At 38.6% G+C, this 72089-nt stretch overlaps 1 long non-coding RNA gene across 2 annotated transcripts; it reads left to right on the forward strand.

The window, feature by feature from the left end:
• The first annotated feature begins 2045 nt into the window (after positions 1-2045).
• Positions 2046-55845, forward strand: LOC145528899 (uncharacterized). 2 transcript variants are annotated; one of them, XR_014070778.1, is made up of 5 exons: positions 2046-2133; positions 6138-6270; positions 25075-25253; positions 51278-51362; positions 55540-55845. It is a non-coding gene; the product is annotated as an uncharacterized LOC145528899 (long non-coding RNA). The 2 variants fall into 2 exon arrangements; XR_014070776.1 differs by lacking the exons at positions 2046-2133; positions 6138-6270 and adding exons at positions 20954-21021; positions 21752-21957.
• Positions 55846-72089: the final 16244 nt, after the last annotated feature.

The following is a 72089-nucleotide window of genomic DNA, read 5'->3' on the forward strand; positions in this document are numbered from 1 at the left end:
GCAAAGGGAAGACATTTTTCTCTCCAAAGCACTAAAACTTGGATGGCCTGAAATACAGAGATGGCTTCAAAGCTGTAGCAGCATCTTTTAAGTAATAAGTAACAGTCCGCCATAACAAAGTGAAAGAAACAAACAGAAAACAGAGGAAACTTCATATGTAACCTCTCATGTCCCCCAAATAGAAGAAAACCAAAGCTACACTTCAGGACTGATTGATAACTTGAGCCACTTTCTTATGCATGTGCTTTGATGAATGTTATGGATCCTAAAAATTGTCCAAGAGATTAGGTAAAATGTTCCCCCAGCAAACAGAATGTAATTCTTCCCCTAAGTCACAATAGAACCTAAAAGGTTCTGTGATTCTGGAACACCAATTTCTCCTAACCCCTTTTCTTGGGACCCTGTGTCATCTGCCATGCGGTAAACCCCATCGTCCTGATAAGGCAACTATATCGCATGATTTTCAATAACTCTTCAATGTAAATTGTATACTAAAATACTCTCATTTCTTCATTAGTTTTCTCTTGATCCCATAATAGATTTTAGGAAACTGTTAAGATTATTCCTACAAATTGCTCCCTACTCATCCCGTGAGATGTATATGTACATGATTAGTATAACCAGTAGTTATAGTTGACAGTGGAACTCAATTTTCCATCCATATCTAGACCCCAATCTGTGGTACCTGCCATGGGAGGCAGATACTTTTGGTCTGTTAGGTATGACCTACTCATTAGACATCCTGGTGTCCATCCACTTGCTTCTAGACTTGCGGAAACATTCATAAGTAATACAGAGGCATTGTCTTCAAAGGACAGGAGCCTGTGAAGGGGCTCTGAGCTTGGAATGTATCATATACTTGACAACAGTTTCTTTTCTTCATACAAGCTTACCATCACATGAGCTGTCTCTTTTAATATAAAAGCCTTCCACTTATGAATGCCTTGGCTCTGATAAATGTATGCTATGGTGTTACTCCCCTACCTGTTCATCCAGGGTGTGGTGTTTTACTTCTGCATTTCAGAATAGGGCTGTGGAATGAAAAGTATCCCTTAATACTGGATAATAGTATTATTTCACACAAGCAACATTAATACTGATTAGTCACAGTGTCTTAAAAGCAATGTCAATATTTGCACTGGTGTAAATAAACTCTCTTTATTGGTGCACCAGAGTACCACTCCCATCCACTAAAGCTTTGGTTACAATTACTGCTTCCAATGTAGGTCGAGTTTCCCACATTACCACACTTCCTATTCCAGGATGCAAGCTGATTAGCTGAGGTAATTTTCCAAATTTTATTACAGCCAAAAAATACTTCTTTTTGATCATCACATGATCAGCTTCCTTCTTCTGCCCTCTTTTGATATAATACTAGCACTGGAGTTACAGGTTTATTAAGAAGAGAAAGTGAGGGAAATTTTCCCTAAGTTTTTATATTCATATTGCCAGGTGAGGTTAGCCCCAGATGTCTGCTGTTTTAGTTTGTGTACCTGATATGCTAGGTAATAGCAATTCAGAACTCAGGGCCTCTAGAGTCCCAAAGGAAGGTGATCTGACCATCTCTTCTGACTGGACTGCAAACACTCCCAAGTGTTTTTGTTGTTGTTCAGTCACTGTGTCCAACTCTTTGCAACCCCATGGACAGCAACATGCTTTGTCCTCCACTACTCCCAGGATTTGCTCAAAATCCTGTCTGTTGAGTCAGTGATGCTATCTAACCATCTCATTCTCTGCCTTTCCCTTCTCCTCACCCCCACCCCACCCCCCCCAGCTGCCAGGAGGGAAAAACCCTTTCAATATTTGGGTCTTGGACTTCCAGGCTGCAAAATAGAGACAACAAAGTTTTGTTGTTTAAGCTACTCAGTTTGTGGTACTTTGTTAAGACCACCCCCGCAAAGTAATACAATCTCCACGTGTTGTCATCTCAGCCATGTGATTTTCAGATGGCATGCTTGTCTATGGCTGATTACATTCTCATAAAGAGATGTAATAGTCTGCACCCAACTCTAGTTTATACTGCTTATATTCCTCCTTTTATTAAGCTATTGTGTTCTCCAAGACCCTTATCACTGCATGACCTACTACTGTTCTTTAATATTTGCCTACAGAAGGAAAACTTCATGTTTCAAGGTAAAATTGAAGGGATGATATTTGGGCTTCCCTGTTAAATGTTTACCTGTTTTATAAAAAACAAGGATGGGGTACAGATGTATTAAATCTTCTTGGATAAGATTTATGAAACCTGCAAATTTTGCTTATTGCTGAAATAATACAAAACACTACACTTAACAGTTAGATTTTGCCATGCTTTTTACCCATGATGGATTTATATTTTTAAGTTCTTGACATGATATAAATTTCTTTTAAGGAAAAATATAAGTTTCAGGTTGATTCCAATAATATGTATACTCCTTAGATTGTCCAGCTTTTTCTTTTTTTCTGACTAGTGATGTTATCCACTTTGCAAAGTATTCAGTAATGTGAGGAAACATAATTTCTCTGTGGTTAAAAAAGTAGTTAGTAGGGAGTTCACTGGCAGGCCAGTGGTTAGAACTCAGTGCTTTCGCTGCTGAGGAACCAAAGGACTGAATCCCAACCAGAGTTTGCTCAAACTCATGTCTATTGAGTCAATGATGCCATTCAACCATCTCATCCTCTGTGGCCTCCTTCTCCTACTGCCCTAAATCTTTCCTAGCATCAGGGTCTTTTCCAATGAGTTGGCTATTTGAATCAGATGGCAAAAGTATTGGAGCTTCACTGGTAGGCAATTATTTTTCACTGTGCTTCCTGGAAGCTTCATAAACATATATACATATATAAGAATACATATTTATACATATATATATATGTATTCTATAAAATTATTGTTAGCAGCGATATCCCTCTGCTAATTAAGAAAAGTTCTTAAAAGCTTTGGATATCATATGGTTTCTCCAACCAATATTATTTAGTTAAAAAAACTTGCTTTTTAAAAAATTTAACTTTCCTCTTAAAGAATCTTACTGTCATAACTGATGTGAACCCATGCAAACACAGTCTTAAGCTTTTAACTTTGCATAATTATACTGTCGAGCTCCACATGGCTTAATTGCAATTATGACATGTTCTGGAAATACTTATAACGGTTTGTGTAACCAAACAATTTACATTGGAATTTTTTTCCAGAAGCAGATATGTTTAATTCATTTATCAAAACAGTTCAATTAAGTTTTTTCCCGCAACAATTTTTTGTTTAAAGTTTTATTTAGAAAGTTTCCTAGAAAAATAATGTTTCCAGTGAAACATATTTACTTAGCATGAAGAATTTAAGTAATGTTAAACATGATAGATCAAATTGCCAACATCCATTGGATCATAGAAAAGAAAGATAATTCCAGAAAAAACATCTACTTCTACTTCGATGACTATGCTAAGGCCTTTGACTGTGTGGATCACAACAAACTGGAAAATTCTTCAAGGGATGGGAATACCAGACCACCTTACCTGCCTCCTGAGAAATCTATATGCAGTTAAAACTGGACATGGAACAACATACTGGTTCCAAATTGTGAAAAGAATACGTCAAGGCTGTATATTGTCACCCTGCTTATTTAACTTATATGCAGAGTACATCATGAGAAACTCTGGGCTGGAGGAAGCACAAGCTGGAATCAAGATTGCCAGGAGAAATATCAATAACCTCAGATATGCAGTTGACACCACCCTTATGGCAGAAAGTGAAGAGGAACTAAAGAGCCTCTTGATGAAAGTGAATGAGGAGAGTGAAAATTCACATTCAAAAAACTAAGATCATGACATCTGGTCCCATCACTTCATGGCAAGTACATGGGGAAACAATGGAAACGGTGACAGACTTTATTTCTTGGACTCCAAAATCTCTGCAGATGGTGACTGTAACCATGAAATTATAAGATACTTGCTCTTTGGAAGAAAAGCTATGACCAACCTAGACAGCATATTAAAAAGGAGGGACATTACTGTGCCAACAAAGTCAAAGCTATGGTTTTTCCAGTAGTCATGTATGAATGTGAGAGTTAGACCATAAAGAAAGCTGAGTGCTGAAGAATTGATGCTTCTGAACTGTGGTGTTGGAGAAGACTCCTGAGAGTCCGTTGGATTGCAAGGAGATCAAACCAGTCCATCCTAAAGGAGATCAGTTCTGAATATTCACTGGAAGGACTAATGGTGAAGCTGAAGCTCCAATACGTTGTCCACCCGATGCAAAGAACTGACTCATTGGAAAAGACCCTGATGCTGGGAAAGATTGAAGGCAGGAGGAGATGGGGACGACAGAGAGTGAGATGGTTGGATGGCATCACCGACTCAACCGACATGAGTTTGAGCAAGCTCTGGGGTTTGGTGATGGACAGGGAAGCCTGGCATGTTGCAGTCCATCAGGTGGCAGAGTTGGACTGACCTGAAACACTGTAGAAGATAAAGAAGGAAAACAAAAACTTCCTAATGTCTCCACCAGAATTATAGAGGTTAACATTAGTTGCACGTGATTCTAAAGATATTTATATAAATATATAGCAATATATAAAATTGACAAAGTTGACAAAAGACACTTAAGATTATACTGTAAATGTTAGCATATCATACATGGTTTTAAAAATATTGAATTGTGCTGTTAATTTTTCTTGAAATAGATATAAACATAAAAGCAAAGTATAAAAATTACTGACATATAAGGTTTCTGGCATGAATTATTGTTTCTGATGTTAAGCTAATTTTTTAAAGACATCAAAAGTTTAGGATTGTTAAAAAAAATTTTAATTGAGAAAACAAGATTAAGTTTGTTGTGGTGTTTATTATTCTCTCATCTTTGTATTAAGCTTTCCGCCAATTAAAAACATCAGTATTCATATATTCCATTTCATCCCCATATTTCAAAACCGTCCATTATACCATATCTCAGTTCTCCAGATCTGTAACACTGTTATTCAATTCAGTAATAATAGTTCTGGTGGTTATTTCATATTACTTTATATTTAACTGATGGAACACCATGTATGATTTTTTTCTCAGTTCCTGACTTGTTTTTATTTAACTTTTCTTTGACCAGATTTCACTGATAAGAATTCTTTTTCTTGTTGCCAAATTTGTTCAAATTGGATGATGATAAGTGCCTCTATGCATGATGAACTTGGCAGAATATTAAGTTCTTGTTTCACAGCTACTTTTGCAGATCTGGGAGGGAATACCATCCTTTTGGAGTTGGTGATGGACAGGGAGGCCTGGTGTGCTGCGATTCATGGGGTCGCAAAGAGTTGGACACGACTGAGCGACTGAACTGACTGACCATCTGAACTGACTGACCATCCCTTTGCTGTCCATTCTGTCTGAGGCAGCTTGGTTTCTCTGCCCTTTAGATGTTTTATCATTACTAACTTGGTGTGAAAAGAGCTATGAAAAAATGAGAAGCAAATATTTACACTTTAGATCTTAGAGTACATATAATTGTCTCAATAATTATATCTGTGGTGTAATTTCCACTTGCCTGATAATAGGTCAAAATCAATTTAAAGCTTGTATTTTTAGAAGTTTCTACTACACTTTCTTTTTTATCAGGAAATTTGCATGTCTTAAAATTTTTTCTACTCGATTTTTTTATTTCCTTCAAGGTGCTATTAATTTTACTTTTGTTGTTTCAATTTTGCTGATGCATATATCGATTTGTTGCTTTTTTTTTCCCTTTCAACATCATTTCCTGTCCTTTTTCCTTGATCCCTGTATAAATAGGTCCTTACACTATCAACACTGTCAGCATCACATATTTATAAACATCTTGAGTTTATTAGCCTGGGACCACCATATAAGTATGTATTACTTTTTTTCGTATATCCAATAGTTTCCTGTTGCTTGTGACATACAACACATTTTGTAAAATATTACTGACTCATCAATATCTGATTTTATAAGAAATGTTTGTTTGTGGATTGACAGAATATGTAAACAATCTTCCCTTGTTAGCCCTTGTTGTAACCGCAAAATAGCAGGCTTCCCTTTTCATGTAGTTGAGCAGAAGACAGGAAGGAGAAGGTAGTTTGTTTTTTTTTTTAACCCAAATTGACAATGAAGCTAGTAAATTGTATAATTCAAGACTAGTTTTATTTTATAATCTGAATAATTAGTTTGAGGTCTTTGTTACTCAAACCATGAGATGACCTTGAGGATGGAGCTCTGGCTGACGGAGCAGCAAGGCTCGAGAAGCCGTCTGTGCTGCAGTACACTGCCTCAGCGCCTGGACGGCCATCTCCAGACTCGGTTAGTACAATAGAGAAGTGTCTGTCTTGTTTAAACTGATATTAAGTTTTATATTGCGTGTGTGTGTGTGCGTGTGTTAGTCGCTCAGTCATATCTGACTCTGCAGATCCATGGACTGTAGCTCGCCAGGCTCCTCTGTCCATGGACTTCTTTTCCAGGCAAGAATACTGGAGTGGGTAGCCATTCCTTTCTCCAGAAGATTGAACCTAGGTCTCTCACATTGCGGGCAGATTCTTTACTATGTGAGCCACCAGGGAAGCCCTTATATTGCTTATAGCCACATCTAATCCTAAACTATACCTTCTTTAATTTGGATGACATATAGGATTTCTTTTAAATCTTGCATTATCCAGATATTCCACTTATGACATAGGTATACAGCAATTGGGGGGAAAAAATCGAAGTTAAATGAATTTGTTTCTGATTCTTCTCTTAAAACAATCAGTATTTATACTTTTGATCTCAAAAGCCAGAAGCGGTAAGAAATCTTTAATAATGTCGGTATTTTAAATAAGAGAAAAACAATGCCAAAATTAGTGAGGCAATGCCAAAATCTGTTACACTCATATTAGAAAATATGACAAATGAGCACATTAAAGTCACATGTCAGACAATGATGATTGCAGGCTTCTTTGTAAAGATAATAAAATGTAGTGTTATGGGTACTGAGCTAATTAAAAAATCAAACAGATTTTTTAAAAAGCTTTCCTCTTATCATAATTTATTGTTTTAGTATGTAGGCTTTAACAATATTTTAAACCCTTTAACAATTCCTTCCAATGCATTTTAACAGTCATAAATTAAACAATTTGCATCATTCCCACATGGTTGAAACATGTTGGTGAATTGGCCATGCAACAGACTATTTTGTCACACTGCAAAATTGATTAGATTCAAGGACACTCCATTTGCATAGATAGAATAACCTTCCCCTATTTCAGTAAAAAAAAAAAAATCTTGCACATGCAAGTACGTCTTCACTAATCAGTTGATTTTAGGTGAAATCTCTTTGCTTCCTATAATCACTTGTATATGTATTTTTAGTTTAGCTTTTTAAAAAAGTTATGTAAATTTCCTCTGATATTTTTGAGCCCTTCCGAGATACATACTTTTCAGATGACTCATGTTGCCGTTGAAGTCAGCATCTGCTCGAATTACCAGGAGGGCATCAAGTAAAAAGTGAGCACGCGTGCATCTTTAAGACATTAGACATGACCAGCTGTTTCATATTCTCAGATCCCTTTCAATAATAAGAGGCTCTCATGCAGCTTCCAGGTAAGGGAGTTTGGAGAGGCAAAGGAGGAATAAGAAGTTGGACATGCCCACAAGAAACTACAGTACCACTGCTCAGCAGTCTTGCATTCTCTAAGACTTGCTGGTGGCTGTTACCCCAGCAGGTGGGCATGCCTTAGGCCAAGATCTATGTCTAGAAAGACAAAACAATCTACAGGCTCTGTTCAAATACCCTTAAGAACATAAAATATTTAGGTGCTCAATGTAATGCAATTTTAAATATAAAAAATCAGGCGCCTCTCCTCTGTTCAGGCTGTATTATAAATCATCTTGAATCAGCATAGAAGAAATCCTGTTGTGCTGCAAAAGAAAGCTGTTACACTTTTCTCCTTTCATAGTTGGCAATTAGGATAATGAATTAAACTCTTCGTATAATACCCCTCCCAGCATCACTTGCTAAAGCATTCTCTAAAATGGTCTATTATTCATTCACTCCCAAAAGACACAAGATCTTTATGGTCCTTGCTTTAAACAAAAACTTACAGCAAATGGGCTTCCCTGATGGCTCAGCTGGTAAAGAATCCGCCCACAATGTGGGAGATTTGAGTTCGATCCCTGGGTTAGGAAGATCCTCTGGAGAAGGGAACGGCTACCCACTCCAGTATTCTGGCCTGGCACTCTCAAAACAACAATAATAAATTTGGGCTTCGCTGATAGTTCCGTTGGTAAAGAATCTGCCTGCAATGCAGGAGACCCAGGTTTGATTCCTGGGCCAGGAAGATCCATTGGAAAAGGGATAGGCTACCCACTCCTGTATTCTGGCCTGGAAAATTCCATGGACTGTATAGTCCATGGGGTTGCAAAGAGTTGGACACGACTGAGCAACTTGCACTTTCAGTTTACAGCAAACACCAACTAGTGTAATAGACCCAATCAATATTCCTAAATTAAAGTGAGTCTTCATTTTCTGACTTGGTTACAGATCGAGATGAAGGGGTCCAGGTTCTGTGCCCTACACTCTGTAGCATTCAGAGTGGACTTGGCTATTTGATCCAAGGCAGACACTTGGTTCCAATAAAGATGATCAGATTCTGGTGCCCAGTTATCTGAAACTTGGGATTGGGGCGACTCAAAGCCTGGAGTCACTTACGTTGAACCTCAGCAAAGGTAGAGTTTCCAAGGCAAAATAAAAAAACCTGATTTTCTAGTGTCATCCTGGTTTCTTACCTAGTCCCTGAATTCACTGCTAAATTTTTATTTTAATTCCAAGAATTGCTACAGTATCCATCCCCCTCAAAATAGTAAGAGTCAATTTCTGTTGCTTGCAATCAAGAAAACATTACTAATACGTAAAGCAGTATACGGCCTTACTATTATTTTGTACCACTGTATCACTAGTGCCTGGTTTGGTATAGAATCCATATTTCATAAAATTCTTTATATTTCAAATACATGTCATCCTAGCTGAAAAAACTCCATTACCTAGACAAATATTTTGATTATTTAAAATTGTGCTCAATCATGTCCAATGCTTTTGCAGTCCCATGGACTATGGCCCACCAAGCTCCTCTGTGTGGGGGGCTTCCCAGGCAAGAATCCTGAAATGGGTTGTCAGTTCCTACTCCCGGGGATCTTCCCAAATCAGGGATCAAACCCATGTCTCTTGTGTCTCCTCTGTTGGCAGGAAGATTCTTTAGTTCTAGTGTTAACTAGTAAGCCCCTTGTTTAAGATTACTCTTTTTAAATTTCCAGAGTCCCTTTTTAAAATATTATGCATGGAAGGAAATTCAGAATTTATGGGCTATGAATTACAAGGGGTAAGTTGGCAAGAAAAAAAAAAAAGTCATACAGGTTCATATAAAGCAGTTAAACTCAAGAGATATTGGGGGGAAAAAATGGATGTATTTGAAGCTGGAATTATAAACATTATCAGGTTTTATTTACCAGTGGGGAAGGGTGAGAGAGAGAGCAATGGAGAAAGCGAGACAGGATGAGGATCTGTTGTGATTGTTAAGCTGAGAAAAAACAGTGGCTGCGAGGGCGGGTATTAGTAGTATAAACTGTAGGGGGTAATCAGATTTGAGAAAAAGTTGTTCAGCTGAATGTGAAGGACTTGACACTTGATTACCTGCTGGCTGTGGGGCAGGGCCTCATGAGGATGTGAGAAGTGGATTATTCCATGGGGTTCTTGCTTGCACAGTTGCAAGTTACCATGGTCAAAAATGGAGGGAATAGCAATCTGGAGAGAGGGGTCAAGGAGTTGAGATGAAGAACTAAGTTTCAGATGTATTTAATTGGAAGGACTTGCAAGACCTAGAGTTGACGATGATCAGGACGAAGAATAATGTGGGGATGAAGGTACCAGCTTGCAGATGATCTCCTTGCAATTCCTACTCCATCCATTCTGAGTATCCTTCCATTCATAATCTTTGAGGAAGAGATGCTTGACGTGTAAAGAGAGCAATTTTATATATCACAGGTGCTCTACTTAGAAATGATGGCTTAAGTTTTGAAAGTGGATGTTACCACTTGTGGAGAAAATGTGGAAACTGAGAAGAGATGACCTTAAACAGAATACTGTGAACTGTGAGACTCATGATGCAGAAGGAGCAAGGTGGTAAGAGCAACGGCCTGGTAAGAAAAACTCTAGAGTGAGGCAAAGGGAACAGAGGAAGTCAAGGTAGTAAGTCTAGAAAATTCTTTCACGTTTGTCACTGGGAGAGAAAGGAGGAGAAAGTGTTCAAGGCTGAAAGAGAAACCAGTGCCAACCAAAGAGTTTATTTAGTTAGGAGAAAGGAGAGCCTAATTAAGTGCTGAGGTAGGAGACAAAGCTGTCTATTTATGATGGAAAGGAGGCTAGGGCAGAGGTGAGCATGAGGGCTTCCTGGATGGATGTCTCAGTGGAAAATAATCCTCCTTCGAAGAAGGAGCTGGGAGAGATGCAGGTTTGATCCCTGGGTTGGAAATATCCCCTGGAGCAGGGCGTGGCTACCCACTCCAGTCTTCTTGCCTGGAGAATCCCATGGACAGAGAGACCTGGTGGGCTACAGCCCATAAGGTCGAAAAGAGTCCGACATGACTGAGCCACTGAACACACACGCTCTTGCTCATGGGAACTGAGATCTTGTAAATAATCACTCTCCGCTTTGTGAGACAATGGGTTGAATATCTGTTGAGGGATTGGGGTAGGGGTGGGATTGGAGGTTTCATCTGTGTTTGGTGATTTCAATTCTACCTGGACTGCTCTCTACCTGGTCCTGTGTTTTTCTCAGGGATGCTTCTAAGCCAAGTTTGGTTAGTGAAACTGAAAGTCACTCAGTCATGTACAATTCTTTTCGACCCCATGGACTATATAATCCATGGAATTCTCCAGGCCAGAATATTGGAGTGGGTAGCCATTCTCTTCTCCAGGGGACCTTCCCAACCCAGGGATTGAACCCATGTCTCCTGCATTGCAGGTGGATTCTTTACCAGCTGAGCTACTAGGGAAGCCCAAGAATACTGGAGTGTGTAACCTATACTCCAGTAATTCTTGGGCTTTCCTATGGAAGAAAGGAGAAGGGAATGGAAACCCACTCCAGTATTCTTGCCTGGAGAATCCCATGAACAGAGGAGCCTGGCGGGCTACAGTCCATGAGGTTGCAAAGAGTCGGACACAACCGAAAGAGTAACACACACACAAGGTAGAATTACAGATATGGGATAAGAGCATCTCATAAAGGCCCTAAAGTGCTGACTCGCCCTGATGCTGGGAAGGACTGAGGACAGGAGGAGAAGGGGGTGCCATGAGATGGGTGAATAACATCACCGACTCAATGGACATGAGTTTGAGCAAACCCCTGGAAATAGTGAAGGGCAGGGAAGCGTGCTGCACTCCATGGGATCACAAAGAGTCAGACACAACTTAGCAACTAAACAACAACAAAGTGATTGGAGAACTAATGGTGGGGGACAAATGAGATAAGGCATTAAACTCTGTTTGACGCATCACCTTATATGTTATTCTTCAATCATGTTCTTGGAAACCCCATGTAAACTCATAAACATAGGGTTTGTTTGTTTGATTTTTGCTTTTTGTGTACATGTGCTCAGTTGTGTCCAACTCTCTGTGGCCTTATGGGCTGTAGTCTGCCAGGCTCCCCTGTCCAGAGGGTTCTCTGAGTGATCTTCCCAACCCAGGGATCTAACCCACATCTCCTGCGTCTCCTACCTTGTCAAGTGGATTCTTTACCACTGAGCCCCCAGGGATACGCCAATAAAAATTCACTTAACACAAAGAAAGAATGAAAGAAAATGATCTCTGCCTTCAAAGTTCCATTCCTTCCAATTCATTTCATCTCTCTTCCTTCCTGGTCGGTACATTGACTCTGAGAGCCTCTTTTACTGGAAGCAGTTAACATTTCTTTTCAGTTTTTATTTTCAACCTGCTGAGCAAACCTAGTTCTGTAGCTTGTCTGTTCTGGGACTCAGGTTCTCTCACCCCAGGTCTATGTACTGTGATTTTTCAAATGCCTCTTTCACAGTCTGGTTGGTCACACTTGGGACATTTACAGATTTCAGAATTTCTTCTGCCTCACCAATTCTGTGTAATCCGAATCCAACAAAAGTTTCTTTACTTAAAAAAGCTTGAAACACATTAGTAAAAGGGTATGTTTGATGAAGATGTTGGTATTTTACATAGCTCAAATAATTTTTTTCTAGTGAAAAGGTAAAAAAAAGAAGTAGCGTTGAATAGATGAGGCAGGAAGAAAGGAGGCACTCAAGTAGGGACTGATCGTTCTAAGAAGGGAGGTTTCTTCATTTTTATAAAATTTTATAAATCTGTACCCAGTCAAGCTACCGAATTGCTTTTTCTCTGCTTTAACATGTTCACAACACAGTGAGGTTCATAGAAAAAATATCACAGCCTAAAGAGGAAGAGGTGGCATGCTATCCTACTTGTTGTGTTTTGGTTTGTTTTAGGGCAGAAACATAAATGCATGTACTCAACTGATGAAAACTGGTTTTGTGTACCTCATAGAGAACACCTGAATAATGGTAGGGAATATTAAAAAAAATAATAATAACAAAACAGACATAGCATGGCTTGCTTCTGTCAACTGCCTTTCATTTCTTACATTATGGGATTAGATCAAGCAGGCTGACATCAAGACTCCAGTCCCTTTGGGTGTTATGGTTCACACTCAGAACATGCTCTGGTATTCCATGTTAAGACTACTGGCCTTTCCACTGTTTCTTTCTTTCTTTCTTTTTTTTCTTTTCCTTCACTGTTACCTCATGCAGTATCCCTGAGTGAACAATAATGTGCGGTCTTGGAATTTCAATTCCCGGACTAACTCTGCCCTTAAATGCAATCTGTTTTTTATTAGTAATTTAGAGCTAATGTGCTTTGCAGAAAGTGTCACTGTTCTGAGGTTATTCACACCTGGAATGAAATTCTGAAATATCCAAAGAGGGGCACTAATTTTACCAGCCATAAAACTCCTAGACCACAATATTCTACTTCTAATGATGTTCAAAATTCTTCTCTTTTTTCTTTCTCTTTTTCTTTACCTCTTTTTTTCTTTCTTTCCTTCCTTCTTTCCTTATTTTCTTCTTTCTTATTTTTGGAAAACTAAGGATTTCTTCCTGATTAAGTATATTGCCTTGGATATTTATACATTCTGGAGTGAAACTATTGACCATCTAATTCTTAATTGGGTTGAGATTTGGTTTCTGTGTGTACAGACTTACTCTGATAAAAGTTAAACAGAAGTTCTTTTATAAAATAATTACAAGGAAAAATCACCCTCAAGTAATACTGCTTGTCATGGAAATTTCAAGAGAAAAACATATTTGCTAAAATCAAAATTCTAGAACATCTCTCTTGACACTAATTACCTATAAATATATGCATAACCTCAAGCCAAGATGCTAGCTTCAGTTGACCTCTTTCTCTGTATATAGTGACTAAAGATAAATGTGAACACTGTAGTAAATGTAGTTCTCAAGTTCTTGGCTGCAAATTTCAAACAAATAACTAAGACAGCAATATTTGTTACAAATTGTTCAGGCCAAAACTGTAAAAAGAATTTTTGAATGTAGTCACAGTACAGGACTGCTCTGAAATTGGTATCAAGTAGAAACATAAGCATGTTTAATGCAGGATTACTAAGTATTGGAATATACTGAGTTGTTTAACCTAATTACATAGAAAATGAAGATTTTGAAGGGAAAAATGCTAAGATCAGGAATATATTTAAAATATACACAAATATGAAGTATCACTGAATTAATGTGCTAACATAGAAAATATATAAAACAATCACCCTGCTGTCCTTTTAAGGGTTGATGTTGTCTTTAGCAATGCCCTGGTGGCTCAGATGGTAAAGAATATGCCTGCAATGTGGGAAACCTAGATTCAGTCCCCGGTCGGGAAGACCCTCTGGAGAAGAGCATGGCTACTCGTTGCACTATTCTTACCTGGAGTGTTCCATTGACACAGGAGCCTGGCGAGCTACAGTCCATGGGGTCACAAAGAGTTGGACACAGCTGAGTGACTGACACACACACACATTGTCATTATCACCATCACTTGTTATAGACAATTTCCAGGTTACCAGGAAGCATAGTTTCTTGAATTAAACATGGGTTAGGATAAGATGCCAGCAAATTTGGAAAACTCAGCAGTGGCCACAGGACTGGAAAAGGTCAGTTTTCATTCCAATCCCAAAGAAAGGCAATGCCAAAGAATGCTCAAACTACCACACAATTGCACTCATTTCACACACTAGTAGAATAATGCTCAAAATTCTCCAAGCAAGGCTTCAGCAATACCTGAACCGTGAACTTCCAGATGTTCAAGCTGGTTTTAGAAAAGGCAGAGGAATCAGAGATCAAATTGCCAACATCCGCTGGATCATCGAAAAAGCAAGAGCGTTCCAGAAAAATATCTATTTCTGCTTTATTGACTATGCCAAAGCCTTTGACTGTGTGGATCACAATAAACTGTGGAAAATTCTGAAAGAGATGGCCACACCAGACCACATGACCTGCCTCTTGAGAAACCTGTATGCCGGTCAGGAAGCAACAGTTAGAATTGGACATGGAACAACAGACTGGTTCCAAATAGGAAAAGGAGTATGTCAAGGGTGTATATTGTCACCCTGCTTATTTAACTTATATGCAGAGTACATCATGAGAAACGCTGGGCTGAAAGAAACACAAGCTGGAATCAAGATTGCCGGGAGAATATCAATAACCTCAGATATGCAGATGACACCACCCTTATGGCAGAAAGTGAAGAAGAACTAAAGAGCCTCTTGATGAAAGTGAAAGAGGAGAGTGAAAAAGTTGGCTTAAAGCTCAACATTCAGAAAACTAAGATCATGGCATCCGGTCCCATCACTTCACGGCAAATAGATGGAGAAACAGTGGAAACAGTGTCAGACTTTATTTTTTGGGTCTCCAAAATCACTGCAGATGGGATTGCAGCCATGAAATTAAACGATGCTTACTCCTTGGAAGGGAAGTTATGGCCAATCTATATAGCATATTAAAAAGCAGAGACATTCCTTTGCCAACAAATGTCCATCTAGTCAAGGCTATGGTTTTTCCAGTGGTCATGTATGGGTGCAAGAGTTGGACTATAAAGAAAGCTGAGCGCCGCAGAATTGATGCTTTTGAACTGTGGTGTTGGAGAAGACTCTTGAGAGTCCCTAGGACTGCAAGGAGACCCACCCAATCCATCCTAAAGGAGATCTGTCCTGGGTGTTTATTGGAAGGACCGATGTTGAAGCTAAAACTCCAATACTTTGGCCACCTCATGCAAAGAGTTGACTCATTGGAAAAGACCCTGATGCTGGCAAGGATTGGGGGCAGAAGGAGAAGGGGAAGACAGAGGATGAGATGGCTGGATGGCATCACTGACTCTATGGACATGAGTTTGGGTGGACTCCGAGAGCTGGTGATGGACAGGGAGGCCAGGTGTGCTGCCATTCATGGGGTTGCAAAGAGTCAAACACAACTGAGTGACTGAACTGAACTGAACTGATGATAAGATGAAAAAAAAAATGTACAGCAAAACAGTATAGTCTTACGAAAGGATCTTACTGAAAAGTATGCCTATTTCATTTGTCTTAAGCAGTTTACCAAAGCCACCAGCCTAGGGCCACATTAGCAAGCTAACCTATGTTAACCTGGGGACAAATGGACCTGGTTTCCACATCCAGGTTCATTAACTTAATAGCTGTGGAACCTCAGGCAAATGAAGCCATCTCTCTGGGTTCAGTTTTCTAATCTCTCAATTTGTGTAAGTAATAGAAAACTTGAAAGTATTTTGTAAAGATTTTGTAAAACGTGGTGCAGAGTACTCAGTAAGAGCAACAACACAGCTTGTGCTTAGAGAATGGTTTTAGAATATATGTAAACAGAAAGGAGAATGTAGAACACTTTGGCAAAATTAGGCTTGTTCATGCATGCTCAGCTCTGTCTCACTCTGCAATCCTGTGGACTGTAGCCCTCCAGGCTTCTCTGCCCATGGAATTTCCTAGGCAAGAAAACCAGAGTGGGTTGCCATTTCCTATTCTAAGGGATCTTCCTGACCCAGGGATTGAACCTGAGTCTCCTGCATCTCCTGATTTGGCAAGTGGATCCTTTACCACTGAGCCACCAGGGAAGCCCCAAATTAGGCTTACTAAATACTAACTCATTTTAATATTATGCTTTAAGAATTTCCCCTAGCATCCTAAGAAATTATGGCTAAATTAACAAGCAGTGCAGACATTAAGAAAAAATCCCGACACCTTTGTTTAAACAAAAAAAGATAAAATCGTATAGCTTATAATTTCCATACTTCAGTCACTCAATCTTGTCCACCTCTTTGTGACCCCATGGACTGCAGTGTGCCAGGCTTCCCTATCCATCACCACATCCCAGAGTTTACTCAATCTCTTGCCCATTGAGTCGGTGATGCCATTCAACCATCTCATCTTCTGTGTCCTCTTCTCTTCCTGCCTTCACTCTTTCCCAGCATCAGGGTCTTTTCAAATGAGTCAGTTCTTCACATCAGGTGGCCAAAGTACCGGGGTTCCAACTTCAGCATCAGTCCTTCCAGTGAATATTCAGGACTGATTTCCTTTAGGATGGACTGGTTGGATCTCCTTGCAGTCCAAGGGACTCTCGAGAGTCTTCTCCAACACCACAGTTCAAAAGCATCAGTTCCTCGGCCTCAGCTTTCTTTATAGCCCAACTCTCACATCCATACATGACCACTGGAAAAGCCATAGACTTGACTATATGGACCTTTGTGGGCAAAGTAATGTCTGTGCTTTTAAATATGCTGTCTAGGTTGGTCATAACTTTTCTTCCAAGGAGCAAGCGTCTTTTAATTTCATGGTTGCAATCACCATCTGCAGTGATTGCACCATCTGCAGTGCAATTTCCATACTAGGAGATCTTAAATTGGGATAAATATGAAGGTACATCCATGAGAAACGCTGGGCTGGAAGAAACACAAGCTGGAATCAAGATTGCCAGGAGAAATATCAATAACCTCAGATATGCAGATGACACCACCCTTATGGCAGAAAGTGAAGAAGAACTAAAGAGGCTCTTGATGAAAGTGAAAGAGGAGAGTGAAAAAGTTGGCTTAAAGCTCAATGTTCAGAAAACTAAGATCATGGCATCTGGTCCCATCACTTCATGGGAAATAGATGGGGAAACAGTGGAAACAGTGTCAGACTTTATTTTTCTGGGCTCCAAAATCACTGCTGATGGTGATTGCAGCCATGAAATTAAAAGACGCTTACTCCTTGGAAGGAAGGTTATGGCCAACCTAGATAGCATATTTAAAAGCAGAGACATTACTTTGCCAACAAAAGTCTGTCTAGTCAAGGCTATGGTTTTTCCAGTGGTCATATATGGATGTGAGAGTTGGACGGTGAAGAAAGCTGAGTGCCGCAGAATTGATGCTTTTGAACTGTGGTATTGGAGAAGACTCTTGAGAGTCCCTTGGACTGCAAGGAGATCCAATCAATCCATCCTAAAAGAGATCAATCCTGAGTGTTCATTGGAAGGTCCGATGTTGAAGCTGAAGCTCCAATACTTTGGGCACCTCATGCGAAGGGTTGACTCCTTGGAAAAGACCCTAATGCTGGGTAGGATTGGGGGCAGGAGGATAAGGGGACAACAGAGAATGAGATGGTTGGATGGCATCACCGACTCGATGGACATGGGTTTGGGTAGACTCCGGGAGTTGGTGATGGACAGAGAGGCCTGGTGTGCTGCAATTCATGGGGTCACAAAGAGTCAGACATGACTGAGTGACTGAAATGAACTGAACATCCTTAACACCGTGGAGATTCATCTTATAATGAGGCTATGGAAAGACACTCAAAGCTCCCGGAATGGCATACTGGAGACCTCTCCAAGTACGCCATTATTTTATCATCCTCTCCAAGATCCATTATTTCCTAACTCCTATACCTAAAAAAAAAGAAAGATACATAAATACAGTGATAGGTAGAGGTAGACAATCGATTAGATACAGATTGATAGGCAGCTTTAAATATTTGAAATGACTGAAAGATAATATTTGGACAGGCATTTACTATCAATAAACAGTATTGTTTAATGATCAAGTCAGTGAAAAACCTGAAGCCATTTTTATTTACAGCCCCAGACCTAGACAGTAGCACTAGCCTATTCATATGAATTAATGCCTAGTAGAGTAGAAAATCCTGAGAGAGAAGTGATATTCTACTTTATTTTCCTGACTATTCTATTAACTTGCTTTGAGACTTGGACAAATAATTTTAATTATTTTGTAGCTTATCCAAAATTTTTTTTCACTTCTTGCTAAAGTGGGAATATTTTTCATTCTTACCTCAAAGAAAGGCTTAGAATATATGTGAAAAATATATAAAATGTACTGATCTTTACATTAGAAAACTTACCCAGATCCACTATGATTTCTAAATAGAAGATTTCTATTTCTAAACAGATTTCTAAATAGAAGAAAAAACGAAGACATTTATATGCATCCAGTAGGTTATGCTGTATATTTGCTTTAAAGACAAGAATATCTGAATGAAGAAATATCTGAATGAAGAAATGGTCAAACTAAATATTTATAATTATTAATTTACTGTATCAAAGATTAATATTTGAGCTACTTCTTTGTTTTTTATCAAAAGCTGTCAAAAGTTAATATTTCATAAGTTAGTTGTCTTGTTTCATTCAGTTGGGTAAACAAAACAGTAGGAAATATAATTGGTCTAACAAGTATTGCATTAAAAATTCTGCCATTTTGTAAGAAGCAAGTACATTTTAGTTGTACAGTATAAAATTTAGAGGGATTTTATGAGAACTTAAATGTAAGCATTATTTGTGGAGATTATAAAAATTTTAGGGAAATTTTATTTACTTCTTCATTCTCCAAAACATGAAAAAAAAATTCATTCACTGGTTAAAATACAAGATGTGTCATAGAATATTTGTTTATTAAATATTTGCTTGCAAGTTTAGAAAATGTATCTTGTAGGTGTTACATGCATTGTTATTAAGGAAGCACTGTAATTGCTGAGAGCTGCAATACTTTATTAAATTGAGCTGATAAGTTAATGGGTTTTACGTAAGTTATACAGTCTTAATTTGCTGCTTATAAGTAGCACTTAATGGGCCTTCTACCTTGCAGAAGGAAACGGCAACCCACTCTAGTATTCTTGCCTGGAAAATCCCATGAACAGGTTCTCCAGGCCAGCTACAGTGATGAGCCTGGCAGGCTACAGTCCATGGGTCACAAACAGTCAGACCCCACTGAGAGACTGAGCACGCATGCACCTAATACTTGACCAGTCCATGCCCTTTATTGCAGTAAATGCATTGAATTCTTAGAAAGTGTTGCCTAGTTGGTCTGTAAATTAAAAAATCTTGATACAGTCTGGTGGAGAAACAATGTACTAGTAAAAGCAAATGTTAATTAACAAAGACAAACATGAATTCTGCAACAAATCCTTTGAACTTTGCGGTTTAGCAAATCAAAATTTGTGGAAAACCATAGAATCGTATATTGCAATATTCAGCTACTAACCATAAAATGCTATCTGCAGGAATGTAATTTCTGCAAATTGGGGACTTCATTGTGAAATTTATAAAGAAAAACACTATTTGCTTTTACTGAAATGCTTGCCCCTTATCTTATGTGGGGAACATTTCACATTGTCCTTCCATTTTATCTGAATATTTTGCCAGAGCATCTTATACAACCATAGTTTTCAAAAGAGTTTTGTAGTTCTGCACAATCCCTAGTAACTTTTTTTCTCTTTCACGTTTTTCTCTGGCGTCAATTTTTAAGCCTAGTCTTCCTTTATTTTTAGCCCACACCTCACCCACCATGCCATCTGGAAATATTATTAGATGAGTAACAATTGCGTTTCTGCTGAAAGACTAAGGATTATCTGAAATATTATTTGATGATGTATCATCCTACAGGATGTAATACTAAAACTGTCACATACTATATCAAACCAGCACCAACTATCATGTAACACCTGCAGAGGCCCCACCATCAAGTTCTGATCACTGTCAACAAGAGGTTAGCAGTTGAAAAAGAGAGTCAAATTTGAGGAATAATGGCATCTGACATGTCTCCACAGCTGGCAAAGACATGGAACAGATGAAAAGGTAGCACATCATATAACTTTCATTTCTCTGAAAGGCACACACTCTACTGTGGGACATTTCAGCAACTGCTTATGACTTCTGTTTGAGTCTCCTTTTTCTCCTAAAATGCAATTAAATGAGGGAAGGCTGTGCTATATTTTACATAAATATTGATGTCAAATCAATGCAGTCCTAACTATTCAAACTCAACCGAAAATTTCCTTCTTGGACAAAAAGCCATTAGTTGTAGTACATGGCCTGAGGTTCCAAGTTTGGGAATGAAATCTCCATCCAAAGAAAAAAAATTTCATTTTAGTCTCCCAACCTCCCTGTCTTCTCTTTCTTTGTACTTCCAGCATAAGCTGTTTTTGCTTAAGTGGGAACTAAATTAAAAAAACAAAAGAAAACCATTTTGTTTCAGCAAGAAAACTGGAGAAATCTTGCTTGCTGGATGCCACCCCCTGGTTTCTAATCATGCTTCTTTTAATGATCCTGTTTGGTGTTGTTTTAGGTGTTTGACTTTTGCACGCCTATGGACTGTAGCCCTCGGGGCTCCTCTGTCCATGGGATTCCCAGGTGAGAATACTGGAGTGGGTTGCCATTCCCTTCTCCAGGCGATCCTCTGACCCAGGAATTGAACTGGGGTCTCCTGCATTAGCAAGCAGATTCTTTATAACTGAGCCACCAGGGAAGCCTTAATGATCAAGGACCCTCCCTTTTCACTGTGCACTCAAGTCCCACCCTGGTGGGACAGATGAGTCTCATCTTTCATAAGATCATTCATCCCTTTGTTTCCTTGTTGTCATAGAGAAGGAAAACAGAACGAACTGATGCAAAGCTGATACCTTGAACCTCATTTCCCAAGAAAGTCCTGAGGTAATATCCATGTCATATTCACATAGACCTGCAAGGCAAGGTTTCACATCTGAACTGATGTTACAGTTGACCAAGTATTGGTTAGAGGATACATCTCTGACCAGTTTTTTATTTTTGTAATTTTCTTCCCAATAGATGGGCTTTCTGGAAATGCATTCTCTTTGGTTCTACAAATTTGAAACACTGATAGTTTAAAAGTTTTGGTGGAGAGAATGTTAGGTAGAATCTATTAGCTAAAATAGCTTCTAAATTATCAAAGCCATTCAGGTTTCTATGTTGAATAAGAAATCTTAAGGAAATCAAGGGACTCACGTTCTATGTGTTAAACCTTTGATGATGGACTTCCCATGACCTGGAATTTGATTCATTACAACACAGAGTAGCTGAACAACATTGTGTGAATATTGAGCTTAATCTCTTAGCCAAGTTTGTTATTATTTTGTAGTGCTTAATGAACATAAAGACATATACTAAGCATAAGTACAATTAGGGGGAAAAATGATTGTTGCCAAAGCATTCTGGAAAATGAGTTGCAAATTTAATACTTGAGCAGACTTTAAAGCGAAAGTGAAAGTCACTCAGTCATGTCCAAAATGTCCAACTCTTTTCGACCCCATAAATTATACAGTCCCTGGAATTCTCCAGGCCAGAATACTAGAGTAGGTAGCTGTTTCCTTCTCCAGGAAATCTTCCCAACTCAGGGATTGAACTCAGGTCTCCCACATTGCAGGTGGATTCTTTACCAGCTGAGCCACAAGGGAAGCCCAAGAGTATTGGAGTGGGTAGCCTAACCCTTCTCCAGCAGATCTTCCCCACCCAGAAATCGAACTGGGGTCTCCTGTATTGCTGATATTCTCTACCAGCTGAGCTACCAGGGAAGCCCAAGCAGACTTTATGCCTACAGCAATAACCTACACCGAATAGGCGTGCAATAAGGTTTGGCAGGCTGTATTCATAGAGTAAGACAATAGCTTCAATATTTTAAACATGGTTTATATCAAAGCTTAAGATGTAAAGTTGAATGTTAGGAAGCACTGGTTAAGGTTCTAAATATGCTATTAATGTAGGTCATTGTTTTTTGCAAGTCATTTTATGATTTTTTTTTTTTAAAAGCCAGACTTCTACCTCAAAGAAGTGCTTAAAACTGTGAGAGCGTTTATGACAAAAGCTTTGATCTCCATGTACATCCAGTAAATACAAAACATTCATGTGTTTAAGGATGTGCATACCTGCACACATTATGACTTTAACAAATGGTTTAAACTGCATATTGAAAGTTATTGATTCGGTAAAGCTCCTAACACATTTCTCCTCGTTAGTTTCCAACACCAACCCCTTGAGCTTCCAAGTTTGATGATTTTGCATATTGCAAGGGGCTGTGCATGCAAAATTTGACTCTATTTCACAGACATATTGTTTTGTGTTTCAGATGATGAATGTACAATGCAAATAGCTATAAAAATGGATGAAAGCACCCAGCCACTTTGATATAAGTGCTGTTATAGACGAGCTTTGCATATGAGAACTGAAATTACATTGGCTATACAATGGGAACCATATTATAGCATTGAAAACATTTTAGTAATTTTTTGAACTCCAACATAGCTAGGTATTTTTCACAGGTATAGAATAAAGTTTTGAGGACATATTCTAGGATATCTTTTTGCTTCTTTCAGATATGTTTGACCTATTGCTGGAATTGGCTCTTGGGTAATTTGTTACACAATATTATAGCTTTTTTGCCTTTTTATATAGTTCATGGGGTTCTTACAGCTAGTATACCAGAGTGGTTTGCCATTCCCTCCTCCAGTGGATCATGTTTTGTCAGAAATCTCCACTATGACCCATCCATCTTGGGTAGCCATACATGGCATAGCAAATAGCTTCATGGTTATGCAAGCCCCTCCACAACAACAAGGCAGTGATTCAAGAAGGAGTGATGGTGAGGAACAAGGAAGCCTGGCTTGCTGCAGTCCATTCTTCTCCAGTTGAGAAGAATCTGACACAACTTGGCGACTAAACAACAACAGCATTATAGCTTTGGACCAACAGGTAGACTTGGGTGGATCTTGTTAGACTAAAAAAAATGGACTTGCTATTTATATACTTTCCCATATTAGTTTAATAACAAGACCCCCTTAACTATTTAGATCTGAGAAATAAAACATTGGCAATATAGATCAAGTATACTATATACGAACCAGTCAATGTTTGTCTATGAGGAAATGCAGCTTTATTGAGTCAAAGCTGTGAAGAATGGGAAAGAAACTAACAGATCATAAGTGTGTTATTTTCAAATTGTGCTGGATGAAGCCTTTGACTTTCACAGCAAGTATCAAGGGCCTCCATGGAGCAGAGCATGAAAGGACATTCACAAAGTTTGCCAAACAGGGTCACGATCCTTTTATTGTATACTCGGGCCCTGCGCAAACTTTTACTGAAACAAAGACAAAAAAATTTCAAAGGCGACCTCAGTGCTTATAACAATGTAAAAACTGATTTAAACCCAAGTTCTTCTTTTAGAGATGAAAATTCAGTGTTTTACACTGAAGAACAATTATTTGATCTTTGCTAAATTGAGCTTGTTTATCATAATTTCCATTTCAAATATCCTGTATAGCTTTGATAGTTTTGAACCTACGTGGATTTAGATGTTAATGTTCGTACATGTATATTATGACACATCAATCTGCTAAGTTATACATCTCTCTGGTTGTTAGGAAGCAGAATGCAACCATTTAGATGCTCTATTTTTTGAGATGCAAATTTATTTTATTCATTTCTTTCATTGGCTGACTTCTGCAGAGGGTCTTCCCTTTGTCAGATGCTTAGAGTTTAACTACAAACTGGGAAAACTGACAGATAAATACGTAATAACTCTGTCATTTTAAGGATCATGATAGAGGTGTTCAAAAACCTATGTGAAGAAACAAAGGAAGAAGAACCTAGAGACAAGTTGGAGTGGGAGGAAGTGTATGAAAATCTTTGCCTAGAAACATACATTTGAGCTGAGTCAGAAATTCTCTCTAAAGAGATATCGGTTGGAAATGTAGAGGGGGAGGGCTCAAGGATTGGAAACGAAGGACATGTTATTTGTTAATGTCCTTTGGTGGAGAGAGTCCAAGCTGGAGCATGAAGAGAAGGCAGGTATGAGTTAGGGAGTGCAGGCTGGAGTTCCCCCTCCTTGAGGAATGAAAGCTTTCTATGGTGTTAGTTCCATGTTGTTTTTTATTTTGTTTATTTATTTTTTGATTGGACTATAATTGTTTTACAATATTGGTTTCTGCTGTACAATAGCATGAATCAGCTCTAGGTAACAAACATCCCCTCCCTCTTGGACTTCCCTCCCTCCCCATCTCACGCCTCTAGATCATCACAGAGCACCCAGTAGAGCTCCCTGAGTTTCATAGCAGGTTCCCACCAGCTATCTGTTTAACACATGGTAGTGTACATATGCTAATCCTAATCTCCCAATTCAATCCACTACTCTTTGCCACCCTACTCCACCTCCTGTGTCCACACATCTGTTCTTTACGTCTGCATCTCTATTCCTGACCTGCAAATAAGTTCGAATGTATATTTTTCTACATTCCACATGCATGCATTAATATATGATGCTTGTTTTCTCTTTCTGACTTACTTCACACTGCGTGATAGACTCTAGGTCCATTTACATTTTTCTTTTCCTGTTTCTATTTGACTTGACTTGCATGTTCAGTTCAGTTCAGTCATTCAGTCATGTCTGACTCTTTGCTACCCCATGGACTGCAGCACGCCAGGCCTCCCTCCCCATCGTCAACAATTGGAGTTTACCCAAATTCATGTTCATTGAGTCAGTGATGCCATCCAACCATCTCATCCTCTGTCATCCCCTTCTCCTCCTGCCTTCAAGGTCCGGAATTCTAGAATGAGGGAGCTGTAGATTTTGCAACAGAATACTCCTAGAGATAGGTGACCAAACCTTAGAGTTTATGTTTGCTTAATATTGCACCATGTGTCATATGCAGCACTATAGTATGAATATATTTCATATTGTTGTTTTTCGATTGATAGGTGTGTCTGACTCTTTGGAACACTATGGACTGCAGCACACCAGGCTTCCCTGAACGTCACCCTCTTCCACAGTTTGCTCCAACTCATGTCCACTGAGTCAGTGATGGTATGCAAACATCTCATCCTCTGTCACTCGCTTCTCCTCCTGCCCTCAATCGTTCCCAGCATTGCTAGCGAGGGTAAGTTATATACATTTTTTTAATGACAAGAAAATGTGCCAGCTCTTAAAAAGAGCGGCCAAGTCCACCTTGAAGGAGGCACTGGTCAGGGGTGGGTCTTGACTGATTATCTGTGGTAAAGACTGCCACTAGTGAACACAAGCATCCGGATCACAGAATACAGGCTGGCGGGTCAGAGGAATCAGGCAGGACACAGCTGCCTTGCAGAAAAGAAGAAAACAAAGAAGCCAAGTGTCATGAAAAGCCTATTTCTTTATTCAGACGATTGACAAGCCAAAGAAACAGAAAGCTTACTGTGATGGGCTCAGAGTTTCACGTGTCAGGTAACACTCTTCGGTTAACATTCTCTTGAGTAGGTATATGAACTGCAGCAGGAGAAATCACCCATCCAAGGGCATGGTATCTTGAGGCATTAAGATGAATTACCAAGCATTTCCTCGCATAGCCCAGCTTGTCCTTTCTGCTACCTCTCCCTAATCTCTTCCTGCTTACAGATATTTGTTTTCCCTTTCTTGGCTTATTTCTGCTTAGCTTGTCACAGATCCCACTTGAAGGGTGGCATTTCCCCTTCTCTCATCTTGTTCTTTTTTCTCTTGCATTACATACTGGTTGAGCATCCATCTGCTGAGTTTTGTTACCACTCTTGCTCAACCTCATCTGTGTTTCAGAAGCTTCAGACTTGCTATGTCTCAGGATCACTGATGACAAGAAAATGAAAAAAAAAAAAAATTAGAGAAGCTATAGAAGGGACTGACCATAGACGTATCTGCCTGTTTCTGAGCTGGGTTCAAAATGTACCCGTAATAAAACAGGGCCAACCAACTGAGGTCTTGCTGGTGGTTAACTGGACAAGGCTTTTCTATTTAGATGCATTTGCAGATACTTTAAAGCTGGCTTTCATACTGTGAATTGTTATTGTTGTTGTTCAGTCCCTGTTGTGTCCAATTCCTGGTGACTGCCTGAACTACAGCACACCAAGCTTCCCTATCCTTCACTGTCTCCAGGAGTTAGTTCAGATTCATGTCCATGGAGTCAGTGACGCTGTCGAGCCATCTCCAGTGACTGTACCTGTGAAATTAACATAACTATAAATATATTGTATTTTGACATTGTTTCAGCTGTTGCTCAATGCTTATTAATTTGACGTTTTTTCATAAGTCAATTTATTCCATGACACATCTAAATAGAAGTGAAAGGATTCTACCCTGTACCACACCTAGATAACTGAGTTTCCCATAAAACTAACCCAGCGGCATTTTCTTTGACAGGTTTGGACTTGTTTGGGGCCTGTCACCTTTTTCTTCTTCTTTTTTTTTATGTTTTGGAATGGAAATAGCTATTCTATATCTGTCCTGCCATAGTTATTTTGGAAACACATGATTTGTCTGGTCTTACAAGCCCCTAGTTGCAGGAGACTTGGGTGCAATTTCTGGGTTGGGAAGATCCCCTGGAGAAGGAAATGGAAATGCACTCCAGAATTCCTGCCTGGAAATTCCACAGACAAAGAAGCCTTATGGGCTATCGTCCATGGGGTTGAAAAGAGTGGGACATGACTGAGCACAGAAGCAAGGACTGAGCTTCAGAGCTGATGTCAGAGTAAGTTAAGACTTTGTCGATGTTGGGATGGAATTCATGTATTCTGCACATAAGGTGAACGTGAAATTTGAAGGGCCAAATGTGGGATACTTTCAACTGAATTGTCTTCCCTCAAAATTCATGTTGAAGCCCCAAGCCCCAGTGTGACTTTATGTTAAGATAAGGCCTGTGAGGTTTTAAAGGTTAAATAAGATCACAAGGTTGGGGCCCTAGTCTAATAGTGCTGGTGCCCTTATCGAAAGAGGAAGAGACACCAGATCCTCTCTCTTCTGTGTCACATGATGACACAGGGAGAAAGTGGCTGTCTGCAAGTCAGGAAGGGAGTTCTCATGGAAATGAGTTAGCCAGCACCTCCTTCTTGGCTTTCCATCCTCCAGAACCAAGAGAATTAACTTTCTGGTGTTGAAGCCACCTAGTCTGCCATAGATATTTTGCTATGGCAGCCTGAGCTGTTTAATAGGATGATCAACACCTTTGTATACCCTATACCCTTTGATGTTCATGGAGATAGTGGTAAAGAAACTGCCTGCCAATGCAGGAGACAGAAGAGATGCGGGTTCAACCCCTGGATCAGGAAGATCCCCTGGAGGGAGGCATGGCAACCCACTCCAGTATTCTTGCCTGGAGAATCCCATAGACAGAGAAGCCTGGCGGGCTCCAGTCCGAAGGGTTGCAAAGAGCTGGACAGGGCTGCAGTGAGTTAGCAAATAGATACATTTTTATTCTCCCTTTTATTCTTACCTATAAAGACAGGTGAAAGGGAAAGAAAAGTGAGGCTAACATTTCTAAGTTTAGCCGAGACTTCTCACTACTCAGTGTGAAACCCGCGTATTTTACTGATACAAAGCCAGGTCCAAATGGAATGTCAAATTTTTCTGCCTAATAAAATGCAGGGAATGCAGTTTCTTGGAAGGATTTAAAGGAAAATAACCTAGGAGAATATAAAGCTGAGAGATTTGTGTGGGGGGGAGGGGTTGGAATTGGGAGAGTAGAGATGGGGTTCAAATAACACTACATGTTGCAGTCTAGAATCTGCAAAGAAATGTCACAGCTGAAAAATTTCCTGAGGCTTTAAATAAAGGACTTGCAATAAAGAAGTATACGATATACAGGTTTGGATTGCTTGTGTTGTTTTTATTTTAACCTGAAATCACCTTTAAAACTTTATGAGTGATCTTTAGAGAAACCAAGGAATGTGAAAAAAAGTTCGATCCCTGGGTTGGGAAGATCGCCAGGAGAAGGGAATGGCTACCCACTCTAGTAGTCTTGCTTGGGAAATCCTATGAATAGAAGAAACTGGTAGCCTACAGTCCATGGGGTGGCAAAGAGTCGTACACGACTGAGCAATGAACACTTTCGCTTTAGAAAAACCAAGGAATACGGACCATTTTTTGTAAATTACCACAAAGCAGAAAATTGAGAATATACTTGTCTATCTCCTAAGTTCCACACATTTTCATGAAGATACAGATTATAGTTTAGCGGAATTGAAACCAAGTAGGACCTTCTTTCCTTGTAAGAAAAACTATGACAACACTAGCCAATGTGTTAAAAAGCAGAGACATCATTTTGCTGGCAAAGGTCCATATAATCCAAGATATGGGTTTTCCAGTAGTCATGTATGGATGTGAGAGTTAGACCATAAAGAAGACTGAGGGCTGAATAACTGATGCTTTCAAACTGTGGTGCTGGGGTAGACTCTTGAGAGTCCTTTGGACAGCAAGGGGATCAAACCAGTCAATTCTAAAGGAAATTAACCTTGAATACTCATTCATTGGAAGGACATGCTAAAGCTCAAATATTTGGCCACCAGATGTGAAAAGCTGATTCATTAGAAAAGTCCCTGACACTGAGAAAGACTGAGGGAAGAAGGGAGTGACAGAGGATGAGTTGGTTGGATGGCATCGCTGACTCAATGGACATGACTTTGAGCAAACTCGGGGAGATAGTGAAGGACAGCGAAGCCTGGCGTGCCGCAGTCCATGGTGAGGCAAAAAGTTGGACACTATAGAGCAACTGAAGGACAACAGCAGGACCTGGGGGCTCCTGGGCACAAAAGCCTTTTCTTGTCTTCTTCCCTGAGTTCAAACAGTTGCTAATCAGGGAAGGGAGGAAATGCAGAGATGAGGGAGGAATCTTCAGAAAACAATAGGGCAGCCTTGGAACAGATTCCTGGTTCCTCCTCAAGGGATACACATAATAATATCTTTGAGCTGTTTTGCAGATACTAAAATCCTCACCATGTGGGAGAAGATAAGAGTAAGCTGTCCACCTGCACAGGGACCACAAACAGGTCAGAACCAGGTGGATGATGCTGACTCCCACTTACCTCACCACTGACCAATCAGAGGAATATCCATGAATTGATCATGCCTTCTTTTAACTACTATTAAATTCCTTACTACTCTCTCCAAGTTGAAACACACAGTTCTGAGGGCATTAGCTGATGGCTCCCTTTGCCTGGCAAAACAATTCTTTTCTATGTCACCCAAAACTGTGTCTCTGAGATTTAATTTGGTGTTGATGTATAGAGACTGGATTTAGCTTTAGAATCTAAACATTAGATCCAGGCCTGCTGGACCCACTGGGGTTGCATGAGTTTCCCTTCTTGTTGTTCAGCTGCAAATTCCTGTCGACTCTTTGTGACTATACTCTTTGGGCTATAGCATACCAGCTTTTCAAGTTCTTCACTATCTCCCAGAGTTTACTCAAATTCAAGGCCATTGAGTCAGTGATGCCATCCAACCACCTCATCCTCTGTTGTCCCCTTCTCCTACCGCCTTCAATCTTTCCCAGCATCAGGATCTTTTCAAATGAGTCAGTTCTTCGCTTCAGATGGCCAAACCGTTGGAGTTTCAGCTTCATTATCAGTCCTTCCAATGAATAGTCAGGACTGATTTCCTTTAGGACGGACTGGTTTGATCTCCTTGCAGTTCAAGGGACTCTCAAGAATCTTCTCCAACACCACAGTTCAAAAGCATCAATTCTTTAGCCCTCAGTCTTCTTTATGGTCCAACTCTTACATCCATACATGACTACTGGAAAGACCATAGCTTTTGACTATTTGGACCTTTGGTGGCAAAGTGATGTCTCTGTTTTTTAATATGCTATCTAGGTTTGTCATATTGTTTATTACAAGGAACAAGCATCTTTTAATTTCATAGCTGAGTTTTCTAGGCTAACCAAGCAAAGTGCACTGTTGGATGACTTAAACATCAAAGATTTACTTTCTCACAGTTCTAGAGCCTGGAAGTCCATGATCAAGGTGTAGGCAAGGTTGGCTCCTTTGAATGGTGCTGAGAGCATTCTAGCCTTTCTCCTTGGAATATGGATGGCTGCCTTCTCCCATTACTTCCCATCACCTTCCCTCTGTGTATGCTGTGTCTAAATTCCCTCTTCTAAAAAGATACCAATTATATTTGATTAAGGTCCATTGAATGAATTCATTTTAACTTAATTACTGCTTTAATGATGTTATTTTCACCTATGGAAACAAATTTACGTACTGGAGGTTATGACCAATATATGAATTTAAGAGTTCACAAATCTGCCTGTAACAGGGATTTATAGCAATCTTGAGATTTTTGTTATACTTTCTATAGGGCTTCCCTGATAGCTCAGTTGGTAAAGAATCACCTGCAATGCAGGAGACCCCAGTTCGATTCCTGGGTCGGGAAGATCTGCTGGAGAAGGGATAGGCTACCCACTCCAGTATTCTTGGGCTTCCCTTGTGGCTCAGCTGGTAAAGAATCTGCCTGCAATGTGGGAGATCTGGGTTTGATCCCTGGGTTGGGAAGATTCCCTGGAGAAGGGAAAGACTACTACCCACTCCAGTATCCTGGCCTGGGGAATTTCATGGATTGTATAGTCCATGGGGTCACAAAGAGTCAGATATGACTGAGTGACTTTTTATTATTATTTTTTTATCTATAGAAGGTAATATAGGAATACTGAGTCAATGATTTTTATCTCAAAAGAAAAAGTAGCCTCAGCTTATATGTTATGGTTCATAACAAATCTAAAGATTAACAAAAAATATATTCCATGCTATTAAATAATTAATCTATGACTCACAGAGTTCCTGTGGCACATCTAAGACTGAAATCTAGGGGACTTCAAAGGTCATATCCTTTCAATTCATCATTCTGCCTCTTAGTCATATTCAAAAGAAATACATTTGGATATATTCATTTCTAGTGTATTACTGTAACATTTAAAAACATTATTAAAACTAATATAAACTCCAATTTCTTAACTAAAGTATTTGAGCCAAGAATAAAATATAATAAAAAGCAATTTTATCATGAGTAATTTGTACCAACTACTAGCTTTGATTTCATATAAAAAGAAAATGGAGTTTACCTAAAAAAGTAAAAAAAGAAGCATTCTATGAGGAGATACATGTCTTGAATTCTTATCCATGGTAGAAGTATAACATTTTGAGTGTATGTCCTAAGACAGATTTCAAAAATTACAGAGAAGAAATTTTCATATTATTTTCATTCTCATCTTAAGCACTGGCATTTATTATTCAAGATGCCATAATGAAACTTAGTCATGATAATGCTAAGACACCTGGGGCATTTTCAAAGCACATTTATATCCCTATTTATTACAACTGAGATGTTCGTTAGCAAAAGCATAAATAACAGAAACCCAAATATAAGCTATCAATAAAATTGTCATCTATAAAGGGACAAATGCATTCTAAATAGAGTAATATTAAGAATTTTTGATTCAAAGAATTGACATCTTGATCAATGATTCTTATACTGACTTACTGGGAAAGCTAGCTGCCCCACTGGCAAAATTTAAGTGGAGTAAAAAATAGTTTCTGTAGTCAATTAGGCTTGGGGAATGAATGGATCAAGTTAAAGAGGATTTCTTTACTGTAAAAGTTGTCAGAAGCCAAGTAAAGTGACACTTTTCAAGTCTCCAAAAGGGTTGCATACTATGTGCTCAGTCGCTTCAATTGTGTCCAACTCTTTGCAACCCCATGGATCATAGCCTTCCAGGCTCCTCTGTCCATGGGATTGTCCCGGCTATTGGAGTGGGTTGCTATGCCCTCCCCCAGGGGATCTTCTCGACCCAGGAATTGAAGCCATGGTCTCCTGAGTATCGTAAACTGCTTTTTAGTTCTTTGTGGCTGAGCCACTGGGGAAGCCCTACATAGTGTAGAACATGTCGTTAATGTATATGATTATGGAACAGATACTTGAGAGTCACCCTTGAAGGAAATAATTTTTATGAATGTACTTTTGAAAACATTATTCCAAATACACCATAGAATACTTTCAGATTCAATTTATTTCACTTAGCATTTATTGAGGATCTTTTGGGCTTCCCTGGTGGCTCAGATGGCAAAGCACTTGTCTGCAATGAAGGAGACCTGGGTTCGATCCCTGGGTTGGGAAGATCCCCTGGAAAAGGAAATGGCAGCCCACTCCACTCCATGGAGTGAATACACCCCATGTATTCTTGCCTGGAAAATCCCATGGATGGGGGAACCTGGTAGGCCACAGTCCATGGGGTCACAAAGAGTCGGACACGACTGAGCGACTCCACTTTCTTTCTTTCCATATTTAAAATATTGGGCTTAGTGTTTGAAGTTGTAGCTTGAAGATAGTGTGGAAGTATTATGCTTTCAAATAAATATAGGTTATCTCTAGTAGTTCATTTATTAAGGGGTTCACTTATTCCTTTATGTAACATTCATCAAGCAGAAATTATGTGCAATTAAACATGTTATATATTCTATATTCTTTATATAGACATTGAAAATTGTTGTTCTCAATGATCACCCTCACTGAAGTAAGAATTAGAATATATTGATAAAGCTATTGCTTGCATAGTTTTAGCATTAAATGTATGTTATTCTGTTATATTTCTATGATTCCCATACTAAAATAATCTAATGGAAATATTATTGTTTATCAAAATATAACTACATGTATTTATAAATATGCAAAATATTTATATATCATATAAGTGAAAATAGGCTGTATATGGGGATTATTTCACTCAAATATTTAAGCTGCGGTTAAGGTTAGATCATTTATCTCAAATATTTAATAATTCAGGGCATTAAATTTTCTAAATATTCTGGAGAAACCATAGCTCAGTCTAGAAGTTTCACTTTAGGATCATCAAATGAAATTCTGATAGGTAATCTGCTCTGAAAAATATTCTCAGGTCAGGCAATATTCAAATAACAAGTTGTGCACAGAATTTGGCTAAACAAATCATCAATTATTTTCCATTAGTTTGCGTCATTTGAAAGTCAGAAGTAGTTATGGATATTTATAAGGTTGTCATTTTTTAAAAATTTTTTAAAGATGCCATTTATATCTTGATATTGATGCAGTAAAGGGGTGATTCTAATTAGAGCTTTGTTCTAACTTGGTAAATGGGAAGTTAAGTGAAACAGAGGCATACGCACCAGGAATGGAAAAGGAAATCATGCAGAGCAAAAGCAGTGGGCTCTGAACTGCTCCAGCAAGCACAGTCACACAAGAAATAAGAGATTCTAGGGAACTGAAGGTGACCACGGAAGTAGCAGTGACATGACAGGAAAGATCAAAGGTTTGGAATCCAAACGGCCTTGTACTACATCAACCAGCCACTACCTTCATGGGCTTGGTCAAGTCATTTAATTTATCTCCGTATAAATGGTGTCATCTGAACACTGAGGATAATCCTGTCTACTTTGTAGAGTTATAAAGGTAAGCAAGGATTCATGGAGGTCCAGTGCTCTGCGCAAAGTCTAGTACTTAGCAAGAGCTAAAGTGATGATTGCTTTTTAAACAAATTAATGCTTTCCTTTCTTTTTAAAATTTTTAGCTATACTGCATGGCATGTAGGATCTTAGTTCCCTGACCAGGAATCAAACCTGTACCCCGAGCACTGGAAGCAAAGAGTCTTAACCACTGGACTGCCAGGGAAGTCCCAATAGTTGCTTTTATTATAAATAAGGCATTTTAAAGTATCCTGGAAGAAATTTCTGAGAGAAGTAGTTTTTAAATGGTTAAATTATGTTTTCACCTCTTAATCAGGTTAGAGATACATAAAATTTACATAGTGGAAAACTTTTATTTATATATATATATATCTCACTGGAAATTTTGCTCTATATAAACTATTACACATAAAATATTGGACACTGTCTCCATATTTTTATGACTCTCAGAGGTTATCTGGCTGCTCCTAGTCCTGTTTTGAGTTAAAGGAACAAAATGTGCTATAAAGGAAAATATCCTGTGCTCTACACAAGCCATCTGGAGGAGGAAATGGCAATCCACTCCACTAATCTTGTCTGGGAAGTCCCACGGACAGAGGAGCCTGGTGGGCTACAGTCCATGGGGTCGCAGGGAGTTGGAAACGACTGCGTGGCGAAGCACACATGCATGCTATGCAAACCAATGGAAACACTAAACCATGTGTGCACATATGTAAAATACCTGCAGTGTAAATATGTCCTACTGGTTAATGGCAGGGTGCATGCATGCTCGCTAAGTCTCTTCCATTGTGCCTGACCCTTTGTGATACTATGGACTGTAGCCCACCAGACTCCTCTGTCCATGGGGTTCTCTAGGCAAGAATACTGGAGTGAGTGGCCATTTCCTTCTCCAGGGGACCTTCCCAATCTAGGGATTGAACCCACGTCTCTTAGGTCTCCTGCATCGGCAAGTGGGATTTTTACCACTAGTGCCACCTGGTTAGTGGCGGAAACAGACACAATCTAGCTAACATTTTCATCAAATCACTTTATCAATTCACTGTTCTTTAGAAAGCCGTAAAGAGAAAACCAAGAGTCACTTAGAGCCTGCTTGGGCTATCCCAAATGATCTGTCAGTCTAGGATCACCTTTTTCATTCCTGTGCATTTCTCATGCCTTGAATGCAGCTTGTGAAAATCTTTTCTGACTCACAGCTATGAACTGTCAAAAGTATTGATGAGAATACTATCATCAACAGCCAACGGAGCCTATGCAAAAAAGTGAAGACACAGTGTCATGTAGACTAACTAGATGGCACATTTAAAAAAAAAAGGTCTTTATCTAGAAAAGATCTAAAGCTCCCTTAAACTAGTAAGACACGAGGAGATTGAGCCTTTGCTTCTTCATATCTTGCTGTTTTCCGATAGACAATGTTAGTGCTAAGCGTCACCGGAAAGTCTTGCCCTTTCCCTTTCTTAACAGAGTCCACACACTCACAACTGTTTGGAAATAAATCTATTATTCAAAAATCTCAAGAAAAAATGTGCAGTTTGTTCATATTTATAGACCATCAGGAGGGAAATGCATTTGATGTCTGAACTATTGGAAAAAACTTAATTTTCTATTTTACTTTGAGCATGCAGACAGTTTTAGAGGGTCATTTCAGAAATACATATATACGTGTATGTGTGTGTGTGTGTGTAGAGCACATGCTATTGTCTAAATCAGTTTTCACCAATCCTATTGAGAAAAAAACCTGCTGGCACTGAGCCACTCTAATATATATTTGAATGAAGCTCATAAGAAATAAGGATTTGGGTCATATCCCTTTGGGAGATCTAAAGCGAACAGTAGAATGCCAGCATGCTTGTACTTGGCAGAGTGAATAAAAACGTGCATAAATTTACAACAAAACTATTTTCAGTTTGCACTGTAATATTTTCTCAGATTATTTACTTTTATTGCACTATTTCTTAGACTTACAATAGGGTTCTGTGACCAAGACGAGGTAATGGACAATGTCTGAGGAAATGGATAATGAGGAAGAAGGTAACACACAGGTGCAGCCTGAAGTTTGAACCATTTATTAAGTTTATTAGCTTTTTTATTGCACGTGCCCATACAAAAGCCACATTGAGATGGGGGGAAAGTTCTGGTGCAGGCTAAAAGCAAAGAAATGTAATGTTAAGGATGCACTTTTTACTTTTTAATTGCCCCATGCGAGAGACTGTATAGACATAAAACATAGAATTGTATGCTTCCAAAGTGAAAAAGAGAAACTGGAAATTGTGTGGAATGACTGCAACCAAGGATGAAGTATATTTGCCGGAGCAAATTTCATTTTAAAATAAATACTGCTATCTATTTATATTTGATGTTTGAGATATGTGACAAGAAGCCGTATTTTAGTTAGTATTTTACTAAATTAAAACAAAGTGTCAGGAAGAATATTCTAAATTTACCTGCCAGCCTAAATCAGGGTTCTGTAATGTACCACAAATGCCAGAATGACAGAAAAGATGATTTTGAATGGCAGGGCCCCGGGGGCCTCAGGCGAAATACTGAAAAGAGGTGGATACTTTGTCTCCTCCGAGCAAAGCCTTTAGGGCTACTGTTCTCCTTCAAGCCACTGGCTGACCTCAGCTCCAGGTCCTTATTCTGGATTCTAGGCAAGCCTCTGTATAACTTTACAAGTTCCTTAACTAGTCAAGGTTTAACTTGAAACTTTCATTAGCAACAAGGTGTCCAGAGGTCATGTTTTCCTCTCCTAATAGCATCTCCCTGACTGTCCGTTGGAAATCCTGACCTGAATATTGAAATTTTCTGAGTCAGAAAAAAACGAAGACTAGAAATGACATATCTAAAAATGAACTAACTCTTGGTCCACGATCAAAATATTGTACATTTCATAAGATGTTCCTTCAAATACTGTGGTCTTAGCCTTGCATGTTAGGCTTATCCACAGCTGTTTCCTCACTTGTAGGAACTTAAGGGTGGACTTGTATGCTCCAGGGAAGTTTTTCTCTGCAATTTAATCTCTTTACATGCTGAGATGTTCTCTAGAATTTGCACTGAACTTCTCCACCCTCCTGCAATTGATTTCAAATATTCAGTATCTGTGTTGTATTGTTCACAACTTCCCTCGAGATCTTGATGTGCTTTGTGATATTTTTTCAGTTTGTTTCTTACCTACTTCTTCCCACAAAAATCTATTACATGTGGACATCATTTAGTGCACATAAAATATGCACAAATTCATCTCGACGTTAAATAAATTTTATGTGAAAGATCTTTTGTCTTTTATTTTTTACTTTTAAAACATCTTTTTTTTGTCTTACAGTGTATTCTGTCTTAGAGAACTCCATCACCTGTGTCTATAGTTTAACCAGTTATCTCTTCTAATTCTTTTTTTGAAAATTCAACTAACATTTATTGGGATCCTTTTAAGTACACTGCATTGTGGTAAATGCTTATATGTTGCAAAAAGAAAGCAAACCAGAAACAGATTACATATAATTCTTGGGAAAATTTTCCCAAGAGTTGTCAAAATGAGAAGCGCATTTTTTGATCTACATAAAAATATGTAAGTTATGTAGAAACAAATTAAATTCCAAATATTAGAGATTTTGACTGCTAAGCTACCTACCTATTGCTCTTACTCACTGTCTAAATTATCTAACTTGATGTTATCTGCGGGTCTTCCCTTCCGTCTCTACTTTTACAGGTGTCAACCCTACCTTGGAAAAAGCTGTGCACCATAGCTTTGTGGAAAATTACAGATGTGTGCATTTACAAGTGGTGATAAGGAAAGAGTTATCTGCATGCCTGAAACCCACCCAACACACTTCACTTAATTATACCACACAGCAAAGTCGATATTTTAAAGTGAAAGATGGATATTGTTATACTCATTATTATCATTATTACCCTGCCATTTTAATCTGCTTAAGTAAATCATTTAAGCCCCTATATGCTATAACTATCATCATTATTATGGTTTTCTGTATGATTGTTTCATTACCTAGTATAATCTTGGATTAAAAATAATTCTCTCTAACTCATTTCAGAAGTTTTAAATACTTCACCCACACTTGTACCCAATTTTTGATCTCAGATCCATGAAGAATAGATATATTTGAGAGGAGCAATAAGCAAATTTAAGGTAAAGTTTTGTCGCTAAAGCACATTTAAACTCCACTTTGCCTTTGGGGTTTTCTATAATTTACAGGAAAATGTGATAAACTCACTTTTGACTCATATCAATGAATTTCTTTGAAATAGAAAGATTTGAAGCATAGTTTGTTGGGATTAAAATTATTTGACCACTTATGAATTTAAGAGAGATAGTGAAATGTTACAATGTAGGAAATAGAGTGTCAAAAATAAATTCAAATATGTCAGCAATCTAGTCAACACTCATTTATGTAGAAATATCTCTCTTAAATTTAAAAAATACTGATTATATACTTGAGTTTAAAAAATAAAGAAATTAACTATATTAGATTTATATGAAACACATCTAACGCAAAATGAACAAAACGTTACAAATTTTAAAAAAGATTTACCTGGAAAATACCTCCAAAAGAAAAGTGGTATATAAATGCCATTAAAATGTTTTTTGGGTTTAAAATGCATTGCTAGACATAAATAAGGTGTATTTACACACAGAATTTTAAAAATATACAACTTAACAAGAAGACTTGGCAAATATGAAAATAGATCTTCTTAATAATACAACTTCAAAATGTAAGAGATAAAGCGAACAGAACTATGCAAATGTTGACAAATTTACTGTATATGAGAAGACTGACAGCTCACTTTCATGTAACAGAAAAAAACATAGAGGACTCAGATAGCAAAATTAATTAGAGTAAAATTACACAGGCACACACACAGAAATACACATACGTGTGTGTGTGTGTGTACATGTATGTACACATGTAGATATCTATCATTACATTCGCTAGTTGAAGAATATATCAATTTTTCCCCACAGGAGAAATTCTTAACATTTGTCTATTTGTTCACAAAGATAAGCCCTGAAACTTTCAAAGATCTAGTATTCTACAGGCTATGCCAATTAAGGTAAAAAGTCAATAAAATGCTTACAAAAATACTTTTGGAAATGAAAGATGCACAGACCCACACAAGATAATAAATGGAAACGGATGACCTCTATTTCTGCTCCCTAAATAGGTGTACTTAACAGTGAGCTTGGAAAAGCAGCTATAGGATTACTCATCCAAATACTGCATCCAAAAAGAGAAAATTTAAACACCTATTATGTTATGCTAGCATATAGTCTAAGGTAGAACTCTAATAAAACCATGGATTAAATACCACAAAACTCTGAGGCAATCAGAGGATGAGGAGGAGAAAGGTCATGGATGCTTCAAAGTTCTTTGTAATATTGGTGAAATTTTGTTTCTTAAGCAAAGCAGCAGTAATATGATTTATGTTTTATGTCAAGTAACATGAAAATGCCTTTTATGTAGGTCAAACACAGTGGACTATTGACCTGTTTGTGTGGCTCATCTAATCCATTACATCTGTTCTTTTGATTAAGTGATAATGATCACATGCCAGATTCTAGAGAAAAGACAGTTTGCATGTGAAAATAGGATATTAATACTTTCTGCAGTAGTGTAATGATCTCAAATATAATGGCCTTGGTAAAATTGCAAATCAATTTTTTATGGTAAAAAGGATACTTTATTGATTCTACTGTATTTTATTTACATTTTGCATTTCTTTTTGTGTTTAAAGTAAATTTAAAATGTGTATTTTATCCAAATAGAAAGAAACTACTTGGTGAAAGTATGAAAGAATTTCACGTCACTTTCATCCACCTTGACCCATTATCAGATGATGATGACGGTAGGAAGCTCTGATTTCAGAGCAGACACATCCAGACACTTTAAAGTTTTATGTTTGTCTTACAGGGCCTCAATACACATATTCCTTTTAAATCCAATGACAACATCACATTTGCCTGTTAAAGCATTCACAAAAGTACCATCTGGTTTTAAAGTTTCCAAATTGTATGAGAGATCATTTAAAGTATTGCTGGGTATAAAAGCCTTTTAATTAAGAAAATCCCGGGTGTTGAACTAAATCTAGGTCATCTTCTTACACTAATTGAGTACGCTCATAACATTTATTGTCATTTGCAATCTAACGATATCTCTGTATGTGGGATGACAAATATTCATAGAGAACTCAGAATGTATTTTAGAATTGTTGGGGGAATTGTCTTATTTTGTTTTCCTTTCCTTGGGGTACAAATAATGCACATTAATTTCACATCAATATCTTATGTCATTTCTTTTTCTTGGTTTAAGACACCAACTCTTACTTGAACACTAGTCCTGTTTATATTCCTACAAAAACAGATGACTAATAGCTAGGGTTTTGTTCCTCTTGTCCTTCTGCCAAATTCTTAACATAATTTGGCCAAATAGCCTTTTTTCTAACACCTGTTCTGGTCTCTTTCCCATTCCTTCTATTTATGTCTCATTTCCTGGTCTCCCTCCCTCTTTCCTGTTCACTCATCTCTCAGTTGACTTGGCACCCTTGGACTGGACAAGAATGCATTATCTTTGTCTAAAAATCTCTTAAATTTCATCGATGGGTTTTAACATCCTTTCCAGAGGGCTGAGCAGCCAGCTCAGATCCAGAGAGTCCAAATAAATGAGCAGCTATGAAAAAACATCAAAAACATTATTTTCTTATCTATTTTTTTAAGCCTTGGCTTACTCTATAAGGAATAGCTTGATTTATTAGAAGTCAAAATTATGCAAAGTGAACTGAACACAGGCAAATTGTAAGTGAGAATGCATCAAATATGAAAAGGCATAGAAACTAGAGAACTAAGTTAGGGTTCCAACTGTTTCTCAGGCCAGTCACTCAGACAGCAAGGATGGGGCAAACACTGATGTGGGCAGCTTGCTAACAGGCTGGATGACAACCGCGGCTACAATCCATCGGTCCCTTCTATCAACCATTAATTCTATGGCCATGAAAGCATCAAGATTGTCGGAACTGCTCAGAGTGCGATGCTTTGCCTAGAGAGTCATTGTCCATGGTACAGGGTTCCCTCTCTATCTGGAAGTACCGGATAACCATGAAACTTTCCATACCAGAATGGCCTAAAGTGAAAAAAAAAAAAAAATTCTTTTAGAACACAACTTGCTAACGGATGAGCAAGATAAACCCAGATAAAGCACAGGTGCTCATAGAAGGCTCGAAGCTCCAGGAGCTTGATTCTGGGACACTGAGTGTTGTTCAAGGCAAAGAAACTGGCAGGCCCTTCACCCTGCTCTGGGGGCGCCCTTCCTCTGCAGAGCTGCTGCAGAACATACACGGAACGTTACTTTCTTCTTTTGCATTTTTTCCGTCAAAGGGAAGATCTTCTTCAAATTTCTTTCAGTTAGTAAAAGCAGGTACAAACGTCGGCCTTGTGTAAAAGCCAAGCAGTGTCAAGCGAACTTTGAAAAGCTGGTGGTGCCCATGTAGATCTCCCAGGGCGGGCAATGGTAAAGAATCTGTCTGCTCATGCAGGAGACAAGAGATAAGGGTCTGATCTCTGAGCTGGGACGATCCCCTGGAGGAGGGCATGGCGACCCATTCCAGGATTCTTGCCTGGAGAATTCCATGGACAGAGGAGCCTGGTGGGCTATGGTCCATGGGGTCACAAAGAGTCGGATATGACAGCACTCACACACCCATATAAACAATTTATTTAAGATTACGCTAATTCACCAGTGTCACAGACATTATACACTCTTACGCCTCTGTAACCCCAAACCCACATTCACACAATTTCTCGTTGGGATGAAAGCACATTCAGGGGAAATTCAGCATGTTTGTACTATCAGTACTATCCAATATAGCAACAACAAATAGAAACCTTCATCTCTGAATACATTTTAGTGACTACTATCAATACTATCCAATATAGCAAAAACAAAAATAAACCATCTCTGAATACATTTTAGCGACATTCTTGCATGTTCTTTCTTCACAAAATGACATTCTTCAGCAAAAATCTGGATCCTGTGTTAGAGTTGGTCTTGGCATAGGAGTATAAATTTTGTAATCCTACCTTAAGCCCTAGGTGCTCTGTGTCCCTAATTGAGGGAAGGAACTTGGGCGTATTTTTTTTTTTGACTTAGACCAGTTGAATATGTTTGCGGCTGCTCAACCATTAATCTACTAAGTATTCAATTTCAGACAGGAGTTTTATTAATGTGTCCTTATTAACACCTCTGACAACTTCATAAATAACAATTCTAAGCTGAAAAAAATCCACCATAGACTAGAAGAAATGACTAGCTGTTGGAAGTGGAAAACAAGTTTTACTGTTTCTAACAGAAGCCTCTCAGTACACAGTCACAGCAAGACTCAAATCTGAAGCAACGTTTGAAATGAGTATTTATTTTTCTTTGAACAGTATTTTTTTCAGTGTCATTCTTCATTAGCTCAAACAGAAACAGCCTGTTCTCTCTTGCAGCTAGCTTTTCATAGTTGTGCCTGTAGAATTAACTCAGTTCTCATTATCCCAAAGGTTAGAACTACAATACGTTCCCTACCTCCAAAATTTTTTTTTTTTATATATGATGGGCTGGGTGTGTTTAATTACAATTTTGAAGAACAGTTAAAATGCTTATTGAGCCAATTTAGATGGGTTATCAATTGATACTCATTTAAGACTTTCCATTTTAATAAACATCTTTATTTGTAAAATATAGCCTGTTTCTGAAAACAGAAAAATCCTAATCATGATCAGAAATATAGTCCAGGTGGGCAATGTGTTGTCCCTTCTCTCACAGCAGGAGTCTGGATATGACATCCCTTACAGCAGCCTGGCTGGGACCAACAGAAAGGGCCATCGGTCAGTGGGGAATGAGAGAACCAGAGTGCTCCAGGACACCTGTGATCTCTGTGACCTCTTTCCTGCTTTCGTTCCCAAGGAGACAGGGCCATATAGCATCTCTCTAGTCACTGCCAAGGCAAAGTGTGTGTGCACAGTGGGGACCAGGAACTCTTAGGACCACAGAGATTAAAAAAACCGAGGCTCATAATTTATAGATGAGAAATGAGGGCCATTTTACTTCTCTTATTTCTCAGGAGTGTATAATAAACAATCACCTCTATCTTCTGAAATTATAATCTTTTTTTTCGGCATGTGGGATCTTAGTTCCCGAACCATGGATCCAGCAAACTGGCACGCCCTCCCTTCATTGGAAGTGCAGTCTTAGCACTGGACTGCCGGTGAAGTCTTGAACTTTTCTTCCTTCATTTTACCGACTCAGGAAATTATTGGAGGACTCTATACTGCTCACAGATCTTTCCAATTCAGATCATTCTTTTTCTCTTATTTCCCATCATTCAAGAGAACAGGGATAGTGTCAGCATTCTCAGTGCCTTCTTGTGATTTCCTCAATTGTTTATTCGCAAGTATTTATTTATTATCGCTCTGTTCCCAGAAGAGTGATTGATCTTAGAAATACAGTGATGAAAAATAGTCCTCCTCTGCTCATTCAATGGAACAAAAAAAGATAATTATACAGTTTGGTAGAGGATAATAGAAGTAAGAATCAAGTGTCTTAGGATCTCAGGACCAGAGAGATGTTAGCAATTAGTTTTGCCTGGGGCAGTGCTTCTTGAGCCTTCTGTTACTTCCAGACAATTAGAACACCCTCTTGTCTTATAATGTATCCTGTCTTGGGATTCCTACCATTGTCTCATCCTGATGGTATGTTCTCTTCTTCAAAATCTGCTCTGAATGCTTTTGACATTCACCCATATCCCTCAATGATATCAGTGACTCAATTGTGACTGCGTTTTCCAGTCCTTCCTGTTTCTTTCCAAAAGGCTCCAGTTTCAACAACAATGTTGGTGAATTTCTTTTTTTTTTTCTATCTAAGTTGTGCCTACTCTTAATAATTTAAAGGGGTTTCCAGTTGCATCTAGTGGTAAAGAACCCACCTTCCAATGCAGGTGACATAAGAGACGCGAGTTTGATCCCTGGGTGGGGAAGATCCCCTGGAGGAGGGCAGGGCATCCCACTCCAATATTCTTGCCTGGAGAATCCCATGGACAAAGGAGCCTGGCAGGCTAAGGTCCATAGGGTCACATAACCCAGTGATCTAGATCTCAGTTAATTTTGTGCGTTGACTTAGGATTTTGTGTGTGTTTTTTAAAGGGGTGCCGTAGGAGACATAAACATGAATAATATAGGATCAAAATGCAATAATATGCAACACTGCAGAGGATAGGAGACATGTGGAAAGGACAGGACTAACCATAGTTGGCAGGAAATGATGTTTCTTGTGAGAAAGTTCATGTAAATTTGTAGAAAAAAGTAAAAGTGTCTCAGGGAGGGACTGAGAGATAAAAATTCACACCTGGAATCCTCCTTCTTACAGAAAGTAGAGGGTAGATAAGAGATGGAAAAGTCAACCAGTGACTTGGTTTTTCCCTCATCTTCCAACCTCTTCATTTCTATTTGATTCCATTGGCCTCTTTCTCTGGCCAGGGAACCACATTCAGTCATTTGAGGGGTCTTCCCTGGGTGACTGTTCTCATTCTGAACTTCTCCTCCACCGGTTGAACTCCTAAGTGTGAATGGGATTCAGGAAAAGTGGCTGATTTTGTCCACCATGCTCATTACTTAAATTGGCATGAGTAAAGATTTGCTTAGGTGTGCGAACATGGCCCATCCACAGTTACATGCTCTTCCCTGTTCATTTACTTTCCCAGGGTGTTCACTAAACAAGAAAATCAGGGGCTTTAGAAGGGCCTCTAGAATTTGAAGTTCCAAGATTGGTTTTCATAATTGAGTATAAATTCCTTACGTTCATATTCAAACTTCAGGATGATACATTTTTAGCCTTTCCAGCACAACTCCTTCTGAATGATATTATTGATTTTGAAGCTCCTGAAGAGAGTTGAGTCTGGCAGTCATAGTTTGTACCGTCACCCTGCTCAACCTGGCTGATCTTGACTATCTCAGAGAAAATAGTGTGGTAGGATAATAAGATATGCAAGCTTGTGTTTGGACAGCATGTGGAGAAACTGGATCCAAGTTCTATCTCTTTAACTTTTTTTTTTTTAACTTGGGCTAAGATAAATAACTTCTCTGAGCTTCAGTTTATTCCTCCAACAAATGGGTATAATGATAAGGACAATGATATCTCTACAAGATAAAAGAGCACCTAGAACACACTCTGTAAATGAATCTGAGCTTATTGTTGGTTAATTTAATCATATTTTCTGAGAAATATGAACAGGAAAATATTAATCACAGAAGTGAGTGTGCAGAAAATTAAATTTGAGAGATCTTTGTGACTCCGTGGACTCTACAGTCCATGGAATGCTCCAGGCCAGAATACCTGAATGGGTAGCCTTTCCCTTCTCCAGGGGATCTTCCCAACCCAGGGACTGAACCCAGGTCTTCTGCATTGGAGGTGGATTCTTTACCAGCTTGAGCCACCAAGGAAGCCCAAGAATATTGAAATGTGTAGCCTATCCCTTCTCCAGTGGATCTTCCTGACCCAGGAATTGAACTGGGGTCTCCTGCATTGCAGGTGGATTCTTTACCAACTGAGCTATCAGGGAAGCCCGAAAGATACATAAAGAGACTCCAAAGAGAGAATTGAGAAAAAAGCATAAATTATGAGCAAGGAAAAGATAAATAATAAAGAGAAATTTAAAACAAAATAAGTGAAGGAGTGACATAATAAGAAGACCTCAGAGAGCTGACTATTCCAAGCTCCCCAAAACTGATTTGCACTCTGCTCCGGTGCTCCTGAAGTTTAGCTGAATAATTTATCTGTAGGGACCTGTAATCCTATGAGCTCCATTCCCCCATTCCTCATAAAAGCATTCTGTGACTAAGGTTACTTTAGAGAGTTCCTTGTTAAGAAACACAAAACAAAAAACTGACATAAGATGTTAGTCTTATTTGAAAATATTTCTCTTCTTATACTTTCAGCTGTGCTGTTCTGTTCCCCCAAATACTTCACAAGAACTGCAAAGGTCATTGGATATACTGAGCATAAGACAATGATGACTAGAAGGAGCTATTATTTCCTCTGGGAGCACTCGAGGGAGATGATGGTACCTAGTGAATAGGGAGAGAGGCAGAGATGAGAAAGACATTCAGGAATAACTGGCCAGAAATATTAGTGCATCTCAACTTTCCTGGGACATCAAAAACTAATTTGAGAATCTGCAAGAGGCTGAATTATACAGATCATTTTTAGCATGACATGGCACATGGACCAATCATTCTATTCTTTGACAAATAAAATGTCCCCATTCAAGGCATAGTGAAAACTCCTGAACAAAATCTGATTGGTACAATTTATCTTTTGAGTCAAGCCCTATGATGTAGGACTATGTGTAGATACCTGCCTTTGACCCAATAAGTTATTTCAGGGTAGATATTGGGGGCACTCATCCAAGACTTGGAAGTTTAGGTCAATTGGGACCAAAACTGGGAATTACCTCAAGTCTTGGAACATGGTTGGACAATGGGATAAGGAGAAATATATCCATTATAAATTACCCAGTCTATAATAAGTATAATCTTAGGTACAGATTAAAATGCAGTGGAACAAAAAGAAAGCTTATTGGAAAGCAACACTGAAGATCAGAGATACAGGCTAAAGACCTAGGAGTAATTCGGGTTATAGACAACAAACAAACACGTAAGGGTTTGAAATTGTCAAGGAAAACTCAAAGTCAAGAAGATGAAAGGTGATAATGAAGAGGACGAAGAATCTCATCATTTAAGATATGGGGAGAGGAAGGGTGCATAAACAAGCAGCTTCAAAGGAATGAAAGACGTCAGGAGGGGATGGAGAAAATTATTGAGGAAGGAAGAAGACCCCAAAGACAGAAGAAGAAGTCAAGGATGATTATTAGCAAAAGCTGTATTGACTGCAAAGAAGTTGTGTAAATCCCCAAAAAGTGAGCTTTATGGGAATGGCACAACCAGGATCCTAAAAAAATTGGTAGATTGAGTAATACATGGAAGGCATGGAAACACATGCTGTTAGTGTCAATATATTCTATGATATTTGGCTGAGCAGGGCAGGGAATAGGTTAGACAGGAGGTGGGACCCCTAGAGTCACGTGGTGGAGTTGTTCTTGGTTTTTTAAGAGGAGAAATATAGCTTTGTGTGTGGACTGGAAGATAATGTTAGAAACAAAAATTTCAAGGGTATGGGATTGACACATAAGGACATACGTCATAGAAAAAAAGACCACCGAGGAAGCGACAAAGAATAAGCTCTGGAACACAGATGGGGAGCTGGCTTTAGAAAGGAAGGAGTCTTTTTTTTTTTTTTCTTTATCCTTCCTATCATAGGAAGGAAGGAGAAAAGTACCATATGGATGCAGGTTTAGCTATTTTTTCAATGAAAGAAATGAGGACCTTTATATTGTTTGGAAAGAAGCAGATGACATTTTCCAAAGATGCCATGCCAGCATATCCCATGGCACGTGCTCGTCTTTCAAAGAGGTGTTAGCATTCCTCTTCGGAGACATGAGGTCCTTTTTCCTTTCTCTAGACAGAGTGGCCTTCTGATGCCAGGTTATGCAGCAGAGCTGACAGAGTATGGAGGACAGAAGAGCCCACGTCAGGTGTACATAGCTGGACTCCTATACCGTCACCTGCACAGTGATTGGCTGAAGGTGTCCCTGAGATGAGTCTGACCTAGCTGGGAAGCTGAGGAACGCCTAGAGAAGCAAACATCTGCAGATGATCAGTTACCCACACGGGTGAGCCAAAAGTAGCTTCTAGAAGGGAGATGTGAGTTTATGCCTCTCGTTCCTTTGGGCCACTCTGTTCCACTTCTTTGCAGTTTCAAGATCAACTGTTTCAAACGCTGTTTCATATGAGACTTCTTTCCCACTCGGGGAATTGGGTTTGGAAAAGGAAGACAATGGACCACGACAGCCCCCATTGCTCCATTTGCTCTTAGGGACACAAGTCAATTCATCCACATTGTGAGGATGGGGGTTTCCATCCTCCTGCAACTGGTCATAGAGGACACCTCATATCAGCCCAGGTGATGGTCAAAGACGAGGCTCTAGTGCAACATGTTGGGAGAAGTGAGCTCTAGGCTGTCATCTCATGCATCTTGTCTGTGCCCTCTGGTCCTGCTTCATCCTAGATATTCCATGTCTATCTGGTGAGGAATCACTGCTGTGCACACCCACCACTGCCCTGTAAGGCCATCAAGACCCAGCTTAGGTAAGCAACGGGATGCATGGCCTCATAGAATCCATAGCTGAGTGCTCAGTCTCCACAAGTTATAGCAGCATGTAATTTTTTTTACATGCAGTTTTATGCGATAGCGTAACTGGCTTTACTCCAGAAAACCACACTCCACTTTGCAGTTCTCCTTCTCAAACTTGTCATAGATTCCATTGTTGTTGTTGTTCAGTCGCTCAGTTATGTCTGACACTCTGCAACCCCATGGACTGCAGCACACCAGGCTTCCCTGTCCTTTACTATGTCCCAGAGTTTGCTCAAACTCTTGTCCATCCAACCATCTCACCCTCTGGTGCCCCCTTCTCCTCCTGTCCTCAATCTTTCCCATCATCAGGGTGTTTTCCAATGAGTAGGCTCTTCCCATCAGGTGACCAAAGTATTGGAGCTTCAACTTCAGCATCAGTCCTGCCAATGAATATTCAAATCTGACTTCCTTTAGGCTTGATTGGTTTGATCTCCTTGCAGTCCAAGGTACTCTCAAGAGTCTTCTCCAACACCACACTTCAAAAGCATCAATTCTTCAGCACTCAGCCTTCTTTATAGTCCAACTCTCACATCTGTACATGACTACTGTAAAAATCATAGCTTTGACTATATAGACCTTTGTTGGCATAGGCTCCATGCTACATCCTTTTTAACCATTGGCAAGTCCATCACCATGGAGTTTTCGGATTATATGACCCAAGGATAAGGCCATAGAACTTTTTTCCCCACCTCTTGGCCTTATTCAAAGAAGGTGACTTTCCATTTAACTTGATCTATTATCCCAAACAATGTTCCTAGTTTGATTGAGTTTCTCTTAGGATCTATGAGCAATACCAAGTATCGTTCATACTTTGTAGAATGACATGAAAAATGTCATAATTTATCTTTACCTTCAGAAGCAATATCCTAGCATGTTCCTGCCCATGGGCTCTCTAAAAACTTTATTTTCCACCCACTACAGGACATGTTTCTTAGCAAAGTCTCCATCATGCAAGCCCTCTCATGTTCACCCTGCCTGAGGAGAATGATATCATCCGTGCCTGATGTTCTGTATGGATGTCCAGATGGTCTGGATATTTTCAGACTATATTGTGACAGAGGACAGAGTTAACATAGCTCTGAAACATTACACTTAATGTGCATTATTTTCAATACCGCGTGAATGAGAACTATTTCTGATCCTCTTTCTTCCGATCCTCTTGCAATGGAAAAGAACACGTTTGGATGAGTTTGAGTTATTCCACAGTCATTCTCCAGGCTCCATCTAGTCTTGCAAGAACCAGATTGGCAAAAGAATGAAGATATGATACACATCACAAGGCATGGGCCTCCTTTAGACCTTTAATGAGGGTATTAATGTTCATCATTATTGCAGAATGTAATACTGTTTTTAATTAACTATCCTCGCCAGGAAGGGACAGGGAAGTTTTGTTGACTTCTTGGAGCCTCAATGAGCATTAGATACTAGAAATTAATGATCCATTAAAATGTGATTTTTCCTGGGTCAATTTCTAGTAGCTAAAGTCGAAGCAAGAAGAAAGTGAGTGATCAACTTGAGTCAGGGATTTTTCTCAATATATTAGAAAGTTTAAGGACTGTACTGAGTTATGGACACAAGTGAAGGATTATGAAATGTTTGACATATATGGGAAGAAATGAAGACAAGAAGGGGCTAAGTATTTGGAGTAGATGTAGAGTCCTGCAGAGGATTAACTTATTAAGTTTTGAAGATGCCGAAGGACTAGTATGGGCATGACTGAGAGACTTGGAAGGAAAAGAGTTTTGGCCAGACACTGCAAAAATACAATTTAGTATGGAGCATTTCCAGTCTGAAAATAATCAATGTGAACCCACAAAGAAATGAAAAAGTGTAATTCCCTTGTGAGAAGTTGAGTCATGGAAACTTTTATAGATAAGGGATTTGGGGGAAATGTGTGTGTGTGTGAGAGAGAGAGAGAGAGACAGACAGACAAGAAACAGAGATAGACCCAGAGACAGATGGATGTAGAAAGAACATTTTTAGCTGTAGGCTGAGGTACAGAACGTGCTTCTGAGCATTGGAATGACTATGAATGGTGCTCTTGGAGCATGAGACATGTATCTTCCACGTATGAAGACAGCCACACATGAAGTCACTAAGGCATGGCAGGGTCTATACCTTTCAAGAGCAGGGAGAAGTTCCTTGGGACTGTGGTGCAGGGAAATGGTAGCTGATGAGACTAGAAAAATAGAGTAGGTCAAACTGCATGGTGCCTCCTCATATGTCAAACTAAGAAAGATGACCTCATATGATTATTGTGTCTCCTAAATGAGCTCCTTAGCAATTCTAGGGCATATTTCATATAACTTTGCACCCTGTATCAGCTAGCAATCTGTGACTTAGTAATGATTGTACAAATAATGCAATAGTGAATGTTTTCAGACTTAGTAGCTGTTCTTGCAGAATTTATGACATGCTCAAGTGAGAGGGGATAAAGGGCCCTATTTATTGTATGAAGAGCATCATATTTCTACTCTCTCATGATAGTGTAGATTTAAAGAATAATTATTAGGCATAAGTAAAATTTAAGAACATCTATATTAAGAAAGTGAAAGTATTAAGAAAGTGAAAGTTGCTCAGTCGCCTCTGACTCTTTGCAACCCCATGGACTATTCATACAATGTCTGGCTCTAGGTGAGTGATCACACCATCATGGTTATCTGGGTCATGAAGATCTTTTTTATATAGTTCTTCGGTGTATTCTTGCCATGTCTTCTTAATATCTTCTGCTGCTTCTGCATGATTCTTTTTTTCAAAATCCATGACAGCATCAACATGAAAGTTGCTCAGTCATGTCTGTCTCTTTGCAACCCAGTGCACTATACAGTCCATGAAATTCTCCAGGCCAGAATACTGGAGTGGGGAGCATTTCCCTTCTCCAGGGGTCTTCTCAACCCAGGAATCAAACCAGGGTCTCCTGCATTGCAGGTGGATTCTTTACCAACGGAGCTATGAGGGAAGCCCTGTATTAAGAAGCAGATTGTAAAATGTATACACTATTATCACTCATCACTGACTCTTAACAAAATTAAAGAAAAACTTTTCTAGACAAGCAGTTAGTAGTTAATTTCTTCACTTTTTGTTTAATCTGGCAAACTGTTTTCAAAGTACAAATACTGAGTATGAAGAGGACATAGCCCCAAAGCCTCTCTCTCTCTCTTTCTCTTTTTTTTTTAACTGAAAAAAATTTACAGGAAGGAACTGATTGAGAAGTAAACTGTATCTTTTTAAAGTAAAATTGCCCAATGCTGAGAGCATCTTCAGGAAATGAGAAAAGTGAAATCCATAAAAGTCTAAGTTGGCTAAACCAGATGTTTAAAAACCTCCTGTGTAATAAATAATATGAATAGATTTTTGTGACCAATAGAGCAGAATTTGATTTGAATTTGATCTCTTCTCAGGATTCAAGTTTAAGAGGAGAAGGAGAAATTTGAACTGCCGAATTCTATACCCACAGAAGAAAAAGGAGACAGAGAAAGATGTTAGGTAATATAACTTCTTTGCTTTCTGAATTTTTTTTATTAACTAATTTTTATTGCAGTGTGTGCTGTCATTTCAGTCATGTCTGACTCTTTGCGACCCTGTGGGCTGTAGCCCATCAGAATCCTCTCTCCACGCCCTCCTCCAGGGGATCTTCCCCAGCCAGGGATCAAACCTACAGCTCCTGAATTCCAGACGGACTGTTTACCAGTGAGCCACCAAGGAAACCCTGGTAAAGTAAACTACCTTAAATACTCTTTCTTGGACCCCTCTTTGATGATGGCTTAACTGTGAAGTCACTTGTACATCATAGAGAAAACTGTCTTAAATATGCTTTCTGATTTGATCAGGGCCTTTCTAACATTTAAAAGTGAGGCAGAGAAAAAAGCTCATACACTTGGTGACGTTGTTGAGACTAAATTAGCCAAATCTGGAATTGTCTCTGTCCAGATTTCTTGTTACATCAGGTCCTAAAACTTACAGTAACAGTAAAACCATTTTACCCAGGTTTTCTGCTGTTTGAGGCCAAAAGTGTCCACATGGTTACAGAATTAATAGAGCTTAAATGATGAGGGTGTTTAGGAACCAACAACCTTCAATCTGGGACTGAAAGGGCTGGCAGAACACGAAAAAAAAAAGTATGTGGGGCTGAAAGGAGGAGACATGCATAACAAAGAATTAACAAGGAAGTAAATAACCTTGATGTCTCACATTGCTCTATAAGCGTTTTGGTGCTCACTGGATGGTTGGTGGAAATGCTTATTGAGCACAGATGTTATCTTTTAGCTTCCTTTACAACCTGAGAGCACCCTCTGTGAAGTAATCATATTGTAATTTCAGATGTAATTTTAACACATTCTTTCCTGAATAGCATATGTGCGCGTGTGAGGCAATCATCATAAGAATATTGTATCCTTTTAAAAAGAAGGATTTCTTTTTATTCATGCACCTTATAATTGATTTTTTAAAATTAAAAAATAATTTCCAAGACAATTCATATTGAACATTTCAACGGGGACCTGGTTTTCACCTAGGATACAGACACAAATTGTCCAAGTAGGTTTAGGATGAGCGTCTAGACTTTTCCATAGAAAATAAAGTAAAACTAGAACATAATCAATCAGAACGACAGAAAGATTTTCAGGTCAGACCAGAATTGCAAAAATAGCTTTCTCCTCCTATCTACTTTTGCTTCACTGCCCAAGATGTTTTCTTCTGTTCCTCCATATGTCTTGGAGTCTCACAGGTTTCCTGGAGGCTACTCTTCCTTGTCTGTATCCAGAGATTTCCCAGGTCATCTCACTCACCTCACTGACTCAGCTCTCTCCTGCGTCTTAAACACTCTGACCCTTTATTCCCAGACCAGATTTCTGTCCGACAGAGAAACCGTGCAATCTTCACATCCTTATTGGAGATGGTTTGTCATTTAGATACCTCAAAATCAAAATATGCAAAACCGATGCTTGCTTCCCTAAAACCCTGTCCTCATTTTCAAATTTTTATGTAAATGACTATTGCCATGTACTTGCACCAAAAATTCAGAGGCTTCCCCTCCATCCTGTTCCACATCAAACTAATAAGCAATATATCAGTATCTATTAAATAATTTAGATATAATACTTCCTTCTTTGCCCCCACATCTTACCTGGAGCTCTTATCCCTCTCCCACCTGGATTATTACAAAACCTATTAATTGGTCTCCCTTCTTCCATTTCATTCTCTATGACTTAGGCTTTCTAAATATAATTTCTTTCTAAAACACAATTTTGATAAAATTTTTCCAAAGTCTTTTGTTGCATCCGAGATAAACCTCATTATGTCTGAACTTTCATACTCTGCGAAAGCCCTCCCTCACATAACCTTGCACTTGTCCATTCTACCCAGCTTGAAGAAAGCTCTGTGTTAGCTGGTAGGAATGTAAATACCAATGCCACTTTCCCTTGGTGCAGAAATGCATACAAAACTCTCAGAGGATCCTCAGATCGCCTATTTCCCTTCCTCCTCCCAGTCCTTTGCACACACTTACCTGCTATTCACCTGCCTAAGAACATTTCACTCACATGCTATCAGGGCTTCCTTGATAGTTCAGCTGGTAAAGAATCCGCCTGCAATGCAGGAGACACCAGTTCAAATCCTAGGTTGGGAAGATCCGCTGGAGAAGGGATAGGCTACCCACTCCACTCCAGTATTCTGGCCTCGAGAATTCTATGGACTGTATAGTCCATGGGGTTGCAAAGAGTCAAACATGACTGAGCAACCTTTCACTCATCTGCTATTCACCTGCCTAAGAACATTTCAATCACATGATACAAGCCACACACTTCAACTACAACACTTAAAAGAGTCATAATGTCCTGTGAATTAACTGACCCTCACCCTCTAACTCCTCAGTAATCTGAGGTGAATCCAAGTCCTGTGCTCCCAGGATACTTCACTTAACCAATCACAAAATTTCTTTTATTTTTGCTCCTTAAACAGCTAGCTACGTTTGGGGCATATACTCCTCACTCAACTTTTAATTGGTAACATAAGTCTAAAGACATTTCAATGACACAGTATTTTGGACTTTGCGGTATTTGGCTCTCTAAGATTGTTTTACAGCAAGTCATTGGTCCTAGGACCCAAGTTCAGTTCAGTGGCTCAGTCGTGTCCGACTCTTTGTGACCCCAAGGACTGCAGCACGCCCGGCTTCCCTGTCCATCACCAGCTCCCGGAGTTTACTCAAACTCATGTCCATCGAGTCGGTGATGCCATCCAACCATCTCATCCTCTGTCATCCCCTTTTCCTCCTGCCTTCAATCTTTCCCAACATCAGGGTCTAGGAGCCAAGTTAGGCACTGACGAGGTAAAGATATGTAAGGTTGTCTCTTAGTGTATGTGACTGATAAAAGTTACTCTAGGATAATCCGTTCAGAATACACTGCATGCCAGAGCATATTAATTTCATTTCTACAATGATTTTGTGTTTTAAATTCTTTGGATATTCACCATATCACTGTAAGTGAACCCAAGCAAATATTGTTATCATTTCCATTTACTGGTTCAGCAAATCAAGATTCAGAGAGTGAAAATATTTGCACAAGGCCACACAGCTAGTTAATGGTAAACCCAGGCCTGAAAACCATATGCTTGGAATATGTCACATTGTCCTAGCACTGACAGATTCAATTTAGTAATCCCTGCTGTGTTTTATGAGCTTCCCTGGTGGCTCAGACAGTAAAGAATCTGCCTGCAACGCAGGAGACCTTGGTTCGATCCCTAGGTTGGGAAGATCCCATGGAGGAGGACATGGCAACTCATTCCAGTATTCTTGCCTGGAGAATCCCCATGAACAGAGGAGCCTGGTGGGCTATGGTCCGTGGGGTCACAGAGTCGGACACGACTGAGTGACTAAGCACGGCACAGCACCGCATTTTATAGTTTACAGACACATCCAGAACGGCACGGTTCCAACCCTTAAAGAAAGAAGAAGTTACTGAGCCTCCATCCTCTACTAAATTTTGTAAGCATATTAACATGCTTTAGTAAAAGGATACATTGATGACAGAGAAGTCTTCAAATAAAAAGCTCATTACTCAGGACTCAGTGCTAGATTTTGGCCTCACAGGGATGGGTAAATTTGTGACCAGAACACAAGTAGGCTGATTAATCCCAAATAATTTACAAAACTCTATGGTCTGTACCAATTTCTCTATGACCTAAATGTTAAGTACAATTTATTCCCTCTAGTCCACTCAGTCACCCTCTGAACATGTGTATTATGCATTAAACGGATGACAGGAAGTCATTTTTTAATCCTTTCTTTAGAAACTGATCTTTCAAGCCTCTGGGAGGCTGATCTCAAGGGAAGCATTTGCCTTCTTTATGGGATTATCTGTCTGTTATGTTGAATGGATCTCATTTCAGGAGTCATCGGGTCAATTAATCTCATCATTAAGGATCCTCTTAAGAGCTCATAAATATCATTGAATTCACACATCTCAATTGACGGCTTACTTTGTGTGTGGTCAATTGGTGGATACTTACTCACAATTTGAAACAGCAAAACCCCTGATAGTTGCCTATTAAAGGGTTTAATTTTATGTCAGGGATTGTAGAAACAGAAGTACAATAATGCGGTGAGATACACTCAACCAGTGTTTCTTTAAAGTTCGCATTTTCATCTCTCTTACTTTTGTTACAGATTACTGACAAGAAGAGGTGAGGAATAAAGTGCTAAGAAGGGAGAGGCAGAGAAGAGGCAAGGGAAAGAGATGGACTTTGACAGAAAACAACGTGATGGAGTTAAGACAAGAGGAGCTGAAGTGAAGCAGGAAGTAACTAGAGGAGGAAGACTGATCACCCAGACCCACCAGCCACACTTACTCAGGCTGGGCGCAAAGAGAAGCCCACGTTATATTAGATACCTATGTTATATCCAGATACCAGCCCACGTTATATCCAGATACCTAAAAGCGATAAATGAGGCCGACACATCGTAAGAAAAACACATTCTATTCTCCTTCCTTTTCTTGTTTAGTCACTCAGTCGTGTCTGACTCTTTGTGGCCCCGTGCACTGTAGCCCACAAGGCTCCTCCATCCATGGGATTTCCCAGGCAAGAATGCTGGGGTGGGTTGCCATTTCCTTCTCCAGGAGATCTTCCCGGCCCAGGGATAGAACCCACATCTCCTGCATTGGCAGGCAAATTCTTTACCACTAAACCATGAGGGAAGACCTCTCTTTTCTTTACCAATTCACTTTTATAAGAGTAAGACTGAACAGCACATAAGGCTAAGATGTCTGAATGGTTTTATTTTTACTCATATCTATGTGTTTTCTTTATGAGAGAGCAATGTTTGGACAAGAAAGAAAAAATATACATATAATAAATTACTAAATATTTATTCAACATGATTTATTATATGCCACTATTTCACCAATGTCAATTATATTGTTACCAAGAATTTTATTTAATCTGATATAAATAAACTAAAGAAAACTATATGACAATTAAAAAAAAAAGAAATGCAACCTCATAAAAACATATTTCTTCAAATCTTTGAAATAACTAAATGTATCTTTTAAAGGTCATCAATCAAGTATAATTAATAAATCAAATCTTATGGTTTTTAGCACCTTTGATATAACTATTTCTAACAAACAAATAGTGAAAAGAATTCAATGTACCAAAAAAGAAAGAAACTAAAGAATTAAAAAGTAAAATGTAATTATATTCCAAGTGGTCATAATAATAATTTCACAAAAATAAAAATTAGAGTAAACGGAAACATAAAAAAGTAAATTAAGAATAAATTTCACATTTTTTATTCCAAAATATTAAAAAATGAGCTCTAAGAGAAATAATTTGTAATCCAGAAACATAAAATTTTAATTACAATTAATTAAAGCTACATTATTTTTGGAAACAATTCTATTTGAATAGATGATTTAAGAAATAAAAGTATCTAGTTTTAGTAATCAATAGTTATTTGATTGCCAAAGTCATGGAAGTAAGGAATTGGTAGAAAGTTACTTGTGCTATTAAGTGATGTACATTTTATAATATCACCAATTGTTCAGCTTTTCTGTGCAACTGTTGTGAATAATGAGCTAATCCTGAATTCCTAGGGATCCCCAACTTGGAACAAGAAGAGAAGCAAGAAAATGGGCACTTGGTAGAACCAGGCATAAACTAGTTATTATTATTATACTCCCTGAAAGAAAGGATCAGCAAGTTAATTAACTCCCCTTCTTCTTATATTAGCACTTTCACTGTTCAAATACTCCACAAAGTCCAAAACATAGGCCATCTCTTACATTGGCTGTAGCACTCACAGCATTTCATGCAATACCCTTTCTCCAAGAATATAGAGATGAGGTTTCAGACACTTTCCTGTGGAGTGAACAGGTGTTTGAATAGCATCAGAGTGCTGTACCCTGGTGATGGGTGCTGGAGGAATACTCGTACCCAGGCACTGATAATATGGACTTCCCTGGTGGTGCTCGTGGTCAAGGACCCGCCTGGCAATGCAGGAGATGTAAGAGACGCAGTTTTGATCCCTGGGTGGGGAAGATCCCCTGGAGGAGGGCATGGAAACTCACTCCAGTATTCTTGCTTGGAGAATCCCATGGACAGTGGAGCCCGGCGGGCTACAGTCAGTGGGGTCACAAAGAGTCGGACACGACTAAAGCAACTTAGCACACAGAACCAGGGATTCTCTAACCAGGTTTCAGGTGGTCAGGGGTGCGGCGCGGAGCCCTGGGCTTTGAAGAACTGGGCGTAAAGTGGATGCTTGAAGAGCAGGGTCTTTTCCCAGCTGAGCTGATGACAGCATTCATGTCATGAGCTGAAGACAATCAGTAAAAGGTTGTTTCTGGGTTTTTTTTTTTTGTATCTTTCTGATTTAGTCAACTTAATTCTCTAATACACACTCACCAGTACATTCTAAGGAAAAACAAGGAAGCACATATTTATATATTAATAGTTCCTTATGATTTACATTAAATTGTCACAGAATGATAAGGTAGCCACAATGCTTTTGTTCTTCCTGCCTTTCAGCTTAGATACTGTGTCACAAAAATCTTAAGAATTTTGCTCAAACTACCACTTGAACCCAAGGAAATCTGGCTCCAGAATTCAAATCCTTCAACAGAAACCTAAGTCTTTGTCAGCATGAGAAGCAATGCTATATTTCTCTTGAGAATTAGTACTTCCTAGAGGACAAAAAACCATCGCAATTAGCAAAAATAGTAATATGGTTTTTTTCACATGTACAATAAGATTTTCTACCATTGGATCCAATTTTTACATTAGGTTCTAGGAAGAGCTGAGTTATAGATGATTGGAACCTAACATAGCTTTTGTATTTTCTCTAACAACAGTATCTGACTTACACTTTCAGGATGAATTAAAGAAACACATGAATACTTGAATTATTTCTCAAAAGAGAAAAAGCTAATCTTTAGGGGTTTCATTATTAGTATGTATTGGAATGGTTCATCTTAATGTAATTGGAGAAGCAGATTGCTGTGTTGTTAAATTTTTAAAAAATATTTTGAGCTTTTATCTAACTCTAAATGTTTTAAAAAAATAAAATAGACATGCATCTATATGTGTGTGTATATATAAATATACATATACATACATATATATAGTGTGTAACTTCAACCAACTAAATTTATTTTAGGTTCTCATTTCTTTTTATCTTTGTGTTTTACTTAGTTGCATTTAAGATAGCCACTAAGAACAATACTTTTATCAAAAACAATAACAAAATGATTTATATTTAATTGAAAATCTTCATACAAATCTGTGTAATATACAAGTAGATTGCTAGGTCAGTAAATGTCACAATGATTGATCAGCAGTCTCTCTTCTTTAGGGCCAGAGCCCAGGTACATGAATCGAATAAGCTCATATATTTTCATTTCAGAAGGTAAAAGATTTACTAATGAGATGTAATCTCAAGTACAAGATAGTCATGGCAAAGCATTGTTGACTGGTTTAATAGTCTTCCTAATCTAGATAATTTTTATGAATTTAATAAAATCTGAAAATTGTCTGTAGTATTAATAAACAATAAAATTTATTTTCCTTTGATTATATATATATTTTTTAAATCCAACATTTTAAGTATTTAAGACAGGAATCAGACAAACTACTTGCTGGCCTACTGCCTGCTCTGTAAATAAAGTTTTATTGAAGCACACCCATGTTAATCTGTTTCTGCATTGTCCATGACTTCCTTTGTGCTCCCAAGATAGAAATAGCTTCTGCAAAAGTCTCTGTCTGGTCTCCAAAGCCACAAATAGTTACTACGTGTTACTTTACAGAAAAAAGACTACTGACTATAAATAATTTTTTTTTCAATTATCACATAATTTTTCAAATGGTTCAAAGCTACTTTGAAGATACATATACACTCACCACAGGTAAGAAAATCACATATTACTCTCACCTGTGAGTTATAGACCATCACATCCAATTCCACACACAATTAAAATTTACAAAATAATATTCACTTATTCAACATATATTTATTGAAGGCAGAATATGTGCCCTCAATAAATATTTGCACTTAAACACTTTTCAGTGGTAGGTCATGATTTAGAAATGAAAGAAAGGAGGGAGGGAGGCAGGGAGGAAGGGAGATTAACCAGCACATGTCTGCCCCGCCTTGCAGAATTAAGCTCCAGGAAGTAATACATGATAATCTCATGTTCCCCTGAGATCTGAACTATGAGAGGTCTTTAGCCCTGAGAGAGAGCAAGAGTGACCGGCCCTTCTTCATAAAGAGTAACAGAAGACGTAGGATACGGTTGTGTACTATACATTATACAGTTTTTATATCTTATATATACTAAGTAAGCTTTTAAAAACAGAAACACGTATTTATTTAATTTGGTTGTAAATCCTAGTGCCTTAAACTCTGCCCTTTAATGAAAGACTAAAGAAAGGAGTGCATACTAAAAACTTGACATATTTAGGAGATGAGAATGGATACTCAGAACATTTAAAAAATTGAACATTATAAAGGAAGCATTCAATTAACATCTGATTAATTCTTGACAAAAATTAACATTTACCAATTAAATAATTGAGAACTGATTTGTGATTCTAACTAGCCATTGTTCGAATTTTGAAAGAAATGACATATATATGAAGTTGCAGTTAAATTGCAAACTCTTTTTCAAAGTTAAAAAGTAATGTCTACAAGAATTAAGAAAGTAATGTAGTTCTGGGCAGTGTGTCTAGGCATGACAGAATAAAATGAATATATGGTATGCTGTTCTTGTTTAGCCTCTAAGTTGTGTCTGACTCTTTTGTGACATCATGGACTGTAGCCCGACACGCTGCTCTGTCCATGAGATTTTCTAGGCAAGAAGACTAGAGTTGGTGGCTTCCTGACCCAGGGATTGAGCCTGTGTCTCCCGCTTGGCAAGCAGATTCTCTACCACTGAACCACTTGGAAAGCCCGAATGGGTGGTATACTTGATGTCAGTGCATAGAAGTTCTTTTATGGGGAAAAAAAGAGAAAAATAAATGTCTTTATCTTTAGAGCTCTATTATATTTAGAAATAATGGTTTAAGAATCTTTTTTTTTTAAATTATTTATTTATTTATTTTTGGCTACGCTGGTTCTTTTATGCTGTAGGGGTTTCTCTAGTGGCAGAAAGTGGGAGCTACTCTGTAGCTGTGGCTTCTCATTGTGGGGGCTTCTCTTGTTGAGGAGCACTGACTCTCAGGCACATGGGCTTCAGTTGCGGCTCCCAGGCTTTAGAGCCCAGGCTCAGTACTTGCGATGTATGGGCTTAGTTGCTCCGCGGCATGTAGGATCTTCCTGGTTCCCACATGGGGATCATGCTCACGTCTCCTGGGCCACCAGGGAAGCCCAAGAAATGTTTTTGTTCTATTAAGAACTTAGTGATGGGGAACTCATTCGTATGAGGAAATATACCCGAGTCTGTTCCACAACTGGTATCTGATATTGCAAGACAACAGACTCTGGGACTCTTAATGCATCTTCACTGATCACCAGTGGTGATCTCTAGGTAGCAGGAAAGGAGATGTTTTGACATACACCCTCCAGTAAAAGGCAATTGGGAGAATCAGGAGAAGATGCAGACAACACTCATGAAATGTCTTAAGACAATAAATCATATGAATCAATCATATGTATGCATATTATTGTTGAATTTAAAAAAATTAAAAACAAGAAGTATTCCACTCACAACTGACTTCAAAATTACTGCCCAAAGGCAAAATTAACCAGCTATTTGTATGTTTTCCCAAGGCAACTGGACCTGATTTATTCAGATGGATAGTAACACAACATTTCTGGACAGATGCAGACACACACACACATGCACACCACACATGAACATGCATGTTTCAGATGGTGTATTACAGGGAGAAGACTCAAATGCTCAAAGTCTCTAAAATTATAATTTGTTCTTATATACAACTACCTTGTCAATATATTCCATGCTATGTCAATAAGGGCTTCCGCAGTGGCTCAGTGGTATCGAATCCTCCTGCCAATGCAGGAGACAAGGGTTTGATACCTGGGTTAGGAAGATCCCCTAGAGAAGCAAATGGCGACCCACTCCAGTATTCTTGTTGGGAAATCCCATGAACAGAGGAGCCTGGTGGGGTACAGTTCATGGGGTCACAAAAGGGTCAGATCCCATGGGATTCTCCAGTCAAGGATACTGTAGTGGGTTGGCATGCCCTCCTTCAGGGGATCTTTCCAACCCAAGAATTGAACCTGGGTCTCCTGCATTGCAGACAGATTCCACTGAGCCACCAGGGAAGCCCCACTTTGCAGACTAGCTTAAGCAATTTTGGATCAGTCAATTAATACATAATCATCTTCTAAAATCTTTGTGGCATGATATAGATAGGTTCTTAAAAAATTTAGAGCAGATACATTAAATGGATATTATACCTGTTTTCATTTTAAGCCCACAAATATGCATCTGTTGCCAAGTTCAGGAAAGTAAAATATTCTTTACAGTTTTTTTTTTTTTTTTTGCATCACTGAAAACTCTCATTCATTGCTGGTGTGAATGCAAAATGGTACTGCCATGCTAAAAGATAACTTGAATATTTCCTACAAAACAAAACTAAGCATACTCTTACCATATGACTCAGCAATCACCCTCCTTGGTATTTACCCAAATTAACCGAAAACTTATATCCACACAAAAATCTGCACATTAATGGTTATAGCAACTTCACTCATTTGGAAACAACTAAGATGTTCTTCAGTAGGTGAATGGATAAGTCAGTTGTACTACTCTTCGGACAATGGAAATTTATTCAGCATTAAAAAGAAATGAGCTATCAGCTTGAGTGGTTTCTAGGGATTAGGGATTAGAACTGAGTTTTAATTTAATTCAGTGTATATACTCCTTCTGATTGTTCCCTATCTATTTATTTATCTATGTGCTTATGTACACACATGTATATATACCGTATACACACATATATATACACATATACATTATATATGTGTATATATACATGCAAATTATATGCACAGACAAGGCAAATGCTGAATAAAATAGAACAATAAGAAGTCATTAAAATATGGATGGTCTTAGACTAACGGCTTCTACTCTACTCATGTGCGAACTAGATATCTAAGTCATGAACTAATACAACCTAGATTTTTTTTTTTTTCCTCTGTCTTTTCTTCTTATAAGAGGAAAACATTCCAGAAGCACTTAAAAAAGGGCATCAGCATTTGCAGGTGTGGACACTACAACTCACCACAGCCATTTATTAAGAATTCTCATTTCTAGAAAATATTGAGATGTTTGACTGTTATTAGACATTGTCTTTGCTTACACTGTTGGGACTCTCTTGAAATGTTCTGCTACAGCTCTGTTGGGTATATTTACAGAAAAAAACATGTCTTCATAAATTTTGATTGTTTGAATATAATGGTAAGAAGTTCATGGAAAAAGGTGAAAGTGAAATTACTCTAAAAGAAGGCCTCTCTGAGTATGTCTTTACTTCATTAGAGCTTCACAGTTAATAAAAGAGACAATATTTACTTGGTCTGCACTCTGGTGAAGTGAAAATTCAGGGTATTCCAATTTCCTGGTGCTGGGAGTCTCTCAATATATTTTATTCAGTCCTTCAGATGACTCTTCCTTGCACAGAAACCAAATACTGAGAAGCTATTTGTTTTATTTAAACACATGTCGCTTTTCAAAGAAATACGCTTGACCTCCCTAAAACATTTTTTACTACTTTTTTTTTTTTTTTTACTATACAACAAGAGATTTATGAAAATGTATGGGTACTGTGATCTACATAACAAAAATGTTTCATTGAATGTTAAGTAACCAAGTTCTGTGCGTACACATAGAAAACACTTCACTTGCAATGTTGCTAAAACTTTTGTGTCTGTGAATCAACCAGGGATCTTATTAAAGTGCAGATTTAGCTTCCTCACGTCTGAGGTGGAGCCTGAATTTATTTCCAATAAAGCCTCCAGGTGTTACAAACATTGCTGAACCTTAAACTAGAGTTTGAGTAGCAAGGAAATAGGAAACAGATAGGAACATAATATCACTGTTTTGGTTTTCATTTACTCAAAATTAAAAAAAAAAAGCCTATCATATTCAATTCCTATTTATACCATAAATATACCTTCAAATACCCTCAGTATTTTCTACTCAGTCTTTTTGGATTGGTTTTAGTGTTGCAATATCTGAAAATTTTTCCTTCCTTCCTTTTTAAGAATATGAAATGTACAGTCATCCTTGCTTGAACAATGTATGGTAAGTGAGAGGTTAGACTGTGTTATTTTCATGGCAGTCCTTTTTTATCCAATAAACTTCACAACCACAAATATTAAAAATAAAATTTTCTTCGAAACATTTCTTTTACTACTTTTTTATTTTATTAATTTTTCAAAAGATATCTACAGCCATTGTGAACTGTATGGCATGTCTTACCGAGAATGAAGTAAACAAAATTAAAAAAAAAAAATATTGGGCAGGTCAAACAAAAAAGAAAAAAAAGAAAAAGAGAAACATTTGTTTGATGTTACAGTTTCAGAGGAGAATTCCCAGAAACAATATCATAGATCCAGAAACCCAATTTTTCCAATGTCGTTTCATTAACGAGAATTGGAATAAATGCATTCATAAGTCACAAAAATAACAAGGTGTTCTTTTTTTTCTAATTTATAAGTATTACAGCAGAGAAATCATGTTTTCCCCAAATGTTTGTATCCCTGAAGATAAGTAATGATGGCCTCTCTAATATTAGTGTTTTGAGAAGAAGAATCTGCTCTGGGAAAAAGAACATACGTGATGTTTTTGCATAGAAACAAACACACATAGAAACCATTGATCAATCTGGACATGAATGGTAATCTGACATACAGGTATGCTCATTACTGTGTATGTTAGTAAAAACGTACATCTGTTCATAATAAATGGAGTTAGAGGTGCTAGCACAGTACACCTAACTTTCGTATTACTAGAGTGTGGTGACTATCAAAAGGCAAAAATAAGGGGTATCATTATTTATGAATAATATTACTTGTACATATTCACATTGATATATATTAATATAATAATATACCATGATATCATTAGTTAATATTGTAAATATACTAATATTAATTATAATGCTAAAGTTTATTATACTTTGTTAACTAAAGTGATAACATTTAACATGAGATTTACTCCCTGAACAAATTTTCAAGTGTACTATGCAGTATTGTTAACCAATGTGCACAGTGTTGTAGCACAGATGTCCAGAGTTGATTCATCTTTCATGATTGAAGCTTTATACCCATTAATTATGTTTCTCTTTTATGATAAACATATTACTGTTTTTACAAAAGGAAGCAAATTTTTGCAAGAGTTATAGGTTAGTGTGAATGAGTAACAATAAAGTGATTATTGTGATATGATTCACTGTATTTCCTGAATGTTGTTTCATTGTCATTTAATTGAATTGTATCATTTCAATACAATTAGAAATCAGAAAAGCCCTGTGATTCTAAAACTAGCAATGGAAAAGTGTTGGCAGTGATGGGAAAAGTGAATGGAATGTAAAGTTAGATGGTGCAGCAAACCTCACAGACGTCAGTCTTTGCATTGAGCTAGTTGCATGCAAAGGCATTCTCCTGTTTCATCATCCTGGAAACAGCTAACTGACCTTATAAGCAAAAGTTTACTTTGAGGAAAATGGCCACCTCTGGAACTCATAGCTATTTACATTTCTAAAGCCTAATATCCAGAGCATTACGACATTTAAAAAAAAAAAAATGGCTGTCGACATCACTATACATTGCAGTTAAAAAAAAAAATCAGGTAAATATCACGCAAGGCTATACTTTGCATAGTGATACTGAAGACCCTATGTCAAATACAAAAATACTATAGATAGAGCTTAGCAATAAAAATGAAGGACTTGAGTTTTGATATTTATACTTTTCTAAACTCCCGAGAGAAAAATTTGTATTAGAAAGTGAACAAAAACTTAGGAAGATAAATTCAGCCATTAATTTGTTTTATAAAATATACAAAGTAATTACAAAGTAATTTTCATACAACATTAATATACCTAGACTGAAAGTAGGTTTAAAAATTTGACTCAATTTTAAGCATCCTTTCTCAAGTCCTTGTAAAGTCAAACAAAAATCCTATCAAAATTACACTTTTCTAAATATATTAATTATTTACTAAAAGGTACGTGAAATTTGACCAAAAGATGAGACAAACTAAGTCATTCAATAGCTCACAGCATTGTGAGAGGAATCTGCCCTTCAGCTCAACTTCTAGACTGTAGAGAATTTAGGCAATCTGAGCAACAGAAATGGATGTTTTTTCCCAGAGAAATAATTTCCTCAGGTTATAAAATTGCAAATTGCTTTGAACTGCCTTTTTTCCTCAGTAGGGATAATCAAAATAATATTGCCTGAACAGTGTTATCACACACAAAGCATGCTCTTTAAAAATAATAATAATTCTGTGCCTTGATAGAAGTTTTAATCCCAATTCATGATCATTAAACATTCATCCATCTTGGGCACACTGGTAAAATATGCAGGTGAGGGATACCAATTTAAGCTTGCAAAACAGGAAGAGAAAACATCCTAAGAAACAACAAAAGCCAGGCAAATGAATTTTTATGTTGATTTGATGGCTCAAGTAGGATTGGGGGCAGGAGGAGAAGGGGATGACAGAGGATGAGATGGTTGGATGGCATCACCGACTCGATGGACATGGGTTTGGGTAAACTCCAGGAGTTGGTGATGGACAGAGAGGCCTGGCGTGCTGCAATTCATAGGGTCGCAAAGAGTCGGACACGACTGAGCGATTGAACTGAACTGAACTGATGGCTCAAGAAGTCTTTTTCTCATCTAAGGCTGTAGCTCTGTATTTTGAGAGGGCTACCAGCCAGGCTTTGAGAGATCATTTAGCAATCCAAGGGAGGATGTCATGGTCCAAGATTCATGTAAGGGAAAAGCAAGTGGAGAGGTGAGAATAACCCTGGTTTAAGAGATAAAGCACATAACACTGTGACATAATGGAAGAGTACCATAAAAAAAAAAAAAATAGTAATGCTTCAAGAAGTAATTTGGGGTATAGTCTTTTCAGTCTAAGTATTCTTAAACTTTCTACCTTATTCTCTAACTACCATGGGTTTACTAACAGTAGAAGCAAAATTATCTCCATGAATTCTTATGTCCTCCTCCCTCAAGTCTCCATGTCATAGATTACTCAGGCTCTTTCTATGCTTTTAGCTAAAACGAATAAAAGACAATTTAATGAAACCCATGCTGGTGATTGAGGCAGCTCAAGGTTAATTTATCTTAGTGCTGGGCCCTCTATGAAACTGTGGTCCGTTCTCAAGTCTCTGAGAGTTATACTCCCTTCAGGAAATGAGTTTAACCTCTTGTTCCCTGGTGCAGAAACACAAATTTGATAGCTTTAGCTCTGAGCTCCTTTAGCTTTCTCTTAGGTGTCCTGATAATAATGGCAGCCAAAGACAAAGTCCAAATATATTTTTAAATTTCATGGATTATGCATCTTATTGTGAGATGAAATTTCTACACATTTTGCTTAAAGTGTTAGTGGCTCAGTTGTGTCTGATTCTTGGCAACCCCATGGATTATAGCCCACTAAACTCGGTCCATGGGATTCTCCAGGCAAGGATACTGGAGTGGGTTGCCATTTCCTTCTCCAGAGGATCTTCCCCATCCAGAGATTGAACCTGCATCTCTTGCAACTTCTGAATTGGCAGGTGGACTGTTTACCACTGAGCCACCTGGAAAATCCATCAGGTTCCATGACTCTCCTATAAAGCTTTAATAAAGTGATTAGAAAAATGTGATATCAACCAAACAGTAAATAAATGAAATAACAGAATGCAACTGAAAGCCCCAAAGCAGAAATTTAACATTGAAGATCAGTGGAGGAAGGAAGGTATTTTCAATAAAAGAATCCGATATTACTCAGTATGCATATGTTTGCCTCATCTCTCATCATATCCAAAAATAAATCATGGAAATATAAATGTGAAAGATAGAACAATTAAAATTTTAGTAAGTCATTTAGAAAAATACCTACAAAATTTCAAGTTAGGTAAAGTTATTTTCAGTAGTATTCAGAAAGCTCTACCCACAGAAGAAATTAATGATGTATTTTACTATACTCAAATTAAGAACATCTGCTCATCTGAAGACACTACAGTTGTTCATTAAAAAAAATACAAAATAGAAAGTCTTTGGGATATATATACAGAGTAGGAGGTTTTTGTGATACAAATAACCAGCAAAAGTTTTATAAACAACAACAGCAAACAAGAAAGTCTCCTATAAATCACTAAGAAAAAGTTTGACAACCAGCCAATAGAAAAATGGGGAAGAGACGATGCCAGAAATTTCATAATAGATTAATTCTAAGTGGCTATCAAACATATGAAACAATAATTTATTTACTGCGTTAGTTGTCAGGGGAACGTGAATTATAGCCATATAGTGATACCAGCATTCACCAGAATGGCTTACAAGTGAAAAAAAAAATGATCAAATAAAATACAGACAAATGATTTGAAAGAAATAAATCTCACATATATTGTGAATAAAGTGAATGTAGTCTACTATGCCTCATCTGGGACTTCCCAGGTGGCTCAGTGGTAAAGAACCCGTCTGCCGATGCAGAAGACGCAGGAGATGCAGGTTTGATCCCTGGTTCAGGAAGATCTCCTGGAGGAGGAAATGGCAACTCACTGAAATATTCTTGCCTGGAGAATCCCATGGGCAGAGGAGTCTGGCAGGCTACAGCCCATTGGGTTGCAAAGAGTTGGACATGACTGAGCGACTGAGCACAATACACCACAGCAAAGCCTTATCAATAAAAACTGGAGATAGTACAACTATGACCAGCTAGAGCCATTCAGTTACATATTCCTAATCCTGAGAAGTCAGATAAGGAAGAAGATGCACAATATGATTATTTTTTTAATGCCCCCAAAATGGCAAAATGAGACTAGCGGTGCAGATCAGGCAGTAATTGCTCTATCACTTAGAATAAAACCTTTAGGGAGGTGATTGGGCAGGATCCTGCAAGAACTCCAAGGGTGTTGACAGAGTTTTATTTCTCAAACTGTATAACAGAAACAATTCAGTTATGTAAGTCTTCAAGGCTTTAAAATGAAAATCACAAATAATATTTACAGTAAATTAAAATACATGCTTCTGATGTGGAGATGATGATATTTACTAAACATAAGGAGTAAAATTCCTTAAGGAACTTCAACAGTCTCAAACCACAGTAGTATATTAATGGGAATATACCCCTACTTCTGTTACAATTGGTCTTCATGGATAAGTGTCCCAGGTGGGTATCCTCAGCTTGATGTCTAGCCAACCTCCCTACTTCCTTTTGATGTAACGTGCTCTTCCCTCCCATCTGCTGGATGATGCTTCCTGCCAGCCTCCCCTTAGGCTCATGAATGCCTTGAAATATTGTGGAAAGGTATCTGTAGCTAAGACCTTGATGGGAACAGACCACAGAGTTTAAGCATGAGGGAGAGTTCTCTCTGCTTAGCTAATCACATGTTAAGGAACAAATTCTCTTCTGCCTCCAAACGAGAGCTTGCAGAGGGAGACTCTGGGAGGAAAGAATGCAAGCCTCTCCTTCCATGAAGACTGGGTCTATTTCTGGTACTGCCTCAGTCTGGGTAACTCTAAAGGCACTTGACAATGGTCATCACCGTGGTCCCTCTCTGGGGGTCACACATGCTCTCTCTTCTCAGCCCGGAGGTCCTTCTTGTCATTTCCCTGATTTCTAGGACCCCACACTTATTTTTCATCATGTTCTTCTCCATGATCTCTTATTGCAGACACCAGTGTACATGCACAAGTGCACACACACACATACACACACACATGCATTACTTTCCTCTGTGATCAATATATCTTAAAGAAACATTTTAAAAATGTCTGGCTCGTTTAGCAAACTACAAGCTAATCTCCTTTATCTCAACATGCTGAGAGCTCTAGTTTTTGAACAATTCATGGAAGTAAAGATATCACTATCTTATATCTGGGGACTGATGCCTTTATTCTTTTAATGGATTGACTTCCTCTCTGGATGGAAACAATGGGGGTGTGGTACAGGGGTGAGGAGGTAGAATGTGGTCAGTTTCCCTATTAAAGCTGGCTGAACATTCACATCCAACTCCCTTTCCATGATCTCTCTTTTGTTGGGGATTTATAACTGGATATTGATGATGATTGGAATCCGATGCAATGGAGATTTCTTGGCAGAAAAGCAAATGATTTGTCTGAAAATTACATGGCTACCCAGAAAACATATTTCTTGCTGAGTTCATGAGAAAAAGAAAACACCTTTCAGAAACTGTTGTTTACTAATTCAGAGCTGTATTAGTCAGTGCTTGGTCAGGAAAGCATAACCACAGTGAGTATTTACAAGCAAGGGACTAACTGTTGGAATTAGACTTTACTTGGCAGTGAAAGAGATGGGGCTGGTGATGTCTGGAAAGGGGAATTGAAGAAGAGACAAGTTGGTAACCAGTGCTTGTGAAGCACTGAGATGTGATGGGTGGATGGATTGGAACCTGCAAGGAAATCGGCAAAGCCAGGCATGTCCAACAAATAATGGAACCATAATCAGGAGCTGGGGGAGATGTCAGAGTGTCAGCTTTGCATCTGGTGGTGACCTTGGTGTTGATATTGACCAGCACAGGCAGCTGTCAGAAATATGAGCACATAGAAGAAGTTAGAACAAGGGAACCTGGACTGCCAGCACCTCTGTGTCTCACCAAAGAAATTTCCAGATGACAATGACCACTTGTTTCCTTCTGCCTTCCAAAAGTCACACAAGCCTCCATTTCTGGAGGATGTGACAATAATTTCCCTGTCTGTACTGGGCTCTCTATTAACTTTCAATCCATAATATTGAATAATTAAGGAATCAAGAGACTTCCCAGACATATCTCTCTCTAACCCAGTTTTTAGTGGCAACCCAATCTTCTCATGATCGTCCTTGTCAATCACCCAGCCAGTGAAATAAAAAACCTTTACCTTTGCCTGCCATTTGGGGCATTCAAAAAGCCCAAAGTGACCAAGAAGCAGCCTAAGCTTCTAGTTTAATGAAACAGTTACTCAGTCCCCCAGGAGGAGGCTTCTTTCCGAGGAATGTAAGATCTCTATACTGACAGAGCCCAAAGTTTTATGAGAAGGAAACAATTTTTTTTTCTAATAAATCCAGCAGAGGGGATAGTGAGAGATCTGCTCTCATTTTTATCCCTTGATTATCATATCTTTAAATCCTGACTTTTGGGAAAAATAGGAGGACATTACCCTAAGTCCATAGAAGTAAGGCCACCCAACAGACACTAATTGCTGAGTTATCAGAAGGTCATCCCCCACCCCCTTCTATCAGGCCAGCTGCTTCAGAGTAACATGAAAGGGTAAGACCAGTGAATTCCTTGTGCCAAGTCCATTGTTATGTTTTATTTGCAGTAAAATGAGTTCTCTGATCAGAAACAATGTTGTGCTTAATATCTTGGCAATAATAATATGGCTGTCTATGGATGATGATTTTGGCAGGTGCGGTAAGGCAGGGAAGGCAAATTCATATCCAGAGCGACTGTCTATGTCAGTGAGGAAGAAATTCTGCCCCTTTCATGATGTGTGCATGCATACTCAGTAGCTTAGTCATGTCTGACTCTTTGGGACCCTATGGACCATAGCTCTCCAGGCTCCTCTGTCCATGGGATTTCCCAGGCAATAATACTGGAGTACTCATTAGAAAGGGGCTTCCCTTGTAGCTCAGTTGGGAAAGAATCTGCCTGCAATGCAGGAGACCCAGTTTTGATTCCTGGGTTAGGAAGATCCCCTGGAGAAGAAAATGGCAACTCACTCCAATATTCTTGCCTGGAAAATCTCGTGGACAGAGGAGCCTGGCAGGCTACAGTACATGGGGTCACAAGAGTCGGACATGACTTAGTGACTAAACCACCACTACCACCACTCATTGGAAAAGACCCTGATGCTGGGAAAGATTGGAGGCAAGAGGAGAAGGGGACGACAGAGGATGAGGTGGTTGGATGGCATCACTGACTCAATGGACATGAGTTTGAGTAAACTCCAGGAGATGGTGAAGGACAGGGAAGCCTGGTGTATTGCTGTCCAAGGTGTCTCAAAGAGTTGGACACAACTGAGCAACTGAACAACAACAACAACAGAATACTGGAACGGGTTGTCATTTCCTCCTCTAAGGGATCTTTCTGACCCTTTCATGATAGAAATGGTCCAATGCAATCATCCTGGCTAGTTTATTTTCTCAAGTAATGATGCCATATCATAGGCTATTTTTCAGAAATTTTAGCCACCAGTTTTCAGTTACATTGATTCCAAGTTCTTCACTATCCATCCATAAGATTAGCCCCTGCCCATGTATCGATATCGTCCCATATTTTGGCCATTTATCTTTTTATGCATTAAAAAACTGCTAGATATTCTGGTCAGAGTTATGCCAACTGGGCAGATTTCCTTTCACCACTGTCCTTCAGAGCCTCCTGTGGTTAGAACCTCATGCTGAAATGATCCTCCTCTGTCTAGTGCCAATATATCTTATGGACCCCATCTGTACATCAGGCCTGAATTCCTCTTTCTCAAGCAGCTCTTCCTTGAGACCATAGCTAACACGCTGCTCATACAACTAACCTGTGTCTTCAGGGCCCACT

Source organism: Giraffa tippelskirchi, chromosome 12 (genome assembly GCF_054371585.1).
Source record: "Giraffa tippelskirchi isolate mGirTip1 chromosome 12, T2T-mGirTip1v1.2.pri, whole genome shotgun sequence".
In the NCBI taxonomy this organism is placed as follows: Eukaryota; Metazoa; Chordata; class Mammalia; order Artiodactyla; family Giraffidae; genus Giraffa; species Giraffa tippelskirchi.